Source organism: Heteronotia binoei, chromosome 15 (assembly GCF_032191835.1).
Source record: "Heteronotia binoei isolate CCM8104 ecotype False Entrance Well chromosome 15, APGP_CSIRO_Hbin_v1, whole genome shotgun sequence".
Lineage (NCBI taxonomy): Eukaryota > Metazoa > Chordata > Lepidosauria > Squamata > Gekkonidae > Heteronotia > Heteronotia binoei.
The window spans coordinates 23,981,135-24,051,425 of NC_083237.1; the positions used below are offsets into that span (position 1 = coordinate 23,981,135).

The 70,291-nt window shown below is 45.4% G+C and overlaps 3 protein-coding genes across 15 annotated transcripts in view; all 3 read left to right on the forward strand.

The window, feature by feature from the left end:
* Positions 1-4,617: 4,617 nt before the first annotated feature.
* CCDC106 (coiled-coil domain containing 106) lies at positions 4,618-13,157 on the forward strand. The gene is made up of 6 exons (XM_060256366.1): positions 4,618-4,714; positions 5,679-5,778; positions 6,690-6,812; positions 8,119-8,295; positions 8,917-9,117; positions 10,591-13,157. Exons 2-6 carry the CDS (start codon positions 5,715-5,717, stop codon positions 11,001-11,003), a joined length of 978 nt encoding a protein of 325 aa, XP_060112349.1. The 5' UTR covers positions 4,618-4,714; positions 5,679-5,714; the 3' UTR covers positions 11,004-13,157.
* Positions 13,158-18,390: 5,233 nt separating this feature from the next.
* On the forward strand, positions 18,391-39,798 carry U2AF2 (U2 small nuclear RNA auxiliary factor 2). Of its 2 annotated transcripts, XM_060255322.1 has the most exons (12): positions 18,391-18,703; positions 23,878-24,013; positions 26,222-26,251; positions 26,559-26,662; positions 27,495-27,646; positions 29,086-29,202; positions 30,419-30,557; positions 30,685-30,764; positions 31,219-31,341; positions 36,234-36,320; positions 37,200-37,448; positions 39,265-39,798. In XM_060255322.1, exons 1-12 carry the CDS (start codon positions 18,655-18,657, stop codon positions 39,397-39,399), a joined length of 1,401 nt encoding a protein of 466 aa, XP_060111305.1. In that variant the 5' UTR covers positions 18,391-18,654; the 3' UTR covers positions 39,400-39,798. The 2 variants fall into 2 exon arrangements, with proteins under 2 accessions (XP_060111305.1, XP_060111306.1); XM_060255323.1 differs by lacking the exon at positions 26,222-26,251 and having other exon boundaries at positions 18,420-18,703.
* A 15,185-nt stretch (positions 39,799-54,983) lies between these two features.
* EPN1 (epsin 1) overlaps positions 54,984-70,291 on the forward strand; it is a 23,484-nt gene continuing 8,176 nt past the window's right edge. For 2 of the 12 annotated variants that reach the window (XM_060255608.1, XM_060255614.1), the window contains exons 1-6: positions 54,984-55,252; positions 57,433-57,682; positions 64,334-64,473; positions 65,713-65,778; positions 67,986-68,057; positions 69,088-69,174. In XM_060255608.1, the coding sequence (XP_060111591.1) occupies positions 55,025-55,252; positions 57,433-57,682; positions 64,334-64,473; positions 65,713-65,778; positions 67,986-68,057; positions 69,088-69,174 (843 nt within the window). In that variant the 5' untranslated portion in view covers positions 54,984-55,024. The remainder of the gene's footprint in view (positions 55,253-57,432; positions 57,683-64,333; positions 64,474-65,712; positions 65,779-67,985; positions 68,058-69,087; positions 69,175-70,291) is intronic. The other 10 variants (XM_060255610.1, XM_060255618.1, XM_060255615.1 and 7 more) reach the window with 7 other exon arrangements.

A 70,291-nucleotide genomic window follows, 5' to 3' on the forward strand; every position in this document is an offset into this window, starting at 1 on the left:
TTCAAAGTCCTAAAATAGATGTTTCCCCAGCTTTTAAAGACATGTTCTCTCCTCCCACCCTAAAGGTTGTGACATCTGAGTAAACCAGGCTGTTAGAATCTAAAATGCAAGCATGTGATTTTTTTTTTTTTGCACGGTAAAAGAATTCTCTCAAAAAATATTAGAATGGAAATGGAGTCAGTGACCCTTAGTTAACATTTGTTTAGCCCTTTTTGGCTCCATTCAGTTTTCAGAGGATTTGTAAATTGTGATTTGTTCCCTTGGTGGTTGGAACCTCCCAGGGGTTTGGGTTTGTTTGCCACATACACCCAGACAGCACAGTCACAGGACCTAACAACATCAACTACACTATCTTACACTTATTCACATTCTCATCTTCTAACGTTGTATATGCCATTAAATGCCAACAATGCCCTTTGGTTCTCTGCATAGGGCAAACAAATCAAACACTGTGCCAAAGGATAAATGGACACAAATCTGACATCAGGAATCACAAGCCTGAGAAACGTGTAGGAGAATACTTCAACCTTCCAGGACATTCTGTGGGTGTTCTCAGATGAGCTGTTTAACTGCAAAGGAGCTTCAGGAACAGACTAGAAAGAGAAATTGCTGAGTTGAAGGTTATTACAACACTCAGAACAATGTAATTCCCAGGACTTAATAGGGATATTGGTTTCTTATCTTACTACATAAGCTTAACATCATTCAGCCCTTATGTCTGTATTCTCAACAGAAGAACCATATGTCCTCTTTATTTTATTTCTTATTTACAATCTACTGTTCTAATCTATTCTTCTAATGTGATTAATAGTAAAATATAATGCAATTTGGAATGTATTTCTCTGGTCTGGGGACAGGAGAGATAACTCTACACAGCCATTTGATCCACTCTAAAGAAGAAGGTGCTGAAAAGTCACCTCTGTGCTTGAGAGGAGACGATGGAGCATTATGGCAGGGTCTCAGTTAATTACTCTCAGCATCCCACAATTAAGGATACATCTGCCCATCAATCTCCAGTTTTGATATATTTATCTTCTTCACTATGTTTTCCCCCCTGAACTAAACCCAAACAAATGGTAACCAGTCTTTCCTCTAAGCTGAATTGGCATGAGCTAGCTCACAGATTTTTAGCTTCCAGCTCACACATTTTTGTCTTAACTCAGGAAAAATGGTCCCAGAGCACAATAATTGATTTTATTAGTGACATATGATAATAAATTTCAATTTCATACTTCATTAATAATTACTTTTTAAAAATCTATCCCATATATTACTTTCTACCCACCCCTCCCCCCGTTACTTGACCCCCACCGGTGTTATATACTTAAAATCTTAATATTAAAGGTACCCTTAATTAATAAGAACCACAATTAATATCCTCCTCCCTCTTGTACTTAGTCATTATCAAAAATTGTCCAATGTCCTTTTATTTTCCACTCTTTTTCTATGTATCTTCTGAACTTTTTCCACTCCATCTTAAATACTTCTAAATCATAGTCTCTTAAGGTTCTTGTTAACTTGTCCATTTCACTCCATGTCATAACTTTTACAATCCAATCCCATTTCTCTGGTATTTTTTCTTGCTTCCACAACTGCGCATACAATGTCCTAGCAGCTGAGAGAAAGTACCAAATTAAAGTTCTATCTTCTTTTGGAAATTTTTCCATTTGTAATCTCAACAGAAAAGTCTGTGTTAAATTTGTATCCCAAGATCTTAGAAGTCTCTTGTTGAATCATCTGCCAGTACTTTTTCGCTCTTTCACAAGTCCACCACATATGGTAGGAATAACCTTCATGTTTTTTACATTTCCAACATCTATCTGGCATCTTATTGTTCATCTTTGCCAACTTTTTAGGAGTCATATACCATCTGTACATCATCTTAAAACAGTTTTCTTTAATACTCTGACATGTTGAGAGTTTCATAGAGTTCTTCCACAAATATTCCCATGTGTACATCTGTATTTCTTTATTTACATTAATTGCTCACTTAATCATTTGAGATTTCACTACTTCATCTTCCGTAGACCATTTTAAAAGTAACTTATAGATTTTTGAAATTAATTTTTCATTATCTCCAAGCAGAACTTTTTCCATTTCTGTTTGTTCTCATCTTATTCCTTCAATTTTAACATCGCTTTCCACCAAACTTTTTATTTGTTGCATTTGAAACCAATCATACTTATTATTCAACTCTTCAGCAGTTTTCAATTCTATTTTACTGCTTTGTATTTTTAGTCATTGATTATGTGACATCCCTTTTTCCTCTCCTGTCTCAGCTGTTATTCTTATTACTTCTGCTGGCACTATCCATAGTGGTTTTCTCTCATCGCCATATTTCTTATACTTCATCCAAACATTTAGTAGATTATTTCTTATATAATGGTGAGAAAAAAATAACATCCGACTTTTTCTTTCCATAGTACATATAAGCGTGCCAACCAAATTTATTTCCATGACCTTTCAACGTTAAAAGTTTTTTATTCAACAGCGTCACCCAATCTTTTATCCACACTAGACAAACTGCTTCATGATATAATCTTAAATCTGGTAGTTGAAATCCTCCTCTTTCTTTAGCATCTGTTAAAACTTTCATTTTAATTCTTGGTTTTTTCCCGGCCCATACAAATTCTGAAATCTTTCTTTGCCATTTGCACAATAATTTATCCAGTAGCAACTCACAACTTTAATCCCAGTAGCTCACAAAGCAGAATTTTTGCTCACAAGACTCTGCAGATTAGAGGGAACGTTGATGGTAACCATATAAACTAAGCTTGTTATTCCTGTTTGATCCTTGAATTGGTTAAACATCTTCATTATGCTATATGCTAATTTACTGCTCACCCTCTACCTATATGTATGGACTGGGAATTTCCATTCCATTGTATCTGAAGAAATGTGCATGCCCATGAAAGTGTATACTCAGAATACTACTTTGTTGGGTTTAAAGGACTGGACACATTGTTCAGCTGCTTCAGACCAACAGTTTTAGCACGCAATTTTAGCACATCTTGAAGAAGAAAACTTTGTTGGTCTTAAAGATGCTACTGGACTTCAACTTTGTTCTATTGCTTCAGACCAACACGGCTGCCCTACTGAATCAATTCTAAACAGAGTTATTTTCCTTTAAATTAGAGGTCCCCAACCCCCGGGCCGTGGACCAGTACTGGTCAGTGGCCTGTTAGCAATTGGGCCATGAGTTGTATAGTTATTTCATTATATATTACAATGTAGTAGATAGATAGATAGATAGATAGATAGATAGATAGATAGATAGATAGATAGATAGATAGATAGATAGATAGATAGATAGATAGATGAATTTATTGTCATTGTTCTCAACAAAAAGAGAGCAACGAAATGAGGTGCTCTTCCACAAACATACCAACACATCAAACACACATATTCATAAACCATTTAAATACATCTAAAACCATTAAACCATAGTAGTAATAATAATATGACGACATTGGATTTATATCATACCCTCCACTCCGAATCTCAGAGTGGCTCACAATCTCTTTTATCTTCCTCTCCAACAACAGACACTCTGTGAGGTGGGTGGGGCTGAGAGAGCTCTCCCCAGAAGCTGCCCTTTCAAGGACAACTCTGCGAGAGCCATGGCTGACCCAACGCCATTCCAGCAGCTGCAAGTGGAGGAGAAATAAAACCCAGTTCTCCCAGACACACTTATCCACCACACCAAAATTAAGTGCACTATTGTATCATCCCGAAATCATCCCCCGCCCCCCCCCCCCCCCAGTCCATGGAAAAATTGTCTTCCACGAAACCGATCCCTGGTGCCAAAGTCTGGGGACGGCTGCTTTAAATCATTTAGTCAGTGTGCTATCAACTGTGTTCATGATTATTCTGCTGCTTCCTACTAAGCACAAGTGCCTTCAAAATCTGGCTTTTTAAAAAAAGAGCTGCTGTTACTTTGCTTTACCACTGGTTTAATTTTACTTTAAAAAAAAAAGGAAATGGATGCTTTTGGCTACAAACCAAAGGGAAGTACTGTTTAGTGAATTGTTCACCTTTTGAAGCCTTACCTGAAATAGTTATTCATTTGCTAATTTTTTTTTCATTTTTAAAAAGAACTAAAAGTTAATTTTACTGTGCTACGATAACAAATTTATAAAAATTGTTAGCTTTTTCATATATTGTTAATCCTGGAGTTTTAAAAAATAATTTGGCTAATTGTTATTGTCTTCTTCTTAAAAATTTGTCAAATGGCCAAATCTGGATTCCTCAAATGCTGTGCTTTTCAACAGGATTGATTCATACATTCAACTGCAAATGAGCCGGAATCCCTGATGCTTTCCTGGATTTCCAGGGTACTCTTCAGCGAAGTTCTAAGCCCATTGAAGTCAATGAAGGCTTTAGGATTGTACAATAAGCATTCCTTAAGCAGAGGGTAATTGTTGGGTACCTCTGCAGGACTGCCGTGAGCAGAAGTATCCCACATCTGTATCTAATTTGGAGGATCCTTCTTCACCCTCCCTGCTCTTGGAGGGTATCTAGAAAATACCAAAGAGATTGTCTTGTGCCTGCAATTTCTGATCTGCTTTGGTATCTCTGATTATCTTTTTTTTTAATATGCTCCCCTGAGTGCCCTAACCTACTGATTTTCTACTTCTTACCTTTGCTCAGGTGTCTGGAGTTATTTGCAGGTAGCTGTGTGGAGGCTGCAGTTCTGACAGCCATCCTGGCTCAGGTAAATATCCTCATTAGATCAGAGGTGGTCAAACCGAAGCTCGGGAGCCACATGTGGCTCTTTCACACATATTGTGGGGCTCTTGAAGCCCTCACCACTGTTAGCTGGCTTGGAAGAAGGCATTTTTCTCTTTAAATCACTTTGCCAAGCCAGATAGCAGTTGGAGAATGCATTTAAAATTAAAGTTGCTTTCTTTCCGCATCTCCCTCCTTCCCCCCCTCTATTTGCCTTCCTTCCTCCCTCCCTCCATTCATGTCTTGCGGCTCTCAAACATCTGGTGTTTATTCTGTGGGACTCTTACATTAAGCAAGTTTGGCCACCGCTGAATTAGGAAGAGGAGGAAATAGCAGGATTTTCCAGCTCCCTAAAAACTTGCAGAATTCAGCATAAGTATGCCAGGGCAGAACCCCAGAATCTTTTCTCAGAGCCCAGCCTGAGTACATATAGTAGTAGTAGCAACAGTGCAGCAAAGTACCTCTGAGCATGAGCGGAGTGCCTTTTCCTCCCCACAGTAACTTCATCATGACTCCGTTTCTCTTCATGGTCAAATATGTTGCAGGGTCTGGGAGCCAAGAGACATGACTCCTACTTCTCCATACAGAAGAAACTGTGAAACCTGCATATGCAGTTGTTATGTGGGGTGGAGGAGAGTATTAAAAAAATTGCACTCCCATGGTTCTGTGAAAGACTGTACCATGTGGGTTTTTCCAAATGTGTACTGTTCTTAATAGAAGGGGATCAACAGCCGCAGAAATCACTTGCTTGGTGTTCAGGGAATGGACCACAGAATTTTAAAAAGGCAACTGGGAATTCTTAAGGAAATGCTGGCTGGCTTAGAATTCACCAGCTAGGCAAACCTTGCCAGTGGGTATTGAAGAACAAGTAAGGGAAGCTAGGAGAGGTGGCTGTAAGATCCAACTACCCAGCTGTAAGATCCAGCTGCCCTTTCTCCTCTCCTCTTCAGGCTGGCAGTGTCCGTCCCCCTCGTGGAGGGAGGACAATGAGTGAGACTAACCATCATCACCAGCGGTCAAGCATAGGTAGAGGACGGCGTGGAAAGCAAGGTTGGTAATGTGTTAGTTGACTCACAGGTGGCTTACATGGGGGGGTGATCTGCTATCATCCTAATCAGATGTCTTACCCAGCATTTCAAATGGTATTGTGGAGAATTCCTAGGACTACAAATCCCAGAGGCACTCCTGCAGAATGCCGGCACGTTGTCAATGCAATAGAACATTAAGGTTGTTGTTACTCCTACAGATGCATCCCTACAGATTGTAGATTTGACATTCAGCAAATACAAATGACATAAAGGGGTGGGGGAGTGTGAGTAAGCAAACAGAGAGAATCCCTTCCATATGATCTGGTAATATGATTCTAAGGAAGTCTTGAAATACCAGTTCAAGTGGAATTCCACTTCTGAAATCCCATTTGATGCTGTGTGGTCACACAAACACATACGAAGCTCTGTGTGTATAATACACTAAATCTCACTCCAGACCAGTGATGCCTTGTTTCATTTTTTAAAAAACTGTATGCAGCATGTTTGTTTTTGCACTGTCATAGCTGCAAAATAGAACATTGTGAGGAAAGTGATACATGTGATTTTTCTTTCACAGAATGGCAGATATGTCGTCATTAAGGCATCCTGAAACATTGCTATATGACTGAAAGCTGGGAAAGGGCAGGATTGTTTGTCATTATTTTAACACACCCAGGGCTTTTTTTTTTTGAGCAGGAATGCAGTTCCACCTGGCTTGGTGTCGGGGTGTAGCCTAATATACCAATGAGTTCCTGCTGGCCTTTTTCTACAAAAAAAGCCCTGAACACACCCAATATTATCTTCATCAACACTACAGCTTTAAACCACAGTCTTTTCTGATCAATATTTCTTTGAATCTTAGGACTTTGTGGATTCTGGTTCTGACAAAATAATGTTCTTTCTTTTCCTCCCCCCCTGCTTTGATGTCCCCAGTGAAAGAAGACAGTGAAACCTATGAACTATCCATACCCCTCGATGAACCACAGCAAATGGAGTCACAAACGCAAACTCAGCAGCAGTTATATTATGGTCTGAGCCCTCCACAGAACTTTGATGGTAAGAAACAAACAACATTTTTACTCTCCCTCCTGCTGCTACTCATGCATTTTTGCTGACCCAGTATTAACTCAGTATCTTTTTAATGGCCATCCCTAGAATCAATGCATTCCTGCTGTCATTTCTGTGATCCTGGCAATTCCAGAAAGTGGCGCTTGTGGATTCTGGTGGTTATACAGTGTTGGGCTACAACTAGGGAAGTTTGGCTTCAACTCTCTACTTGAATCTCACTGGATAATCTTAGGTCAGCTGGCCTACTTGATAGGTTTTTTTGTGTGGATTAAAGGGAACTCAATGTGCTGCCCTGAAATCCTTGGAGAGGGGCAGAGTAAAAATAGAATAAATACAATACATTTCTGCATGTCATCAGAAGGGACTGAATAGAGGGCATTTTATCTGTTTGAAGATGCTGTAGCACAGGGGTGGCCAAACTGTGGCTCAGGAGCCACATATGGCTCTTTCACACATATTGTGTGGCTCTTGAAGACTCTCTGCCCTCCTTTCCTCCTTCCCTCCCTCCCTTCCACTCTCAAACACCTGACATTCATGTCTTGTGGCTCTCAAACATCTGACATTTATGCTGTGTGGCTCTTGTATTAAGCAAGTTTGGCCACCCCTGCTGTAGCATTTCTACATAATGTGGCTGGGTGATTTCTTGGGAAGGGGAGTGGAGAAAAAAGGAATCAGAAGATGGAGGCTGGTTATACTGGCTCCCTATTTCCCCCCCTCCCCTATTACAATCTTCAGTGTTGGGGGGTTTCTTTTTTGAGAGGGAGGTCCAGTTAAAAGCTACTGGTATAAATAATGAGAGGAAATCTAAATCTGACCACATGGGAGGTGCCTTAGCTAGAGAATGACCAGGAAAAGCCCCCCCCCCCAGTGATTATCTCCTGTGAAAAGTGCGAAGTTTATTTATAAATCCTCTGCTTTTCTCCCAATGGGGACTTCAAAATGCTTATAACAACATTATCCCCTCTGAATTTTTTCCTCACAATAACAACCTTGTAAGGTAGTTTACACTGAGAGAGTGTCTGGCCCCATCGAGCTTCCATGGCGGACTGGGGATTTGAACTGGCATCACCCAGATCCTATTCTGACACCCTAACCACTACACCAGACCAGCTCTTGCCTTTACAGGAAAAGAAGATGATTTGTGCAGGCAGGAGTCAGACCTCCATGGGCCTCCATGGGGCAGCTTGAGATCGGTTCCTGTGGGTGTTTGAGAAGAAGCGGTGTGTGTGAAAGGAAACAGTTTCTGCTGTTATACAATGGGTGGGGGTTTTTTTACTCTCCTGTTGAATCTCAGAGGCACCTGAGATGCCCCCTCCCTCACTGACTCTGGTGACCAGCATGAGGACACAGCTGCACATGGCCCTGGAGAGGAACTCCTGGTTGCAGAAGCGTATCGAGGACCTGGAGGAAGAACGGGACTTCCTTCGCTGCCAGTTGGACAAGTTCATCTCCTCTGCCCGCCTGGATGCTGGTAATGGGAGGGCTCTGGAAGCTGAGTGGGTTGTACTGATCTGGATTTGAACCAAAAAGCTTTAAGGAAGTGATGGTGAGAGGCAAGGGAACAGGATGCCTTGCTTCTGCAGGGAAGGCAGCAAATTATCATCATCATACAGTATTGTGTGTAGTATAGCCAGGAGATCCTAAGATTGTTTGGCAGCCAGAAATTCTAGCTCTTTCAGCATTATGCACCACTAACTAGCTAGTGGTGAGCTAGACCTGTTTTGAAGGCAAGAGACATTTCAGAGGTGGTTTGCCATTGCCTGACTCTGTGCCATGACCCTGGTATTCCATGGAGGGTGCCCTTCCAAATACTAGCCAAGACGGACTCTGTTTAGCTTCCAACATCTGATGGGATTGGGCTAGCCTGGGCTATCCAGGTCAGGGAGGGCAGCGAAGTTTGAACAGATCGAAGTGGAGGGGGGGACTGGGATGTTGGGATGAGCCTGAACTAGCAGGGCTTTAATATATTAAAGCAAAGGAACGTGTGTCTTGAATTCTCTGATCTTCAGAAAAGGAGCTGGGCAGACTGTGCAGGCAGGGCCTCTCGTCTCTCCAGCCATGTGACATGTCCTGTTCTCTCGCCCACACTTAGATGACCACTTCCGCAACAAACAGCTCCCTCGTCGGTTTGAGGTTTCTGAGAGTCGGAATGGGGATGTGACAGATGATGACAGTGTGGGTTCTTGGCTGAGTGCCAGCCCAGAAGAGGGGGGCTCTTCAGAGCATAAGAAACAGAAAGGAGGGGCAAACCGACGGCGCTTCATCAAGCCCAAAGTCCGCGAGAGGCAAAGGGGTGAGTTAGAAGGGAGAAATAGAGTAGGGAGATGATTTGTGGGCCCTTGCGGTTCAGCCTTCTCAGCAAATGGGGTTATGAGTGATCACCCTCTTAGGTGGAGACTTTTTACTCTGTGTTTATTGACTGAGTTAACGTGAGCTCCAGGTGGCCTACGAGATGCACAAATCATAATGCCTCCTTTTCTCCCCCAAAAGTATCAGCTGGTAACATCCCTTACAAATTGCATGAAGCATTTAATCAAAACAATAAAAATCAGCAAGACAATATAAACCAAAATGACTCCTTGGAATAAAAATTAATAGAAAGCGGTTTGAAATAGAGTTGCCTCTTAAAAATTCTCTCTCTCAAAAAAAAAAAAAGGTAGAGAGAAAAATACCCACTGGTGGCTTCTTGTAGAACATTGGCCAGCCCCAAAGAGGCTCTGGAATGGGCCACCATCTTCTGAACCACCCTAGAGAAGGGCTGGTGTGGGGAGAGGGAGATTATAAATTGTTAATTCAGAATCATAAAGGTTTATGTAGGCAGAAGCTAGAGGTATCAAGTCCCATATCTTTTATTCTACACCCATATAGCTTGTCCTATTAAAGCAGGTTTCCCAATGAGGAGGCAAAGTCTATAACCCCCAATATAATATAAAGCTCGACTCAGTTTGCATGCATGCATTTGATTGGTTTGATTGCAAAGGCACTGGGAGTTCCAAGCAAGACTTCAAACTTTCTGCAGGATCAGTTATAGAGGGGGAGGGCATAGGAATAAATAATGAACTGGGAACCAGAATAATAGAATTGGAAAAGAAAATGTAAGGTTTGTTAACTCATCAGAAAATAAAAGGGAGGTGGGCAGAAGAATGAAGAAAAACAGGAATGCTTATTGCAAATGCAACAAATCTTAGTAAATTGCTACAATAACATGAACTCTTCCCCCCCCCCCCCCTTTCCCTGTACTTGTTCCTGTATTTCTCCCACCATCCCGTTTCCCTGCTCTAAATATTTATCTCCTGTCGCAAACAACCTCACCTTACTCATTATGTGGGATCTCTCATGCTTGGCTTTGCCTTTCTCCATTGGTTCCCTTTGGTGCCTGCCTTCCTGCTTTCTCTCGTTTCTCTCTTCCATGCACTTCCTCTTGTTTTCCTGTTCCACAATTTGTGCCTACTGAGCGTTCTTTTCTTGCTTTATTTGGTTAATATCGCTTTGCTTGGTCTTCCTTTCTCGATCTTTCTCCCCTCCCTCCCTCCCTCCTCCCCCCTGGGCTGCTTTATGTCTTTGATTTACTTCATGTTTCTATCTGCTTTCTAACCTTTGACTTCCTTCTGATCCTGGTTTCCGTGACCCATGGTTGATCATGTGCTACCACCTTCTCTTCTCTTGCCACTCTTCAACCCTTCTCTATTTTGTTCTTTTCTTTCTGCTCTCAAATGGCTTCTTTCCCCTTCACCATTGCCACGTGGATCTGAAACCCACTCTGCAGTCAAAGATGTGGATGGGGTGCTGTGCCGCTACAAGAAGATCCTGTACACCTTTCAGAAGCTGCAAAGCATGAGCCGGGCCTTCGAACACCACCGAGTGGACCGTAACACCGTGGCTCTGACCACACCCATTGCTGAGCTACTCATTGTGGCTCCCGAAAAGCTGGCTGAGGTGGGAGAATTCGACTCCTCCAAGGAGCGCCTGCTTGAGTATTCCCGACGTTGCTTCATGGCCCTGGATGATGAGACACTCAAGAAGGTCCAGGCCCTCAAGAAAAGCAAGCTCCTGCTGCCCATCACTTACCGCTTCAAACGGAAAACAGACTCCCCTGGCCCTGCTGCTGGCAACCTGCTGCCCTCGCCCGCCACGCCTCCCAAGCCACTTTTACCCATTGCTGATTGCTACAAGCGATGATTTTCCCAACTCAGTATCAGGAACCTGCTTTGTCAGCCCCTCAGCCCTGTATCCCTATTTAAGTATTGATGTAGCCACTGCCTTGTTCTCCCCAGGACTGTCATCCATTTCCTACCAGCCATCTCCCCTACTTTTCAAAAGTGTTTAATAAAAATGTCAAATGCTCTTTCATGACAAGGTTGGCCCACCTATAAGGGAAGCAGGATGCTCTCCTCTGAAGTCAAGCACGTTAGGGAGCATCCCCTGGCCACACATTTTGACCTGTTCTTCAGTCAGTAAAGGCTTCTTAACAGCTACTGGATTAATATTGTTCGCCTCACTCCTGTCTGAAAGCTGCCAAAATGGCTAGCCAGAAGGCGGCAATGGTGCAAACCAACATAATAGCATCCTCTACAGAAGGGCAAGGTGAGACAATAAAAGTTCACCCACAAAAGAAGAGATGGTACCTGCAGCCTTGAAGGTCTCTGGAATTACCAGCCCACACATTTTTTTTACTAGATTGTCTTCTCACATCTACCACTGGTGGCACATTAACAGCCTGAAAAGGGTAGACCACACCTAGTGTGCAGTTTTTTAAAAAAAGAAATTCCCTCCACTGCCTGCAGGACATTCTTGTTGGAACTCTGTCTGGGGCAGTGATGCTCTGTATTCTTGGGGAGGCCACAGTGGGAGGGCTTCTAGTGTCCTGGCCACACTGGTGGACCGCCTGATGGCACCTGGTTTTGGGGGTTTTTTTGGCTACTGTGTGATGCAGAGTGTTGGACTGGATGGGCCATTGGCCTGATCCAACATGGCTTCTCTTTTCTTCTTACTTTTCATAGAAGTGGCCTATTCATGAGCCTATTTTAACAGCTCCAGAGCATCATAGTACTTTTTTGGCTGCAGCTTAGGATAGCTAGATGGCTCACCCTGGAGACAGTGCTTGTCTGCTTCTAGTATTCTAGTAGTGGACTGAGAGGATGCAACCACTGCTATCATACCTGACTGCTGTGCCCTCCTCTGCAGCCTGTTGTGGGGGTCGTATTGGATGCTGGAGGCCATGACAGCAGATAGGAGATGTGGAATAAATTTCAGAAGTCCTCATTGCTGAATCTGTCACTCATAGCCAAAACCAACAAAAACAGAGAAAGGGAAAACATATCAATCCAGAACAGACAATTTAGCCAAAAAGGGTGACAAAAAGAAAAAAAGCTGAAATTATAATCCAAAAATTTTAATCAACTAACAAATACTAAAACCCACGCATCACAAAACAGCAATCTTTGGTTACATATATGCATGCCTTCTCGTGGTCCATAAACTTTTTTTTTTTAGTAAGATTACACTTCTATACAGTTTCAGCCAAAACATGTTTGGTTTTGTTTTGTTTACTTGTATTTTATGCAGTCTGTAAAATGTACCTGGTTGTAGCAATGCTTGTAACTGTATAGAAATGTAAAGGTCTTATACACCAGGAGGAAGGTACGTATATATGTAACCCAAAGATTGTTGTTTTATGATGCAGTTTTTACTTTTTGTTATTTGATTAAAGGTTTTGGATTATAATTTCAAGACTTTTTTTAAACTGACAATGTTACTCTATATATAGATTACCACCCCCTTAAAACCTTTTTTGTCACTTTGTCTTATCTATAAGTGGATGTTCCTGGTACCTTCTCAAGCTCTTCCTTAGATTGAGAGGCTTAACTGTAACATTCAGCAGCCTCCAGTTTCCTAATGTCTCCCAAAGATGTTCCCCTGCTCCCAGTGCACTTCTTTATCTCATGGTTGTCCTGAGAAGTGTCCATGGGCATCACTGTCCTTCCCTAGCTGTTATCCCAATACAGACTCCTCCTGGGCTCTTATTTCATTGGCACTTCTGTGCCATTACCACTCATTTTGCCCTCTCTGCTCTCCAAGACAGGGTGTGTGTGTGTTTTCTTATATTTTTGTGGCTTCAAGCTGCTGTTGTGTATGTGTGTGCAAGGATTTTGATAGTACGTTGCCTGTTTCTTGGGGGGAGGCCTCCGTTTTATTCATTGTAATTAATGAACTGTTTCCACTGTGCCTGTACTTTCTTGCCCAGTCTTTTTTCTTCCTGTTTAAAAAAAAAAAAATGTTTAAAAAAACTTTATTAAGAGAATTTAAATTAAAGAATTTTCAATAAAAAACAAATAGTGTTTCAGTTTTTACACAATTGTTATTTCCTAGATATAATTGCAGAAATAGCACTTATTTGTGGCCAGTATTGGTACCTAGGGTTGCCAATCCCCAAACGGGGACAGCGGATCCCCTGGTTTGGAGGCCTTCCCTCTACTTCAGGGTTATTTGAAAGCGGGTGGGGGAGTTGAATGTCTGCTGGGCACTCCATTATACCCTATGGAGACTGGTTCCTATAGGGTATAATGGAGAATTTTTTCAATGGGGATCTGGGGCTTGGGAGCGGTAAAGGCACCAGATTTTCAGCATAACATCTGGTGCCTCTTCTCAACCCCCCCCCCCCAGTTTAAAAAAGATTGGACCAGGGGGTCCAATTCTATGAGCCCCAAAAGAAGGTGCCCCCAGCAAAGGCATTTAAAAGGAGCACAGTTCCTTTATATGTGATGGCCAGAACTCCCTTTGGAGTTCAATTGTGCTTGTCACAACCTCACTCATGGTTCCTACCAATACTCCCTTTGAGCTGTGGAGTCTTGTGAGCAAAAATCCTACTTTGTGAGCTACTACTGGCATTAAAATTGTGAGCTATTGCATACATTGGTTTGCTCTGGGGCTATTTTCCTGAGCTAAAACAAAAATGTGTGAGCTGAAGGCTAAAAAACTGTGTGCTAGCTCTCACTAACTTAGCTTAGAGGGAACACTGGTTCCAACCCCAAAGTCTTCTGGCTCCACCCCCAAAGTTCCCAGATATTGAGTTGGACCTGGCAACCTCTATTCATATGAGAGGCTTACTTCTTCCGGGCTCTCCCGGCCCCAGAGATTAAGGGCATTGAATGTGCCGGTCTGACGTGGGACGTTGGGGAGAGGTTGGCGGTCTGGCTGGTGTACCGACCGCCTAACGCACCAGCTGGCACCTTACCGTCCCTGATGGAGGCCATAGCAGGCTGGGCATTGGAGTACCCAAGGCTTTTGATCCTGGGTGACTTCAATGTCCATGCCGATGACATGACCTCCAGTCAGGCAACAGACCTAGTGTCATCCATGGCGACGCTAGGACTCTCCCAAATTGTTACAACGCCCACTCACCCCGCGGGGCACGTTAGACTTGATCTTCGCGGCGGGAATTTTAGTGGATGATATTACTGCTGAAGCAGTGCCATGGTCGAACCACTACGCCCTCAAGGCTCGTGTGGATGTTCCACCCCAAGCCCGTTTAGGCGGCGAGCGTATTTTAGCTCGCCTGTGGAGCCAGATGGACCCCGAACAGTTCCAGATGGCTCTACGGGATCCCTGGCCCTCTGGTGATTCTCTGGATGACCTGGTGGAGTCTTGGAATGACAGGCTCTTCAGGGCCATCGACGAGATCGCACCTAGACGTCCTCTGCGCCCTCGCTTAAAGCTAACACCTTAGTATAACCAGGAGTTGCGGCAATTAAAGCGAGGACTCAGATTACTAGAGAGGCAATGGCAGTGTACTGGAGACGAAGTGACTAGAACATCTTCTAGAGAATTTATGAAGTCCTATGAGATGGCAGTCAAAGCCGCAAAGAAAACATACTTTGTGGCTAAGATTGCGTCTGCAATTTCACGCCTGGCACAATTGTTCAACACAATTCGGACTTTTATAACGCTGCCACAGGGCAGTCCAAATTCTAATCAATTGGAGATTGGCTGTGAGGCTTTTGCGAATTTTTTTGCAGATAAGGTCGCCCCGCTCTGCCACGACTTCCCCGCCACATTGGAGACAGTATGCGAACCTGAGGCTCTGTGCCTATCTTCGGATTGTGTTCTGGATGGTTTCAATGCTCTCAGTCTGGAGGAAGTTGACAGGATCCTCTTGTCTGCATGCCCTACAACTTGTAATTTGGACCCTTGCCCCCTCTTGAAAAAACCAACGTTAGATCCGGCCGAATTGGCACACTATCGGCAGGTCTCAATTTACCCTTTTTGGTGATGATGATGATGATGATATTGGATTTATATCCCGCCCTCCACTCCGAAGAGTCTCAGAGCGGCTCACAATCTCCTTTACCTTCCTCCCCCACAACAGACACCCTGTGAGGTGGGTGGGGCTGGAGAGGGCTCTCACAGCAGCTGCCCTTTCAAGGACAACCTCTGCCAGAGCTATGGCTGCCCCAAGGCCATTCCAGCAGGTGCAAGTGGAGGAGTGGGGAATCAAACCCGGTTCTCCCAGGTAAGAGTCCATGCACTTAACCACTACACCAAACTGGCTCTCAATGTTTGGGTAAACACTGAGAGGGCAGTGGCGTTGCAACTACAGAGTTTCCTGGAGGATGCTTCCATTCTCGATCCCCATCAATCGGGCTTTCGTCCGGGTCATGGGACGGAGACAGTGCTGGTTGCTCTGGTGGATGATCTTCAGCAGCATCTGCATCGAGGCGGCTTGGCGGTACTGATGTTGTTAGACCTATCGGCAGCGTTCGATACGGTCGACCATCGGTTGCTGACCTGCCGTCTCGCCGACGCAGGGATTCAGGGGTTGGCTCTACAATGGTTTTCCTCTTTCCTTGATGGTCGGGGACTAAGGGTGGCGATTGGGATTGAATTGTCCCAGAGGCGCCCGCTTGATAGCGGGGTGCCTCAGGGGGCAGTACTTTCCCCGATGTTCAACATCTACATGCGCCCCCTTGCCCACATTGCCCGGAGGTATGGGCTGGGCTGCCACCAGTACGCTGACACCCAGCTCTATCTACTTATGGACGGCCAGCCTGCCTGTGTCCCAGAAAATCTGGACCTGGCGTTACAAGCCGTGTCTAGATGGCTCAGGCTGAGCAGATTGAAACTAAATCCAGCGAAGACAGAAGTCCTTTGCTTAGGTTGCCGTGGTCTGGAGGAGGGGTGGGGGGAGATTTCCTTACCAGCCCTTGACAGTGTGCCTTTGACAGCGGCACACAGGGTCAAGAGCTTGGGGGTACTATTGGAGCCTGCCCTAACTATGGAGGCCCAAATAGTAGCCACTGTCAAGTCTGCATTTTTTCACCTTAGGCGGGCAAGGCAATTGGCCCCTTTCCTGGAGAATGACGATCTGGCAACTGATCCATGCAACAGTCACCTCAAGGTTGGATTACTGTAATGCCCTCTACATGGGGCTGCCCCTGTGCCGAACCCAGAAGTTGCAGCTAGTGCAGAACGCTGCCGCCCGGCTGTTATTAGGGCTCCCTAGATGGGAGCACATTCAGCCGGGGCTTCGGGGACTGCACTGGCTGCCGATAATATACCGAGTTCGGTACAAGGTGCTAGTTATTACTTTTAAAGCCCTATATGGCCTAGGACCTGCTTACCTTAGGGACCGTCTCTCCCCATGTTCCCCGGAGAGTGCTGAGATCGGGGTCTCAGAATCTCCTTACAATCCCCAGGCCAAAGGAGGCCCATCTGAAGTCAACTAGGGACAGAGCTTTTTCGATCACAGCCCCTTGCTGGTGGAACCAATTGCCGGAGGAGGTGAGGGCCCTGTGGGACCTTGGGCAGTTCTGCAGGGCCTGTAAGACAGTCCTCTTCCAGTTGGCATACAACTGACAGACATCTGGACATCAGAATACCTGAATAGCTGAATTTTAAGAAGACTGTAGCATAGCACGCTGAGAATTGTGTTTTATTTTACTATGTAAATTATTAATGTATTTTAATTTTTGGTTTATTGTTAGAATTTTATGTTGTGAGCCGCCCTGAGCCTGCTTTGGTGGGGTAGGGCAGGATATAAATCAAAATAAATAACTAAAATAGTTGACAGGTTAAGGGTATGAGTGCTGGGGGAAGGGGGTCTATATATTCTCTGGAATACATAGGATTTGTCCTTCCCTACCTGTTATCCCAATACAGACTCCTCCTGGGCTCTTATTTCACTGGCACTAAAATGGGGCTAGCAACTGCTTTCCTCTTACTTTCATTGGGAAGATAAAGCATTCAGCACTGTGAAAGACAGGTAAAGTTTAGTATTAATAGTGGCAAATGCAGCAGTAGAAAGGCAGTTTGCATCTAAATGGATGATAATCTTGGATTTAAGAAGTTGCTGCTGTGAACAGACACAAGGTTTTCAGTTCAAGAGAGCTCCATAAAGTGCTGTACAAAAGTAACTGATTTACAGCCAGCTTTTATGACTGGAATCTCTACCATACATTGGAAAAAGCACATAGGAGGTAAATTTTTTAGTGCTAGAGGCCTACACTTCAAGATACACAGCTTATCAGCTTTCAATCTAATTATCCAATTCATGGAGCATAACAGAACCACTCTTATTCTTGGACGCTTAGGTGTTCACCACTAATTATGTGGGGTAGTAAGTTTTCCTGCTTTTAAAGGAAAATTAATGGCCAATTACTTAGGCAAACTCCGTTTGTACTAGGTTTCCAATGGGTAGGAAATTTTGGAGTTATGGGGAGCTTGGGGAGGGCTGGGTTTGAGGAGCAGAGAGACTTCAAGCAGGATACAATGACATAGTCCACCTCCCAAAACCAGATAGAGGAACTGATTTCTAGTCTGGAGATTAGTTATTCCAGATTTTCCTGGAGCTTGGCAACTGTAAAACGCCTTTTGTTTTAAGCCATTTCGATAATATTAGTTGTATTCTCTACCTTTAATATAATAATGGTCGAAACAGATCTTCGGAAAACGGAGCATATAAACGAAGAAGACTTAGCACTATCGAAGCTTGTTGATCAAAGGAGAAAAGTAGACAAAAGAACGTGTTTGTTTGGTATTCCTGCCGGTTTTTCACGTATCTTTCACGTGTCAAAAGTTTCCCTCTTGTGTCCGGCTTTTTAAAAAGAACTTTATGTTCACATTTTTAATAAACAATATCCGATATAAAATACCAATTACAACTGAACTATGTAATGTAATAAGGTACAATGTGTAATGTAATAAGGTACAATATACTTAATCATATATATCTATATTCGATAAACTATTTCATATCTAAATTTGATAACATAAATTAGTATAATAAATTACTAATGTCCGGCTTTGAACACATCGATATTTAATTAATTTATAATTCACAAAGCGTCGCCAGGTGGGTGCCTAGGTAGTAAAGAAAGGCTGCTGGATATAGTCGAAGAGACTACACGAGGAATACCCAAGACTTGGGAGGGCGAAGCGAGGGAAGCCAAGATCGTTTGGTTTGTCGGAGCAAAGGAAGTGACGCTAACGGAAAGCCACGATTCCTTCCGTATAGGGGAAAATGGCGTCTTTTCCGGAAAGGCGTAACCTCCTTTCCCGGGCGTTTCTGGGAGGACTTCCCCTTCCCTCCTCCTCAGCATTGTCCTCGTGAGACTCTCGAGCCAGTTCGCAAGCCCCCTTCCGGAGACAGCCGAGCGTCTTCGTGGAGGCTCCGAAGCCGCCTCCGGAAGCTGCCGAACTCTGGGCAAAGCGCCGCTGCGGCCTAGTGTGCGCGAAAGAAGGAACTCGGGGTGAAGCAATAAGCCAGGAGCGACCGTAGCAGCGAGGCCGGGCCTGGGCCGTCCTCCTCCGCCTCCTTCTCCCTGTTCCCGTTACCATGTCCGACTTCGACGAGTTTGAGCGGCAGCTCAACGAAAACAAACAGGGTGAGCCCCATATGGAGGGAGGGGGGGAGGGGAGCCAGGCCTAGCCGCGCGCCGACATGGACCGCGCTGCGCCCGAAACACGCTCTGACGCGGCGGCCGTGTGGGGTGGCCGCGATAACTGACTGGCTCCTCGGCGCCCGCCGCCCCGGCTCTTCCCGTCTTTCTGCTATCCCCCACCCGGGCTGCTTAATTTGGCGGGAGCCTGAGAAGGGGGGGGGGGGGGCTCCCCGTTGGCTCCGTGGCCTGCGCGGCTGCGCTTAATAGGGTGGGGGTCACCGGCGTGGAGGGAGCCTTTCCAACCCCCCTGGAGCAGATTCTTTCCCCTCACGAAAAGGCTGCAAGGCGGCGGTCCCAAACGCCTTTTTGGGGGGAGAAGGGGGGTTTTATATCCCCTCCCCCCCAAAACCCCCTAGTTTTAGAGGCCTTTTTCTTCTCATTGTCTGTTCTTATGTATGTAAAGTGCGGTCACGCCGCGGCCTTATGGCCAGTGTTCTCTCGAAGCTCAGTGAGAGTGAGCTAGCTCACAGATCTTTAGCCTCCAGCTCACACATTTTTGTCTTAGCTCAGGAAGGAGGACCCCAGAGCACAATAATTCATGCAGCAGCTCACAACTTTAATGCCAGGAGCTCAAAAAGTAGAATTTTTGCTCACAAGACTCTGCAGCTTAGAGGGAACATTGCTTATGGTGACTGACCACTCATGGAATCTTCAAAGCAAGAGATCTTCAAAGGTGGTTTGCTATGGGTGGTCTGTGCGTAGCGACCCCCTGGGGTCTCCTGTCCAAGGACTAACTTGGGCGACCTTTCTTAGCTCTCAAGAACTGATGAGATTGGACTGGCCTTAAGCCATCCAGGTCAGGGCTTGCCTATTCAAAATTATATCCCCCCCCCCCCAAGACATCTGATTTCAGGAGAGGGTGCCCTTCGTGGCTAGAAAACGCTGGGTTCAGGCTCGGCTTCAGATGCCTACTGAAGCTTGTGGGTAATCGCTGGCTGATTGGTATTTGAACTTAACTTCCCTCATAGGACTGTTGTGAAAATAATATAGAGATTGAGCTGGCCACAGCTTTTTGCAAGGGAAGGTGATGATTTCAAGTGTTTGTATAGTGCTTTGGGCGTACAGTTGGGTAAACTGTAAAAGGGTCTGTGGGGTATTCCCCATCCTGGGGGGTGGGGTATGAACCTGGTGCTGGAAGAGAGTGGTGTTTTCTAAGGCTACCTAATAAATTTGAATCTAGTTCATCGCAGATCACAACGGACTCTCTTACTCACTGTGCTAGCTTATGATGATGAGCTTTCTTGGCCTCCCTAGCACAAATCTTGAATTTGTTCTCTCCCTACCCTGGCATGTTGCTTTCTAGTAAGTAGACACTTATCTCTAACTTCCCTAGGTCATATGTTATAGAGGGCAGCAACGGCCGCCTCTAGCCAGATCCTGTGTCGGCCGCCTCTAGCCAGATCCTGTGTCTTTTTTCTCGTGCCCTGCAACAGCCCCTCAGTTGATTACTTGGAGGCTGGAGGGGTGTGGCAACCATAACAATGGGCCTCAAGGAATTGCAGTTTGGTGGGTGGGGTGAGACTGCCTTCCACTCCTTAATCAAAGATAAAACTGCTTGGGAGCATTGCAGCAAAGTGGGTCTTCCCTTCAGGCTGTTGGGTTTATCTCGCCTCATTGTCATCATGAGAATCCTCCAAATTGTGTCTTATATGTCTGTCCTCCAGAACAAAATATTAGATTTCTTCTCACAAGTTGTTTTTGCATAAATGTGCGTTCACATTGTATTTCACCCACCTACCTGAGCGCATAATCATCCATGGATATTTAGACATTGGTTTATTTTAAGGGCCCTGAAGCTAATTATTAGTCAAGAAAGATAATATATCTTTCATAGTGGTTTTGATGCACTTCTGAGCACTCTTAGATTTTTCCACACTTTGTTGAGCCATGTGTAATTCATGTGAATATGAGATAGCGAATTCCAATGTTCAGTTTCACGGCTTCCTGCTTCACTATGGCCAAACATTCACATAATCAAATGTAGCTTGTATGTGTACAAAAATTCTCACCTGTTTCACTGCATATACAAATGAGAACCAAAGTGACTTCTGTAAAGCTTCTCTGCCTGAAGGTAATCCTTAATTGTCACAGACATCTGGACAAGTGGTAGCTTAAAAATAGAGTATATAATATGTCTCTGTTAGAGGTGATTTGAGAGAGAGATGATTTACTTCCATCCTGTTCATATGCTCTTCAGCACAGGCGTCCTTTTTTTTTTTTGCTGGCTGCTTTTAGGAAACTGTGTTGTCTAGAGACTTTTTGAAAAGGGCTGCACACGATGCTAGCAGCTTAAATGCATTAGCTCTCCCGTTCAGCACAGTATAAATAGTAGCTGCTTAAAACCAGAGCAGTAGTTCTCAAGCTGTGGAGCACCTGGAAGTGGAGTGAGGCAGGAGCTGTAATTTTTGCATGTATTAAGTTGCCAAGACAGGTAGACCTTCTTTCCCCACCAAGTAGATTGAGTGGCCCCTGATGGTGACCCCTTGTTGATCCACATTCAGCTGTGGGGGGTGAAGGTACTCACTGACCCATCAACAGAGGTGGGGGGTTATCAGGGCTCCTGCTGTCTTCTGAAGGTGCTTTCCTGTGCTAAGAAATCTTATTTTTCTACTAATGCTAGCATGAGATCACTACCCCAGTTCACATATCCCAGTACATATCAGAGACATGTGACAGGATACTGGATTGGGTTCCTCAGAAGGTATCATGAATTCACAGCTTCCCCCCCTCCCCAATTTGAGAAAGTTTGATGGACATAGCAATATAGTGGATGATGATCCGCAGCATTGACAAGTTTCTTATTGTAATGTTTATGTTTTTCCTTGGATTTAGAGTAGTTTTGACAAGTACTAAATGTGATAGAAGAACAAGAAAGCCATAGCTGGAAGATCTGTAATGGGTCATTTTAGCATTCTAGGGTTAGTCATTGCATCCTGATTGCAGAAAACAGTTGATTCCTATCCCATATTACAATTTGAAGAAATAAGTAGCCTGCAGAACTGAGGACAATTGCATTCTCCTTAAAGATATTGATGCCGCATTTTGCTCTCCGATTTGCATTGTTTTTTTTGCACAAAGATCAAACAGAAGTTCTCACAGCTCCCTCCTCCATTATGTATGTTTGTATAAATTTTTACAAACCAGAAACTCGTGCATACCTCCTACCAGATAGTCTTCACACACACATCCCTTCTTTCACAGTATAGCAACAGATGTCAGTACAAATATGGCTTTATGCTAGTCACTCTACAACATTGATGCTTATTGTTCCCTTCTAGCACAGCTGCATGGCTCCTCTCTGGTATTCAAAACAGTTCTTTCTTATGTTGGGAGTCTGGGCCTCTGACTTCTGTTGCTTGACACTGGTGTCTTAACTCTGACCTACTTCTTTCAAAATAGGTAGCCCCACAACAGTTATTATTTCTGGGAGCAGCTATCATCCTTGTATAGAACTGGTTTTTAAGGATCATATTTTCCAATCAAAGATTTTCAGAGCACGTGACTTTTTCCAGCTGAGTCTGCCATGTTTCAGTTGCACTCCACCTAATGCCAAGGAATGATTTTTTTAACCTAAAAAAATAACTCTCCTTTCCTTCTACACGTCCATAGCGCCATAGAGTCTTAGCCTTAAATATTGAATAATCCCTTACCAGCAAACCAAAAGTCTCAGTAGACAACCAAAAGCACTGTGTAATTCTAGACTAGTAATCAGCTATTACCAAGTAAAGAAAGATTTCACTTTCACAGCTCCTTGGAGAAAGAGCAGGATAAAAGGGAATTTTAAAATGTCTGTGTAATTCTTAATTGCTGTTTAAACAGTAGCAAGCGAAGATGTTTGACTTGTGCAGAATTTGAACCCCACAGCCCTTTCCACCAACTGGTATTACAGTCTTATATGCACATAGAGCTGCTAGTTCTTACTTCCCAAGTAGATGCTGAGCCCTGCCAAGCTGGGCAGGAGGTAATCTCATGCGTCTGTCTTTTATTAGGGGATCCAACCATGTGTGTCTCAGTTCTCATAGGTCAGGCCATTTTTAATAGCTTGAGGATGAGGAATATCATTGCCTATTAAAATACTTCATTTTGCTGACTTACGATCTCGAGGTGGCAAATATTGTCTTGCCATATGTTATGAAAAATTCCAATTTCATCTTCCCTTGTACTGTAAGAGCATATTGCTCATTCAGATCTTTCTTCAATGACATCTGGGCTGTTTACATATTACCTTCCATGATGAAGAGTTTATGATACAATGGGTTTTGGAGAACGGGCAAATAGAAAATTGAACTTCCCAGAGCAATTTTATGAATACAGTGTCTGTGTGGCTGTGTGCCAACCATGACCCAACCAGGCTGTCAGGTATCCTCGTGGCGTGTGTGGGCTTTCCTCCACATTCCCTACCTTTGAGAGTTGCCATTTCTATGGTAGATGAAATCCTGCCTACAGCAGGTTAAAGCTTACTGCTTTGTGGTATTAAAGGATGTGATCACAGACATATAGGGCTGGGACTAACCAACAGCAGTGTTTAATGCATTTGCCCCTTAGTTTAGTGTAGTGGTCCCCAACCTTTTTGAGCTTGTGGGTACCTTTGGAATTGTGACACAGGGTGGTGGGAGCAACCACAAAACAGCTGTTGCAAAAAATGACCACACATATACCAAGGAAGTACAAGTGCAGGGAAGAAGAGGAGTCATTTTAAAAATACACTGTGGAAGAGATGTGAAAGAAGAAAGCCAGTACTGGCAACAATTGCTGCCAGATCATCATTATTTCAATCTGCACAGCCAAACAGAACTCCAGTGGCCAATTAGAACTCATGCTATGCAAGAGTCCTATCTGGCCCCACCCACTTTCTGGAAACACTTGGCAAGCACTAGGTAAGGTGTCAATATGCTCCATGGCACCCTTAGTAATCACACTAGGGACCCCTGGTTTTGTGCATACTGGCAGGTGGCCTGGAGAAATCAGGCTGGAGTGAGAACACTTTCCAGTTTTCATCAGGTGGTTCTTTCCATCAGATTTTTTTTTACATTCTTCCAGGGTTTCTGGCATGCAGAAATGTTTGCCGTTTTAGGTTGCAACCAGGAACTCACTATGCTTTCTGCTATCCCCTTCAGAACGCGACAAAGAAAACCGTCACCGGAAACGCAGCCACAGCCGCTCACGGAGTCGCGACAGGAAACGCCGCAGCCGTAGTCGTGATCGGCGCAATAGGGACCAACGCAGTGTCTCAAGGGATCGCAGGAGACGCAGGTAGTGGCTGTGGGATGGGGCAAACAGATTTCTTTGCAGCTTTGGAGGATGGGGGCTCTGTCCTGTTTCCTATACTGAGCAAGATCCTGAACACCTTTAGAGTGTAGGGTTCTCCACTGTTCATTGTGTGGATAGGTGGGAGAATAAGGACTCCTGCTTTAGTTTATTTGGAGCCAGAGTATCTTGGATCTTTGTGAAAATATGACCAGCACAACTGAGACTAGGAAGTAGCAATTCTACAAATTTGAGTTTTTTTGGACCCTAATTGAGCATAATGGGAAGAGTAAAATAGTGGAGTCATATTAGGAGTGCGGGAGTGGCACAAAGTAGTATGTGAGCAAGAACATCTGAGCATATCTCACATAGGAAGGCACAGATCAAGATCTCTTTGTCTGAGTCGTTTTTCCCTTCATAAGACAGCTTAGGGTGAGTGGTTGGAGTATCGAATAGGATCTGAGAGGCCCCAATTGCACACACACAGCTTCCCCTACTTTACAGGATTGTTGTGAAGGTAAAATGGAGAAGAGAGTGATGTAAGCTGCTTTGGGGGTCTCCCTTGGAGAGAAAGGCAGGGTATAAATGAAGTAAATAAAATAACAAAATAAGAGCAGAGGATGTGCACTGATTAATTGCATACTGTGAAGCTGGCATCCTTTTTTCAAAGTTCTGTAAATGGGTACAAGGCATAGGTTTCTCTCTGAGACGTTTTATTGAACAGGTGGTGAAATGTGCACGTTGTTTGATCGCTACCCTTTAAGTAGAAAACTAGTCTAAGACCTGCAGAATCTTCAATTGAATATCAAGCAAGCAGAGGAGGGAAGACTGGAACTAGAATATCCCTAAATGATGGGAACAAAGTCCTTGCTGTTTGTACACCTTTCTAATTAGAGCAGATCTGTTACGGTGAGAGGTAAGAATTTGGGCCTCCCCATGGAAGATATTTTTTGCACACTTAATGAGTTTTCTCATCCTTGGGTCAACAGTTTTCAGGCAGTCTCTTTTCCCCATGTTGCTTATTTACCAAGAGCTGAAGAAAAGCTTAGATTATGCATGTACAAGTAAGACTTCCCCAGCTAGCAGCTTTATAATTGAAAATCCCATATCTGTTGTGGATACTTTAAAACCATGATCTGAAACAGGTTGTTTAAAGAAAAAGAGGTTGGTTGGAGTTTTCTCTCTTGAGAGTCATGTCTCTTCCTGGATATGCATTCTGAAAACTCAGTTCTTCCACATAGTAAAAGGAGGTATAGCTAGAAAGTGGCAAGGATTTAGGAGTGTGTAATGTGCACTAGGGGTCAAACACAGGTTCAGTTCCAAGGCAATCACAAAAAGCAGGGCTGCTGTGGCATGCACTGTTCATTAGCAGACCTCACTGATTAAAGGCAGCTGTGTCAGAGCTGCATTTGTACCTGATTGTGCCAGGCTGCTGCCAACTGTTCCCAGTGAGTTCTGCTTAGTGTGCATTACAATGTCTGTTGAGGTGTGTGTTTGGTAGTGTTTTCATGAACAAGAAAGAGGATGCTGTACACTGGGGGCCATGGAGGGGGGGAGGCAGGTAGGGTTTCCCCCTGGGCATCAGAAGGCCCACTTAAGAGCTTTGGTTCACAAAATGGTCCGCTGCTGCCTGCTTGGTGGCAGAAAGTACACTAAAAATTAAAATGAATAGAATGTCCCCCTCCATCTGTTCTCTTGACTACTTAGTTCCATTTTCCTGGTCAGAATGAGCTTCAGAGCCCTATCCCTGCTCTCTTTCCTTATGTCTAATATATAACAACTTTCCTTTGTTTCCATGAAGATGAGAACTTGCTCAAGTCTTTTTAAAAAGCTAAGAGTTTGTTGCTGATATCTGACTATTGCAAGGGCTCTTGGTCTCCTAGTAGATTGTCTTCTGCTTTGAGCTGCCTTTCTGGACAGACACATCCTCCGTATTTCTTAATATGGAAGATTCGCACGTACGTTGAGAGTAAACTAGTCTTGCATTTGAGTAAATACTATATTTTCTTTCACTTAACATTGACTGTGGCTGCTGTGTAAATGAGTGTTGCTCTACTGTGGAGCTTCTCCACCACCCCAGTCCCTCAGTTGTTTCTCTGCTCTCTTAGGACTGACAAGGCTCTCAGGCCACAATTGGATCTCTCCTTATAGGTTGCCTAGGCCTATTTTGCCCAGGAGGGAAGGATACAGACTCATTTTGTTTTTCCTTTTCAGATCACCTCTAAGCCTCTCGGGACCTTTGAGGTGAGTATTGCAGATTCTTCCTTGTGCTGACCACGAAAATTGGAGGCACTGGGAGGTGGAAGAAAACCCCATGGGGTGGGGAAACCACAATCATATTTGCCTCTGGGCATTTACATCTTGCCACTACGCACATCATGTAGCAGCCACGTATGCCTGTAGATGCCATGCCGGGAATCACTTTTAAGAAGTTATAAATGAACAGGGATCAACTCTTCAGTACCTCGTGATGATGTCTCAAATTGAAACTAATCAGAGAATAGCAGCTTTCATCCCAGTCTTCAAATGGTTATCCTCTTTCCCTCCGCAGCCGTTCTCCGCGACATGAGAAGAAGAAGAAGGTTCGCAAGTACTGGGATGTCCCGCCTCCAGGCTTTGAACACATCACACCCATGCAGTATAAAGCCATGCAAGGTAGAGCTGCAGCTGTTTAAATTACCTTGCCTTCACCTTGCTGTAGTGTAGAGGATGTGTTCAGTATGCTGAAAGCATCCCCCTCTATACTACAGATCTCTGGAAATACAGTTTCACATCAACCCTGGGAGTTCTTTGTGCAGAATTCTCCCTCCATCCATTGTTATGCATAATCTCTTATTAACAGAGAAACTTCCCTTGAACAAGTACAATCTTCCCTGATACTTTGTCCAAACACAAACCAGCCAATAAGAGGTCTGCATCAGACTCTCCTCCTTGTCATGTGATGGCTGTACTCCTGTAGCACATATGCCACTGAATTTAGGGGATCTCCTTTTGAGTGAACTTGGGTAGCTTTGAACTGTAAATGTTTTCACATTCCTTTTACTCCAGCATTGCACGAACGTAAGATAGGCTTGCCAACGCATATTGTAGCTGCATGTGGATGTTTAATTCTTAATTATAGTATTTGAGGTCAGCGTTCTGCCTTCATATTTTAAAATAAATCCTCACTCCAGCCATCATGCATTCTAATAAAGAAAACTGGAATTTTCAGCCTCCAAGATGGGAACTCCTTAGTGCACAGAATCAACCCCCCCCCCCCCATTGCATATAGTCTTTGGATAGGTCATTCTGTTTAGAAATTGAGATACAATTAGTTTACTTTTCCTGTGATGCTTGAAAAATGATTGCATCTTTCCTCTCTTCTTACTTGTCACAGTTTTAATTAAATGCTTTGTATTTTTGGAGTGAAGTTTGCCAGAAGTGCAGTATTTAGCATGATGGATGATCTCAGGATTGTAATTTTTGGCGCTGGTGGTTTCATTCCCAGCTGCGGGGCAGATTCCAGCTACAGCTCTTTTGCCAACCATGACCCCTGATGGGTTGGCAGTGACACCCACTCCTGTGCCTGTGGTGGGCAGCCAGATGACACGGCAAGCCCGGCGTCTCTATGTGGGAAACATCCCCTTTGGAATTACTGAGGTACCAACTTGTTTCCTTATACATGTCCCTGATATTGCTGATACATTAATCCCTTTCTTTTGATGTGGGAGTTTTTGAGCAGAGGATTTATGGGGAAGCTTTGCATAGAGCAGGGGTGGCCAAACATGCTTAATGTAAGAGCCCCAAAGAATAAATGTCAGATGTTTGAGAGCCGCAATACATGAACAAATACTACACACACATTTTTATTTAAGTTCTTAATACTGGAATTGGGGGCACAGCCACCTTATGTGCTCACTTTTCTCCCTTGACTCTTGCACTGTCTTTTCCTGCTCTAGGTGTCTAGGTAGTTAGTCTCTGTGGTGGAGGTGAAGAGCTTGCAAGCCTGCCTATTTCCCCCTTTTCCCACTTTTCCCACTTCACACATGGTGGAAATAGTTGCCTACCTATGGGTCAGCACTCAGAGGCTGATTGAGGTCCCAGTGCTATGCACACTGACTCACTTACTAAGAAGTGTAAACCTCAGCCTCCCAAGAGCTGCACAATGTGTGAAAGCCACATGTGGCCACCCCTGGCATAGAGCTTGTTGATGCAATGAAGGCGATGATATCAGAATGAGGCAGTCCAGCCTTCAGTCATTTCCCTCCCCATCCTGTGCCTCGTTTCCAAACTAGCTTGAACATGAATGGCAGGCAACTGCATTTCAACCCCAGATCTTCCTTTAGAAACTTAGCAGGACTCCATAATACAACGAGGAGGCTGGTGATCTGGTACTAAAGGCCAGTCCTGCTATTTCTCCTTTGCTTGTCCTGATTGTGTACCTGTTGAGGAAGCACAGTTCCAATGCTGGATTATGGATAAGATGTGAAATCTGGTTTTAAGTGAGCAGCTAAGTGAATGTCGTGGGCATATTATCTAGTCCTCCCTTTCTCCTTTTTCTTGCACGGTAACCTATATGTAATATGAATTTGTATAGGAACGTTATTGTGTGTTGCAGATGTGGAGATCGTGCCTTACAAAACAGCTGAACAGTACAATTTGATTTTTTTTCATTTCTTCATTCCATTCTTAAGGCCACTGCATGCCAGATCACCTTGCCTAGAGCTCTTTATTCAGATTGTCCTCTTCTGTGTGTATATTTTGCCTCGGGCGGAAATGACCAAACATGTACCTGAAATACAAGTATGCCTAGGTTTAAAAAAGCCAGGCAGTGGGGAGAAGAAATAACTGCATTTTATAGTCTTAGTAAGCAGAAGGTTCGGTATGGGTGGTCATTACTTAAATCTGTCTATCAAAAACAAAAAAATCCAAATAGTTGTTTCCATTTATCTGTAAAGTGAATAGTGTGGGGGGCTATGAAGGGAATTGCAGTCCCAATTTTTTTTACTGTAACAACAGGCAGTTTTGCTTATAATCTCTGTAGGGTCTTGACAACCTTTTCAGCGGATTTCATCCTTTCATGTCTCCTTTCCAAACAGGAAGCTATGATGGATTTCTTCAATGCTCAGATGCGTCTTGGTGGTCTTACCCAGGCCCCTGGCAATCCAGTCTTGGCGGTGCAGATCAACCAAGACAAGAACTTTGCATTTTTGGAGGTGAGTTGCAGGTCATGGTATGTAGAAGGTCACCTCAAAAAAAGGAGACCAACTTCTACATGTAGAGTAGAGCAACCCAGCAGAAGTGTTTAGTGGCTGCTTCGTAATCCTAATTCTTTAAGAGCAATTTACAGAATTTGCAGGGGGGGGGGAAACTATTGGGTCAAGGGGTGTTTTGTTTTGTTTTTTGTTATGATCTCAAAGACAGGAGTAATGTTCCCAGTGAAGAGAGAAGGTAGGTGTGGTTTAGACAAGTGGTGTTGTTTTCCTGTACTTAAATACCTTTCCCCAAACTCCCAAGCATAGGCTGACCTTTCAGTCCTGTTCTTTGAGCCATCCCACTCAAAAAAAGGTCGTCTCTTACCTGGCCATGCATGAAAGTCAGCTAATAATATGTGGACTATCCAGACTTCCATAAATTTACATGCTAGAGAATAGCTGTACAGTTTCATTGCTTTGGTTCTAAATATTCTTGTAGAGCTTTTAAGAAAGCATCATGTTTTGAGTATAGTTTTACAAAAGGCATCAGTGGAGAAGCAGTACCGCCTGGTGCCTGAAGAAGCTGTGTATTGAAGGGCTTCTGCCTAGCAAATCCCAGCTTTTGTTCAATGTGCTGGGTCAGATCATCTTTAATAGGGAGTTAAGATTAACGCATGGAGGGTTCTAGGATTATGTTGATGGTGTCATAAAGTTCTGAGTCACAGGCAGAGTGCAGATCGGGAGTACATGATTCACAATGTGCAGGAGTTTGGGTTGGTGGAAAGGGAATTTCATAATGGCTGCCTTCATGCAAGTTCTGGGAAGCTGTTTACTAGACAATAGTTCAGTTGTTCTTTACATTGACAAGTGTGAGAAACCAAGAGAGCAGGGTTAGCTTTTTCTTTATGTAAAGAGCTTCCAGCAGCGAGGCACTACTTATTTGGCCAGTTCTCATAATTTCTGTTGTGAAATTCTAGATCAGAAAACTAGATGGCTTTTGGGGGGCCAGTTTCCAGCTGGGGATGGGAAGGGAGAAGGCAAGGCAAGTGAGCTGGCTAATTCATTGTGATTCCTACCATTTCCATCACTTTGTAGTGATGTTTAACTCACAGGCTGAAGCTCTAAAGTTCCTAATTTAGAGGTCTGAGGAAGCCCCCCTTGCTGCTTGGTATCTAACTGCCCTCTTCCCAACACTTTTCACATTTCTATCTCTCTTTTTGTTGTCTTCTTTCTGCAGTTTCGTTCAGTGGATGAAACAACCCAAGCTATGGCCTTTGATGGGATCATTTTTCAGGGACAGTCACTGAAGATCAGACGCCCCCATGATTACCAGCCGCTCCCTGGCATGTCTGAAAATCCTTCTGTCTATGTGCCAGGTGAGTGCATTGGGATCCTGCTAGAAAGGGAAGAGCTGGCTATGTGATACTCAAAAGATGTAGGCAGTTAGATATGGCTGATGCTAAAGACTCTCTCATGCTGAGCCCCCCCCCCCTTCTCTTGCAGGTGTTGTGTCCACAGTGGTTCCAGACTCTGCTCATAAGCTGTTCATTGGGGGTCTGCCAAACTATCTTAATGATGATCAGGTAGGTCTTGGGAGTAGGAGAAACAGTTTAACATCTTCCAGAGTACTTGAAGTACTCCAAAGTATTTCCACCCACAGCCACTTTCTACAGAGGCCAGGAAATGTCAAGCAGATTCTCACTAGTGGAATGTCAGTAGAAGTAACCTTTTTGGTCTGCATTATGTGAGACAGTATTGCTTTCATCCATAACTACCGTACACAGGTCTTAAGCCTTTTCCATACTAAGCTGGGGAAGGAGGTGCACATGATATCTTTGTGGCTGGCCTAGTATTTATTCCTGGGTCTTCAGAGTTTTGTTCTTGCTTCCCTTTCCAGATTTAAGGATGCATTTGGTTTGCTATGCAAATGGAGCAAGCTCTCTCTGTGTCTGTACCTCCTCCACAGATATTTATTTGGTCAGTTGTGGTGGTGTGAAAAATGACTCAATTTTTTTCCCTTTCTTTGCTGGCTGCCAGGTCAAGGAATTGCTCACTTCTTTCGGGCCCCTGAAGGCTTTCAACCTAGTGAAGGACAGTGCCACTGGCCTGTCGAAAGGTTATGCCTTCTGTGAATACGTGGACATCAACGTCACAGACCAGGTAGGGTCAGCCTCCCTCTTTTGTCCTTCTTATCTTTTTGCTCCGCAGTGGCTCGCCGACCTGCCCGTGGGACGAGGGGGGTTCTTTGTCCTTTGAGCAGGTGGGGTGTTTTTTTCTCTCCTCCTCCCCTCTAGGGGGCGCCAGCTTTTCTCTCCTTTACAGCACAGCTGCTGACTTAGCGGCAGACACCATCGAGTTAGTGTTCTGATCACTTCTGCTTTTTGTTCCCCCCAAAAAAACCAACAACTCTCCCCGAATGTTAGTCGGAGAAGGCTTCGGCCTTTTTGCGAAGACCCCGGCCGCCGTGCCCGACCGAGAGCCGGTAAGAAGCCCTCCCCTCACCAGCCAGGGAAGAGCCGGGTCCGTAGCGCATCTTGCCCATTTCCCCCCCCACCCCCCACCCCCAAGTGACTTTTCCATCCCACATGCTTAATGACTGTGTTTCCTTTCTCCCGCTGTGCTTTGTGTTACAGCGGGAGGAGGTGGAACTGGCCCTTAATCTTCAGATGTGCTCTGCTTGCTGACTCCAGTGGGAGTTGTAAAATGCAAGTATTGCCATATATGCTATAATAATAATAGTAATAATTCTTAATAATAAAAAGCCAAAGGAAGAGCACTCATTTCCCTTTGCCCCTGTTGGAGAGGGGGGATCTGTGGTAGAGAGGAAACACCCCACAAAACCCCATAGGGTTCAAAGAGTGTCGGTGGTAACTTTGCATGCTTGAGCGCAACCTCTACTTTCTGGGTTGAGCTGATAAGGGTTACTGCATGGTTTAAAATAATTGCGTGCCTCTGCTGGTGTGTATGGATACGTGTGTCCTTTTTTTATATACCCTCACACACACATCTGCTTCATGTCCTGTGCAATCTTCCCATATGTGCAAAGGCTTCCCAAACACTGCTTGGGAAGTACATTTTTGTTTCTCAACCTTCCCCCTCTCCCTCCTGCTCCACCCTTCCCTGGTCTCTCTGCATTAAGGAGAAAGGTATCTGTTTTAGCCAGAGCTAAAAATCTTGGTTTAGACATCCAGAATCTAACTGGGATTCTCTGAGAGAAAAAGAGAATTAGGGAGTGAGGGGTTGGCTGTTCTCAGATGTTCGAGTGAATGTTGGGAGAGGGGGAAGGACTGCTTGCTCATCTTTGAGGATGCTGCAGAAATCAATTTAGTTTACAGAAAGTAAACTTAGGTGGGACCTCCGGGAACGTTTTTCTGAACTGTAATCATAATTTATAAGAACAAGCTGCCCGGAGGGACAGTGGAACTTCTCTTAGAAGCTTCTAAGAAAAGGTTGACTAAGCGTTCGTGGTGGAGATAGGGCTCTGAGTAGTGGACCTCTGCAAGTATGCTTCTGAGCTTTGGACTTTGTACTCCAGTTCAGTTTGCACACAAAATCCCACATCTTGAAAAAACAAAAGACTGAAAATGAAGTTACTGTGTCTCTGGCTGCGAAGTTGGGGGTGGGGGCGTGGGGAGAGTACAGGGACAACCAAATAGGGCCTGAAGTGGCCAGGATCATGCTATAAGGCAGTGATAATAACTCAAGGGCTTGGGAGCCAGATGTGGTTTTTTGTCATGCCAGATGTAGATATTGAACACCATTCCCCAGTGTGGCACCCACACCATGTTCCAGGAAGTAAGCAAGACCACTTCCTAGTAGGGCTTTTGGTTGACAGGCAATTCTCACCTTGAAACAGCTGCTGCTGCAAGGACTAGAGCAGGGGTGGCCAACGGTAGCTCTACAGATGTTTTTTGCCTACAACTCCCATCAGCCCCAGCCAACATGGCTGGGGGCTGATGGGAGTTGCAGACAAAAAACATCTGGAGATCTACCGTTGGCCACCCCTGGACTAGAGAATGAATAACTTGTAAGCCCCCTGATATGAGAAAGGTATTGGATTTATATCTCGCCCTATATTATGAATCTCAGCATCTCAGAGCAGTCAAAATATCCTTTACCTTCCCCCCCCCTACACACACACACACACACACACACACACACACACACAACAGACACCCTGTGAGATGGGTGGGGCTGAGAGGGCTCTCACAGCAGCTGCTTTTCAAGAACAACTTCTACGAGAGCTATGGCTGACCCAAAGCCATTCCAGCAGCTGCAAGTGGAAGAGTGGGGGGATCAAAACCGGTTCTCCCAGATAAAAGTCTGCACACCTAACCACTAAACCAAACTGGCTCCTTATGCAAAGAATGGAAGTGCCAGTCCTCTGCAGCAACTCCCCCCTGCCCCTAGTCTCTTCTCTGCAGCTTCTGAATTCTCAACCCAGCACCATGGGAGGAGAGCAAGCTGACCACAGAGAAGAGACAGTACAGCGACTGTCGTGCCTACCAAACAAAAACAAGCTGGCCACAGTGAGGGATGGGAGGTGGTTTTACTCCTTTCTCCACAGCCAGGAGGAAGCCGGAAGACAGAGGGGGAAACCTTTCCTCTTGCTGTTGCTACCCAGGAGCTAAGGTTCAGCAGTGGTGGGGAGAGACCACCCTCTATGTTCAGAAGTACTTCAGCAGTTATATATCTCATAGTTTCATATTATCATATATGTATGTTGGTGGCGATGGCCAGGGTATACAGCAGTCACACGGGTCCTTTTGAGTTGATGATGATTGCAAATGTGGCTCCCCATTAGCCAGGGAGTGAGCACTGCTGCTTTAAGAGCTGTCTACAAAAGTCTTCTGTACTCTGCAAATGCCAGTGTTCCTGGCAGCTGTTGAATAGTTGTTATAAAGAGAGAGAGAGCAAGGATGGCAGGCCTAACCTTTTCCACACTGTCTTTCAATCCAGGAAAATCCATTCCCAGTGGCCTCAGGACTGTCTCCTAGGAGCGTGCGCGCACACACACACACACACACACACAGAGGCACAGTAAATACAGCCTTGCTGCACCAGTGATACACTGCCTCACTATTCAGCTATTGAAAATGGGGATGCAGATGGAGGCGCAAAATGGAGGAGCCAGCATGAAGACTGAACCCATTCAAAGATACTTTAGCAGACAAACTTCTTAGGGGTATTAAAAGGCAGCTTAGAACTCTTTCAACCCACAGAATGTGAGGATAAAAATAAGGCTTTAAGACTGCGATCAGATTTTAAAGCCCAGTTCTTCAGCACTGGAGCCCTGGATCCCCTGGGAGAGGTGGAAACTTTGCACTTGGATCCTTTAAGCTCTTAATAATGCAATTTCAAAAGACTTTACAGCGGTATTATTTTAAACACACAACTTTTTGTAACAGGTAGGGATTTACTGAAGGCCAAATGGCTGAGATGGCATTTGAACCCAAATCTTTTGCACGTAGACCTAATATTAATAGCTGCTAGGGTGTGTGTGTATATATGCATGCACAAGTGACTGTGAATACAAGTCACTGGCACCATGCTACATTTCCATAACACTTCTTTATTTTCAGTTGTCTCCAGAAGTGTTCCATAAATGTCTTAAAAAATGTTGTAAATAAAAGCTGTGTGAGCAACCAATTGCAGCAGAAATGCAAACACAAAAGAGTTGATTCTCAAAATGCAGATCAGAGCAAGATGGCCTTTCCCTGCTCCTTGAATGCTGTAAGAGTGGAAGTCAGCAGCCTGCAGAAGCACATTCCAGGACAGCCCCGAGAAGGCCCTCCTGGAGGCCAGTGTGGCTCCCACGGAAGGCAGAATTTAAAGCAGGCCTCCCCTCACTGGCTGATGTCAAATTGAGGGATGGTTCGTATAGGCAAGGATGCTTTCTGAGAAACACAGGTTTAGAGCTGTTAAGAATAAAAGTCAGCACAGGCCAGTAGCCAGTATAGTTTCAAAGCAGATAAAATTTGATTTGAGAAATCACAAGCTGAACAGCAACACTTCAGCACTAGCTGAACTTTTCTGACCTAATGGGTAGCCCCACATTGAGAGTATCACAATGGTGTGATTTCAGCTACCAACAAGGGCAGTTGATTCTGTCTTAGTACTGAAGGCTGTGTCCTCCTAATTGTTGCTAGGCAACTCCTAACATTCTTCTCTGCTAATTCTATTAAAAGTTGTAGCTAGCAGTTTGTACATCCTTAAAACAAGTTTAGATTCTGCAGACCTCTGGCTTCACAGTTGATTTTGAATTCATGCGGCGCTAAGTAATTGTTGATTCAGCCACTGATTCTGAGTTGCTGGTTAAAGTCCTGTCCACCCATCGGCGAAACCTGCTGGATCATTCTCAGACTGGATTGGGAGTCTTGGAAGCTGAACTTCCATGGGATTCACTTTTGCCACATGGCAGAACTACATGCAGCCTACAAGACTAGGGCAGTTCTTGCATTGTGGTGGAAGTTCTTTGGGGTTTGTCCTCCTGCATGGAAGAAAACATTTCTTTGGGATGGGAATCTTGCCTGCCACACAGAAATGTACTAGTAGGTAACCTGTTGCTCAAAAGTAAATCTTGCTCTCGGATACAAGGTAATGATGGTAGCTGAGCTGTGTTGTTAGTGTGGATGTGGGCTCCAGGGCACATTCTTGGAGAACTAAGGTCTCATCTCTCTCCTTTGGACTTCCTGTCTAGGCTAAGGACATTTAGCTGAAGCTGAAACGTCACCTCTGTACTCTTCTCCTTCATGCAGACAGTCCTTGTTGATTCACCTTAATTCCTTCCAATATGGTGTATTTTTTTAAAAAAAGTAATCCTCTCACTACCATGCCCATTTGGGCCCTAGCAGGTAACTAAAGCCAAATACGTTGTTAATTCCATGGCAGTGCGGTTCAGGTAGGAGTTGGGGGGGGGGGCAGGAGAGGAAGTCACCTTTTTGTGTACGAATGTGTGGATGTTTTGGAAGTGAGGGTGGAGGGGTTGTGATTGGCAGTCTTGGAGGCTCAAGTTTTGAAGTGTCTGGATTCACTTTTTTCTGCCCTCGCAGGCCATCGCCGGCTTGAATGGCATGCAGCTGGGTGACAAGAAGCTGCTGGTGCAGAGAGCCAGCGTGGGAGCCAAGAATGCTACTCTGGTGAGCAAGGGAGTTGGCGGGAAACAGGGCCAAAACTTGCATACTCCTGTAAAAATTTGCTCCTTTTTACTGTTGGCTGATTGGGTAGCCACTAGTACAGTGTTGTGGAGACATCCCACACACTTTTAACAATGCTTAGTTGTGGCCTGTTAAAGGAAAAGTGTCCATCTCTTCTTTCTACGCACAGCTCCTAATGCTGTGAACCATTCTAAATCTATTAAAAGTCATTAGGAAGATTTGTGGCAAAACATTTTTGACCTTGCAGTCCCATTTTTATTCCAGTGTCTGGCAGATGTAGACAAACTGCACATGGTCCTGGTGGGGTAAAACAATTTTTTTTGCCAGAAGTAGTGTGGAATACATTCCCTTCAAGTGTTTATAATGAACACACAAGCAGCCTTACTGTTTCAGTCAGGAGAACTGAGCTAAACTAGGCGACATATTGGCAGGGCTGTGCAGTTAATATGTTATCTTGTAACTCTAGAACTGGAGAACTGTAGCTTCCCAAGTACCAGAAGATGCAACTCTTTGTCTTTTCCTCTTCTGCCTGCAGTTAGAAATCTGCAGTAGCACGCTTGCTGTTGACTAGGATACTCTAGGACAACATGGCTGGGGCTGATGGGAGTTGTAGGCAAAAAACATCTGGAGAGTTACTGTTGGCCATCCCTGCTCTAGGAGCTTAATGAAAAACAATTAGGTTGATGCTTCTTGGAATATAGGAGGAGTAACACAAAAAGCTTCCAGAGTGCTCTGGGAAGGGGGAGTTGAGATATTGATGCCCGTGCTCTGAGGGATAGAACTTTGTGGTGATGGTTTTTAAGAAATGGGTATATTTAGCTATCTGTGACTTCCGATTCCTGCCCCATTCTCCACCTCTAGAGCACAATAAACCAGACTCCAGTAACCCTGCAGGTCCCAGGCCTGATGAGCTCTCAGGTTCAGATGGGCGGCCATCCCACCGAGGTCCTGTGCCTCATGAACATGGTGCTGCCCGAAGAGCTGCTTGATGACGAGGAGTACGAGGAAATTGTTGAGGACGTGCGTGACGAATGCAGCAAGTATGGGGTGGTGAAGTCCATCGAGATCCCCCGGCCAGTAGATGGCGTCGAGGTGCCTGGCTGTGGAAAGGTATGTAGGCAGTTGCTTGGAATGGCAGGGAATGGGAGCATGCATAGAGCAGTAAAATCAAAGGTTATGGGACTGCTGAATAAATGCTGCTGCTTCCAAAACATTCATTGGCACCAACAGGATTCATAATGCTGAATGGAGTAAGGATGGGCACAAATCAGGAAAATGGTGATTCATGTTGGTTTGTGGTTCGTTTGATTGCTTGAACCAGTGGTTCATGTTGGTTCATGGTTCATTGGAGTGCCTGAACTGGTTCATGGTTTGTTTGGTTCAGGAGGTGGTGGAACAGTCCCCTTGCGAGTTAGAGACACCAAACTCACAAGAAGACTTCAATAGGCTCTCCTTCACCAGCCCTCCGAGTTTGGCGAAAATTGGATTTAGGATGTGCGATAGCCCCCCGCCCCCAAGCAGGTGCCCCCCGGAAAGCTCAGCTCTAGCTTCAGGTCCAGTCCTTGGAACCACAGCAAGGGACACCTTCCTAGCTGGGAGACATTTTTAAAACATTGTCCCACTGCGTGGGAGGGGAAAGGAGTTCTTCAAAGCCTCCCCTAAATCAGTCACACAGCAAACAACGACTGAAGTAATTCTCTCTTTGTGCTGCAAAGTGAAAGCAGCTGAGTCAGGGTGTGGTATTATACTAGTATATAATCTACTCCAATAGAGCAGAATGGGAGCCCCATGGTTGGCTCCAAGAGCTGCCAGTCAAGTTGCGGACAACTGCTTTGGGTGTTTCTAGGGCTCTCCACATCCACCCCCAGCATTGCCTAGGGATTGATTGAATCTGTGCCAGGCTATCTGGAGAATGAACTGCAAAAAGAAACCACCATGGAAAAAATGCAGTTTGTTTTTTGGTTCAGGAATGATGCGTCAAAATGAACCATGAATTGACCTGGTTCATGCTTGAACTGTGGTTTGTTTCTTGGTTTGAGCCCATCCTTAGAATGAAGCACAAAAGTTATATGGCTGCTGGCTTCTGTAAAAGAGTGACTAAGGTACAGCCTAGGAGCCAGCTGTTCAAAAAGTGCCATGATGTTATGGCAGAGCTGGACTAGGACTAGGATCTGAGAAACCCAGGTTCGAATCCACATACGGAAGCTTGCTGGGTGACCTTGGGCCAGTCATTCACTTCCACCTTAATCTACTTCAGAGTTGTAGGGATAAAATGGAGACGGGAGGGACATTGTAAGCCCCTCTCAATTGGACAGAAAGAAAAGTGGAGTATGCCTGCGGTAAATAATTACGACTGTAGTGATCCAGGAAAATCTTTCTGAGTAGTGGTGAATTAAGTAGTTGCACCTTTTACTACTGAGATTTCTGACATTCCAGCCCTAAATTGGAATTTAAAAATCTGTAGGGATTGCATTTGTGGAATGGACATGGGAGTCAGAACTCTTCTTGGGAATGGACTAGGATTTGATTGATGCCTGAAGTCACACGTTGAGACTGACATTATTAGGTTTATCAGTGTAAAGCTGATAGCTTTAAGAAATGCTAAGCTGCTTGCAAATACTTCCTGTAGTCAAGTTTGTCAGAGCATATTGGGTTGGTGTGTCAACCAGCTGTGCCCAAGAAATACCTCATGAAGGCACAGTGTGGACTGCCCAGCTCCCCTTCCTACGCCACAAGTATATGGCTGGCTGAATATATTGGGCATTGGTACGTACACAAGCATATGGCTGAACATATTTGCCAATGATACTGGGATGAAGGGGTCTTGGCTCTTGCTCCATTTGGGTTTGATGCTTTCAGTATTATAGGGAAACATTTACTATTAATCTTTCTCATTCTCTTCCCCCCTGCCTCAATATCCCTGCAGATCTTTGTGGAATTCACATCCGTCTTCGACTGTCAGAAGGCCATGCAAGGCCTGACGGGCCGCAAGTTTGCAAACCGGGTTGTGGTGACCAAGTACTGCGACCCTGACTCCTACCATCGCCGAGACTTCTGGTAGTTGAGTCCTGAGCCAGTCTGGGGGTGGGGAGGGGGGACATCTGAGGAAGCAGGGGCAGCTTGCTGGCCAGGGGGGGGGGTGCTCCTTTAGCAGCGTAGCCTGTTTTATGGCCAAAACCACCTGTATTTTTTTTCTTCCAATTGTCCTAATCCCTTTTCTATCCCTGCCACCAAATCCCTCTCCCCCACGGTTTCCCAGTGATGGTTACTCTGTAGTAGAAATGTTGTCTTTTCTCCCTATTCCTCCCCTTTCTCCATGATGTTTGATTTTTTTGCTAAGAGGAGTTTTGCGCTCAGAAATATGGGCCTGTTTTGTTGTATTTTCCTTTCCTCTGCGCTGTGTGTACGGACAACTATTTCTCTAGCATTGTCTCTCATAATTAAACATTTTTTCCAATTCCCTGGTGTTGGCTGGGCAGCTTTCTCTTTCAGGTTTTAGTATCTGATTGCAACTTAACGTGGGAATAAAAATACCCCAAACGGGAAGGAAAGCAGTCAAGATAAGCTGTCTGGTTGTACAGATTGATGCTGGGGTTGATCCTAAAGACAAACTACATTGGCGCACAATTAGTGATTCCTTAAAGTCTGGATCATTCTTCTTTAGTTAGCTGGCTGTATGGGTTCAGGAACCAACTTCTGCTTGCAAAAAACCCCTCTTCTGCTTGTACAACATCAAGAGCGAATTTATGTTGCTGTAAGGTACAGGAGATTACCCTTCTGTTGACTGGACTGTCAGGAATGGTACCGCTATGTGTTCTTTGGAGGGGGGGGGGGAAGCCTGAGAATTTAATTTGCTAAGAATCCTTCATTAACAAAACAAAACAAGGGTAGCTAAGTTTCTAGCCCTTAAAAGCTGCAATGATGGGCTTGGGCAATACCTGGAGAGATCTTGCAAACCAGAGAAATTACCTACATCTTCTTGTGTAACAAAATTACATTTCATTTATCAACTGGAGAAGTTATTAACTTTAAACTTATGCTTTGTACAGAATCTAGAAACAGTAGATTGCCTGTCTTGCCCTCACCACCAATGTGTGTATCTCCTTAGGAGACCATTTAAAGTGACTCCCAGCTCTTGAATGGGAAGGGTCTCGTCGTGATTGTTGCACTTACACTGTGGGAACTACTGAGCACCACCAGTAGCCCAGCTGCTGCCTTCAGCTACCTGTGAAACCAGATGTAGAGGCAGAAGGAATTATAAGGGTCTGCAGTGACTTGTGAATGACAGTTTACTGCAGGCAGCCCACACTGTAGGGTTTGTGGCTCATGAACAAAAGGAGGAGGGGAGGATCTGTGGCACAGTTAAGCCAAGCCTGATGCTCATTCATGTTCTGAAACCACATTCAAGGTATGGAGCTGCACAGGAACTGTAGCGCTGACTAGATTTTCTTTAACACTGGTTTTGTCCCAGCTGCAAAAAAAGAAAAGAAAAACCATCTTTTGAAAAATAAAAACATTTGTGGCTAGTGCTGGAGCCAGCAGTCAAGCACACACTTCTTGACTTATCCATGTGAAAAGTCCTGTGTGTTCAGTGGGCTTCCATAATGAACTAACAACCTCCAAAATGTTCTGTCTTGCGCAGGTCTTATAAACTGAGGGCCATAGCTTCCTTGATTAAGTCCATCCATCTCATGTTGGGTCTTCTTTTCCTGATGCCTTCAACCTTTTCTAGCATCATCATTTTTTCCTGTGACTTGTCTTCTCGTGATGTGACCAAAGTACAATAGCCTTAGTTTAGTCATTTTAGCTTCTAGGGAGCATTTAGGCTTGATTTGATCAGGAACCCACTAGTCTTTTTGGCAGTCTACAGTATGCATAGAACTCTCCTCCAACACCACTTTTCAAACAAATAAACTTTCTTCCTGCCAGTTTTCATTGGTCAACTTTCACACCCATAAGTTAGATTCAGGTGGGTAGCCATGTTGGTCTGAAGCAACAGAACAAAGTCTGAGTCCAGTGGCATCTTTAAGACATCAGAAGTGTGCGCACACAAAAGCTTATATCCAGAATTAAGCTTTGTTAGTCTTAATTGTTCCCCTGGACTCAAACTTTGTTCCACACCCATACATAGTAATTGGGAATACTAAACTATAGTTACTATTCTTTGCGGTAGGGAAAGCTTGATAGTTAAAACCTTTGCATGTCAAGAGAGGAGCTGTTTCTCTAGTATATTTTTATCCTGCCTGTAATTCTCTTAGGAACTCAGGACAGCATGCATAAAAAAAGGTAAAGGTAGTATAATGTTAATCTTAATCTTAAATGTTCATGATACCAAAGTTAATGTATTTATTCCAAACGTTACCCTTAGGTTTGAGGAAAAATCAAATTGAACAATGGAATAAAGCAATCAAAGTGTGGATTTTTAATAATAAAAACAGTAGGTTTCATAAGAGAATTCTATACAACCTTAAATCAGAATTAGGTTGGGGAATCCCAAATTTAAGTAAATATTATGAGGCCTTCCAACTAAGAGCGTTACTTGATTTGAGTGAGGATAAGGTACAGAAGTGGATTAATTTCGAGAATGCGGTCAACAGTGGCATTGGAAGATTTCGATTTTTTTCCACAGTGTGGACAAAAGATCTAAAATTAGCTATAGGGCCCAGAAGAGCAGCATTAGAAACCTGGATGAAATGGTACCCACAGTGGCTAGGGAAGGTTTCAAGGTGGAGCCCCCTAGAAGCTATTGTTAAGGAGGTGCATGCTATAAAATGGTGGGAAAGGCTTAAAAACAAAGGCTATTTTAGAGTGGACGATATGTTTAGGGGTGGTAAGCTAAAACCCTTACAGGAAATTATAGAAGATTTAGGTAATCAATACTGGTTAAACATAGCAGGCTTGCATAAGAGAGTTAAGATGATCAGTGAAAAGGGAGAGCTTTGGTTAGACACTCCAATGGAAGAGATATATAAGGTAATGGCCAAACAAAGGAAGGGTCTAGTGGGGTTATTATACAGAAAAATGATTTCAAATAAAGATAAAATAATAGTACATTTACAAAAGATTTGGAGTCATGAAGGTCAGTTAACAGAGGGGTTGGCTGGGAAAATCTTGGATGGTCTAGAAAGGATTAAAGTAACCAAATTTAAAGAACTGGAATATAAATTTTTCACAAAATGGTACAAAACTCCCGCACATATAGCCAATATATTCCCAGGAGTGAGCTCCAAGTGCTGGCATTGCAAACAATTTAAGGGTTGGTTTGCACATATGTGGTGGGAGTGTGAAGAGGTAAAACCCTTTTGGGTGGAAATTATTCAATTTATTAGAAAAGTCTGCAATGTACCATTAACCATTGGCTTTAATATGATGTTGTTAAGCATAATAGGAAGTCCGGCACTAAGTAGACCCATGCAAAACCTTGTCAAGGCAATGATACTAGCGGGGAAGGCGGTCATCGCCTTGGGGTGGAAAGATAAAAGTAAATGGTCAATAGAAAGCTGGCACAGCTATTTGTTTGATTACATACAGTCTGACATCGTGGCAACAATCAATAAGGATTCCACCTGGGAAGATAAAGTCAAGGAAATCGAGACCAGATGGAACCCTTATTTAGAGTGGATCTCAGGAGAAGCAAGGAAGGACATTCAGTGGAAGATCAGGACTCTGTGCCCTTGGCTGAGGGGAAAAGACTAAAAGAAGATGGGGAGGGTTGGGGGGGGGCGAGGGTTATTTGTAATTTCAACATCCATATGCTGTAATGGCCAATTGTACTAAACTCAATAAAACATAAAAATATTTATTAAAAAAATTAAAAAAGTAGTATAATTTTTCCCTTATTACAAGGTTGTGGAATAGGCTGGCTGAGTCCAAGAAATAGTCCAAGTAACACTGGAGGAACCAAGGAGGAAATGGGCTTTATTTTAACTTGGCCCACTCATGTTGCCACTGTGAAAACATGGTGGTAGATATTCCTTTAAATTACATTGCTTTTCATTGCCACGATTTGAAATAGTCATGGTTGAGTAGTTAAGGCAATGGACTAGAAATCCATTGGGGTCTCCCTGCACAGGTTTGAATCCTGCTGACTACAATGCAAACTTCAAAATCTGCTGAATCTGAGTTTTTCCCATTTTGGGCAGGGACTGTGGCGCAGGGGAAGAGGCTGTGCTTTGCATTAAGATCAACATTAAAGAGCATGGAGGCCTACACATCTTGTAGCATTATGCTTGTAGATGATAAACCCATCCTGCAACGTTAGGATTTTTTAAATACAGATTTTTAAAAAATCTTCAATAACATCCCAATTTTAATGGTTTATCTACAGTCACCAGTATCTCATGGCAGTATAGGATATACATTAAAATTGAAGGGGGATGGGATGTTGGCTTTGTTTCCTTTTAGTTGTCGTCTGATTTTTCTTCCTGGTGCATGGAAAGCAAAACTTGGTGGCTTTGTTGCCTGTTAGTATCGCCAGCCTCCAGGTAGCCCCAAAAGATCTCCCACTATTGCAGTTGATCTCCAGACTACCAAAATCAGTTCCGCTGGAGAAAATGGCTGCCTTGGAGGGCAGATTCTGAAGTCCTTACACCCCCAAAATCTCCAGGTATTGCCCTAACCAAAGCTGGCAACTCGACTTGCCTTTTACATAATACTTGGTAGCTTGAAGAACGGAAACATTCAAAAAATTTGTACACTTCGTAAAAAGCACCTTCAAGACCAACGAAGTTTTATTCAGAATGGAAGCTTTCGTGTGCGTGCAAACTTCATCAGACGATGAAACGGTATAGTGAGCACTCCCGCATATAGCTGGTGGGCAGAGATTAAGCACTGACTAGGGCCGCGGCCGCCGCCTTCCGCCATATAAATCCCTTCGCAGATAAAATTGGACGGCCACCCCTTTAACGTTCAGGCGGCTGCACACAGAAGACTAGAGCTGCACACCACTGCGAACTTCCGGGACAGTGGAAAGCCGCCCCTGGCTACCTTTTCTATGGGGACAGAGTGTTGTCCCTCTGGGCCTTCTGTTCTTTGCATTGCGATTTACGATGGGCAAACCACTCGATTTTATACCCGGAAGAGTTGTTAATGCTTGTGCTCTGTGTAGTCTTTATATCTCTAAGGTGTGGTGGCTCTCTATTGGTGCTTTGAGGCTAGAGGGCCAATAAAAAGAGACGTCAGCCTCATAGAGGTAGGGGGTAAGTCAAAAATCGTATTCCGATCAAAATCGATCTGGTTTTCCACTCCATGAGAGGCAAAGGAGCAGCGGCGTTATAGTGACAGAATGACGGAACTGGTTATAACGGCTTTCAATTTCTTCCCAGAAATCAAAGGTACTGCGTCATTCTGAGGCTTCTGTATCTGTACGGAAGCTCTCCGATAACAGTTTCACAGACCGAAACTTCCACTTCTCAATTAGCCATACTGTGTTACCAGCGTAAAAAAAAATGAAACGATGGTGTGGAATATACCTGGGACTCGCCTGGCGCCCCGCATATGGCGCCGGCTATCTAAAAGGCGGAAGCCGAGACAACGTATGTCCATAAGCAGCTTCCTGGGTGGTTTCCTTTTCCTTTATTTCTTTGCTCTCACGTCCGTTTTTTCTAGCCCTCCTCCCCTCTATGGTCTCGGAAACAGCGGTCATAGATGCGGTGCGGGCGGAAGTCGGTAAACCGCGGAGGAGGGGGGACGGAAATTGCGGGATCTCGGCTTCCGCTTCCGTCTTGCGGAGGGACCGCCCGGCGCCGCTGTTGCTGCCGCTTCTGCCCCGAGGGCCGAGGGGGGCCCGGAGCCTCCTGGGGAGCCATAGAGACGCCGTGGGTAGAGTGGCTCTCCGTGGGCCCAAGTTTCGCGGTCTCGTCAGGGAGGCCGGCAGCCGCGGGCGGGGTCTCCTGGAGGACCGGCTTAGGCCGAGATTCTCCAAGGGGGCCAAACCTAAAAAGGGGGGTGGGAAACCCGCTTCCATCGCCTTGGGCCGGACGTTTCGCGACCCCTCTTGGCAGCCTTTCCTCCCTGAAGTGGGTTGACACCTGGAGTGACCTTTGACCCTCCGCCTCGCCCATGCGATGACTCCTGACCTGCCTGCCTGCGTGACCTTTGGATCCAGCCCCGACTTGCTCAGCTGCAGCCCATAGAGGATCTCAGCCCCTCTCGCCGCCCTGCTCCCTGACAGCGGCTCTCTCTCTGCCGCTCTCTGGCTGCTCCCCTCCTTCAGAAAGCATTTGGAAAGCCGGGCTTCCGTTCCGAAACTGTCACGATTCCCCCCCACCTTTTTGGAAAGAAGATCTCTGGCTATGCCCCCTGGCTGGGGGAAGTTGCGAAACCCGACTGTGGACCCAGGGGCCTTCGGCGGTGCTGTTGCAACTGCCTGCCTGAAGCCTTAACCCTAACAGGGCCCACAAGAGAGCCAGCAAGGGGGAATCTGCGGAAGGTGCAACGACAAGGATCCTTCTAGGTGAGTTGTTGTGGTGTCAGCTAATATGGGTGGGAAAAGGTGTTGGTGGGGGCCTCAGTCAAGCCGGGTAGACTGTGTTTCAAAGAGTGAGCAGAGAGACTAATTTGGGGTTTCTCTTTGCTGCTTGTTAGACTTTGCAATTTACCCTTCTGGGCCAGGTTCTGAAATATCAGATAAGGGAGCAGGTGTATCCTGTAGGTGAGGGAGGGACTCTGTGACTTCCATGGAGCAAGGCTGACACTGGGCACGCCAGGCAAGTTATATTGGTGCCAGCTGAAGGGGGCGGGGGGTGGAGAAAGGACTTCAGTGGCTCCAGATTAAAATAGAAGTCTTAACAGCTGTGGATTTACTGCATCCTCCAAGTCGATAGTTGGGGCTTGGTTTTGGGTGGGGTTGAGAGAGATTATTAAAGTGTATAAGAGAGTAGTTTGATCATTCAGTGAGGTAGTTTGGCAGGAGGCTGGGAGGGAATAAAAGGAACTGATTTTTTTGTGGTATAAGTTGGCTGCCACTTGATGTGGCAACAGCATCTACATTACAGATTTGAGGAGGAAGTCTATCAGGCTATTAGCCAAGAGATCTGTTAGCAAAGGACCCCCTGATTTGAGAGGTAGTTATACTATCTCTGATTAAATAAGTGTGGTTGATAATAAAGGGAAGGGAAGGTTATCTTCATGACGGTTTCCATGGTTGTTCTCTCTTGGAGATGGTGTGCTAGGCCAGATGGGTTTTTCTTTATCTGATCCAGTAAGGCAGTTTAACTATTTCAGTGATGTCGTGGAATGTGCTTCTTTTATATTGTTGCTATTCTTTTTAGATCTTTGCTACAGAATCCCTCTGTTCTTCAATTACTTAGTCCTAGTCCAGATAAATTTATGCCTCTTTGACCCACTTTCTTTCCACATCCTGAAAAGGGGAGAAAAAGATTGCTGTTTGACATCGGGCTTTGGGTTTTCAAAATGTAGAGAATGGGGAGAAGTCAAGCATTTTTACTATTTTAATTCTGAAATGCAGAGCCAGGGTATCTGCCTGACTGGGAAATCCACCTGTATGCCTTCCATACATAATATTGTATATAGAATCTTGGCGCTACTGTGGTTGATTTTCTGAGGGAGAAAGACTGTGTAATCAAGAAGGAGATCTCTGGAATTTGGCTAGTGAAGTAGAATGGAAGCAAGCAGGTTTTGGGTGGAAATATTTTTACATACTAGTGGTAGCTAAACATGATTTGAGAAGCCACATACATGGACTGAATGCAGAAATTATTATTGGAGGCACTCTGTTCTAATCTCTGCCTTTGAGTGAAGATAACAGCTCATGTCTCTTCTAGTAGTTCTTCCAAAAGTTAAGGCATTGAAAAATCTTCCTTGCCTCTAGGAGCCAGACTAATTTTTCAATCTTCAGAGTTTTGTGTTTTTATGACCATGTTTTCTAATACAAGATGTCGCAAAGATATTTCTAGGTGCCGTGGCAAGCTGGTGCCTGGGATATGTCAAGCCTCTAAGAGTTAGGAACTTCTGCTGCTTTTTAAGGGGAATTCTTGGAAACCTGGATGTACTTCCAGATTTTGTGTTGTGCTGTCTGCTTGAGGGATTTGGTTTTGTGAGCCCCCAACACCCTATGCTGTTGCCTAACCTTCCTTGGTTTTGGTGTGGCTTGTATGTGATCTTCATAGCTGTTTGCATACAAGATAGGAAAGCAACTTGGCTATGTATATCTTAACCATCTCCTATGGGAAGAATAAGCCACAGCTTAAACCCCTCTTCGACATTAAGTGTCTTGACTGTGAACGAAATAGCAGGGCTACTTGTCGTCGTGTAGCAGGAAGAGCCCGCTCTATCTATCAAGGCAGGTGTCCGTAACAAAGGAGGCTTGAGGCAGGATCAGGAAAAACAGCTAGGATTTATTTGATACACACGTGCGGTCTCAGACCAAAGATGGGCATCTGAGCAAAGAACATATGCCCAAGCTGCCCCTATATAGCAATACACATTTGCATTAAAAGCAGCTTACAACAGAACTATGCTGATATACAAAATTACCACATCTCACACCAAGAGGTTCTGATTCTGCTTGCCGTCCTTTAGCTCCTCTTGGTGTGTAGCCCTAACCACAATCCATCTTTTGCCTAACAAAAGTCATTTACATCAACACAAGTCATTTACATCAACATTGTTTTTGCACATTCAGGACTATTCTGCATTTAGCCTCTTCCAACTCAACCTGACCCCCCAAGCCGCAGCGTTTTTAGCATAACATTTCATGGTAAGGTCACATGAGAGGCCTGCAATGCCCTCCATCAGCTAAGCAAGTCTAGGCATGTCTTATTAGGCTCAGTTCTATTGATTCTTATATCCTAATACATTCTTTTCCCATAAAATCTATATTCTTTCTACCTATGCCTTCTTCAGTCGCAGAAAATAACACCTTGGGTGGTAATACTCTTCTTGCGTTATTGTTGCAGGAAAACTCACAAATCACTCCTCTGATATGCGCATTCTCCTTTTCACAAGAATGAAGTCTGTGATTCTCTTTGCTCCTCTTCTGCAGTCAAAGATCCCCCACGGCTTCCTGGGATGCGCTCCCATCCTGCTGTGCAGATTGGATGTCCCGTGCTAAAGAGGAGGGACAGCAGTCCACAGAACTAAACAGAGGGTAGTGGTGGAGCAACTTTTGGTTGGCCCTGGGAGACTGTTTTTCTCATGCTTATTTGTGATAATATAATCCCAGCCTGACTTCCTTTAAGGAATACCCGGCAGCGGTTCAACCACGTGGGGAGAGTGCCAGCTTGCTTAAGGCTTCCCAGTGAGTTCTATAGCTGAGTTAGGATTTAATTTGGGGTTCTTGCATGCAAACCCAGCAGTCTGGCTGTTGCCTTAGCACAGATTTTGCTGCCGCAATTGATAAGGAGGATTGACAGCATGGCTCAGCGCTAGGAAAGTACACGTGTCGCTTCTGAGACTCAGCCTGCAGATTCTTCCTGTTTATTCCCAGCTCCCTTTGTTTCGGGATCTAGACTGCATACTTCTCTGGCAGGGATTTGTCGTCTTCTCTGTAAAGCATTGTGCACATTGAGGGTACTGTATGTTTTTTAAAAACCAACTAATTCCTGAGTGATCACCCATGTACTTTCACCTCTCCCTTTTCAGGTTTGAGGTCTCGAAGCTTTAAAATGGAAGGCTGAGGTCACATAATGTGGCAAAATACATAACATTGTAACCACAGTCAGCACAGTTCAGTTCTGCCACAAGGAGAATCAGACTCTGTCCTTCATAAGTGATGTGGCACTAGAGGAGGGCAAGCAATTTGAGTCAGTGGTGGGCAGTGATGCCAAGGGGCAAGAGGGTGGCAAGGTGCATCAAAGCTGCTGAGCCTTTTGCAAGTGCTCTGCCTGCTCTCCTATGTGAGGCGACATTCATGAATCCTAGGAACTTGCTGTTTCATATGAACGAATTGATAGTTACAGGAACAGTCCAGTGCATTTAAAAATGCTGAGTTTGTGAGTCCTCAGTGGGACTGTGTCTGCATTAGGTGCCAGACTCTGCACACGCTTCTACAAAAATCAGAAGATGGGTGCTCTGGCTCAGTAGGGACTACTGTGGAAGTACCTTTCCAAAGGCCTTTTTCTAGAACCTGCTACCACTAGTGCAGATGCTTGAACCCTGGACCTTTTGCATGCAAAGTATGTCCTCAACTGCAGAGAGGTGTGTCTCTTAGCTTGTGTGTGAGCAAATTCAAGGAGCATGACTCTTGACTCTAGGTGGTGGGTGGATAGGAGTGGAAACAACAAAAGTCTCTACCAAAGCAAGGAGCGCAGTTGCAGCTGCTTGGCTTGCTAATTTACAAGTGCGGAGCCTAATTGGATTGGAATCCCCCCCTGTCTGCTGCAAAGGGGGTGTTTAGTGAGCCTGGCATCGTTCCATCTCTCTCAACTGAGCAATGGATTTATTCTTCCCTCAAATCCAGACAGTTTAAAAAAAAGCCTGGAACATTTAATCAAGAGAACTCGTTTGCTGTCATTCACTGTCCTTAAACATTTGCTTAAGACTCTGTTAATCGTCCGTTCAGATATTAAGACTTTGTGCATGTGCGAGGTGGGGGACGTCTGTTTCAAAGGCTTTGCTTGTTTTTGTTTTTCTAGCTAATCATTTTTGCCCTCTTTCCAGCTCCCTGCTTTAGGCCGTGGGACGTGCAAGAGCAGGGAAGGGCAGGGAGAAGATTAGATAAAAGCAGACCAGGGTGAAAGAATGTCCTGGCACTGGGGGCTTTTTTGATTGCTTTCTCCTTTGGGGCATAGCTGGCACTGTCCTTGAAAGCCAGTTGGTGGGAATGGCAAAGGAAGGAGAGCTGGGAACTCTTGGAAGAACCAGTTCCGCTGTTTTAGACAGAGATGGTTCTGCGGTGTAGCAACAAGGAGAACAAGCTGCCATCCCAGAGATTCTTTGAGACTTTGCCACAAACCCGCTTTGTAACTGCAGGCAGGCTGTTCTCGGTTCAGCCTCCCCACCCTGCTGTTTCCATTTTGCTTTTGAAAGGGAATTAGATATACTCATGGTGGATAGGCCCACCACAGGCTATCTGTTATGATGGCTAAGCAGAACTTCCATGTTTGGAAGCCCAATTGCAGGGGAGAAGCATCAATACAGGAAGCTTTGGGACACCGCCCCGTCCCATACCCCATACTTTGCTTATAGGCTTTCTGCAGGGTGTGAAGGGTGGTCTGTGGATGGCCAGCTTGGGAAGTAGGATGTTGGGCTAGATCAGGGGTGGCCAAACTGTGGGTCAGGAGCTACATATAGCTCTTTCACACATATTGTGTGACTCTAGAAGCCTCCCCTCCCCTCCCTTCTCAAACATCTGTGGGGCTCTTACATTAAGCAGGTTTGGCCACCTTTGGGTTAGATGGACCTTGGTCTGATCCAACAGGGCTTTCCTTGTGTTACAATAACAGGTGACCGCAGTAGTCAGATTCCATCTGAAGTTAATGTTGGGTAACTCACTCTTCTCTCAATCTGTCACAGTACTGATGGGCACTGAGGTTAAAAAAATGATAAAAGCTGGTTTTGGTGAATTGTTATAACTGCATTTTCTAGCTTCTCTACTCATTCTGGATAAATTATTTCATACTCGAGGCGAAATTTTCCTTTCCAGACCCCCTTTCTTTTTCTTTTAAAAGATGCTGTCTTATGCAAGTTTTATGAAACCAGTTAAAACGAAACTTGTGATTCAGCAGCACAGGGAGTTACCTTTGCTGCATTGACTTCTACCATCTTGATCATAAGGGTGCGTACCAGGAAATAAGTTCCGTTTAAATCACGGATGCTTACTTTGCTGTTAGTCCTTTTAGGGGAAAAGTGCACAGTAGCTCCCTCTGCACTGCTTCATCTTCTTCAGCAATTTCTAGGGTCTTTCACTGGAAATTGTAGCATCAGAAGCAGTCTTGAGAAATCTAGAAAGGGGTGGAAGGAGGAAGGTTTCCCACATCTGACTGCTGTGACTCATTCCTTAGAAATGTCAACTTCCTTCCTGTTTCGCACTTAAGGATGTCAAGGGGTCAGGCAGGGCCCAGAGTTCCAGGAAGCAGAGGGTGGGTTTGAGACAGACGCTATGACTACACGCCGTCTAATCTCCCAGACGCTTCTTCCATGCTTGAAAATTGGCTTGTGTGGGTGTGTGTGTGTGTGTTTGACTCCCATCCTTCCCTGCTCTGATCTAGGCCCTGAAGTCTTCTTGAGTGCTCTCTCCAGGTCCCAAGCTTTCAGTTGGTCATGGGTTATGTGATGAAAGGGGTCCTGTGTTCTCAGAGGTGCTCTGCTCTCCATGTTGTGTGCTGGCATCAAGAGATGGTACACTCTGTGCCTGAAGTAGGCAAGCTAGATTGGAGACCACCAGCATCTTAGAGACCAACAAGGTTCCTGGGGTATTAGCTTTTGAGAGTCAAAACTCTCTTCATTAGAGATCTGTCAAAGGGAGCGTTGAGTCTCAAAAGCTTATACCCAAAAGTCTTGCTGGTCTCTAAGGCTGTTTATCTTTGTGTTTATTTCTGGGGTGTCAAACATGCAGTTTGGGGGCCGAATCAGGCCCCCAGAGGGCTCCTATCAGGCCCCTGAGTAACTGACTGTCATCTGCTTCTTTCTCCCTCTCTCTTGCTTCCTTCTGCATCACAGTTTGCTTTGCAAGGCTTGCTCAACTGCATAGGAGCTACAGAAAAAAACCTCTGTTTTCTCCATTGGCTGAGGCTTCTCCCTTGGGGAAAGAAGGAAAGAGCCATAGCTTCCTTTGCCTAGTTCCCTGGATCCCATGGGAGAAATACAAAGAAAGCACCTTTAAGACCAATGAGTGCTAACGTTTTAAGCATGTTTAAAGTTTAAAAATATATATACTGGTGTTTGTCTGTGTCCTTTATAAAATTTATATCTCTTCTACCTAATTTTAATTAGGTACACACATGTCCTGGCCCGACATGACTCGGCCCAACCAGACATAGCCCAGCCCTACAAGGTCTCTTTTATGTCAGATCCGGTCCTCATAACAAATGAGTTCGACACAACTGGTTTATTTGATTCCTATCCAGCTTCATTTCCTGGAAGCAGGAATCTGGGTGGCATATAACATATGTATAAAATAATAACAGCCACATGACAATAAAATACCTATAAAAGTTAAATTAGACGGCAGCATATCTTTGTCCCACAAGGCGGTTGGAGGTGGTTGGGATACAATTCATGTTCCCCTCACATGAGATCTTAACATTAGGGAGCGGGGAAGAATATAAAGCGTGGAGAAGAAGAGATTGGATTTATACCCATCCTTCACTCGGAGTCTCAGAGCAGCTTACAATCTCTTTACCTTCCACTCCCCACAACAGACTCCTTGTGAGGTAGGTGGGGCTGAGAGAGCTCTTGAGAAAGCCGTGGCTGATGCAAGATCACCCAACAGCTGCATGTGGAGGAGTGGGAAATCAAACCCAGTTCTCCCAGATTAGAGTCAGCACTCCTAACCACTACATCAAACTGGAAGGGGGGAAGAATCTGAGAGGTTGCTGATTTTTCTAGCTGTCGCTGTCTTCCGCCTTAAGGTGCTACTGGACTGGAATTTAGCTGTCCTACTGTAGACCAACACAGCTACCTTCTGATATAGACAAGCAGGTATAGTCCAGAGTCTCAGTGTCAGTGCTAGTCTGTGCTGCCAGAGTTAAGAACAAAAGCCAGATCTAATGGTATAACCGTGATCCATGAAGGTGGCCAGCCTGCTCACACCAAGCTGGAGTCATGCTGCGTTCCACTTGGTGGAGACTGAACAGAACCAGATCTACATCTCCTCTAATCTACCTAGAAAGTACTAGTGGCTGCAGCTGGAGATGGAGGTAACAAAGGTTGCATGGAATTTCTTGGGGTTCTGAACTAGAGATGGTCATTTGTTTGAGCAGAGACCATTCTTAATTAGCTGCTGCATCTTAGAGGTACAGAATTCAGGATCTGAAGGGTCTTGGCAGGGTCCCTAGCTCAACGTGCCAAACATGCAGCCCAGGGGCCAAATTGTATCCCCAGAGGGCTCCTCTCAGGCCCCAGAGCAACTGGCTGTCATCTGCTTCCTTCTCTCTAACTCTTGCTTCTGTATAACAGCTTGCTTTGCAAGGCTTGATCAATCACACAGGAGCTACAGAGCAAAACCTCTGTTTTCTCCATTGACTGAGGCTCCTCACTTCAGGAGGAAGGGAAGGGAGACAGAGCTTGCTTTGCTAGGCTGTCTGGATCACATAGCAGAGATACTGAGCCAAGTCTCTCTTTCTTCTGTTGGTTGAGGATCCGCTCCCTCCTGGTCCCCTGAGGAAGGAAGGAAAGCGCCACAGCTTCCTGGATCCCATGGGAGCAATGCAAAGAAAGCACCTTTAAGACCGAGTGCTAATGTTTAAGCATGTTTTTTTTTAAAAAAATAATTGTGTTTGTCTGTGTCCTTTATAAAGTTTATATCTCTGCTCCCTGATCTTAAATAAGTATACACATGGCCTGGCCCGGCCCAGCCCAGCCCAACATGACAGCCGAGCCCAGCCCAACAAGGTCTCATTTATGTCAGATCCAGTCCCCATAACAAATGAGTTCGACACCTCTGCCCTAGCTCAATGGCAAAGCACGTGCTCCACACAAATACCTCAGGTAACCAGCCTCATCTGTTAAAAGGATTTCTGGAGAAGAACATGGCCCAAGAACTTGGAGCATGGCAGACCATTGGAGCAGGCCTAGGCCAGCTGCCTGTTTCAGCATGAGGCATCTTTATGCACTCAGCTTCTGTTTAGTTGCTTTTAAAGTTTCATAGTCCTTGAGGCTACGCAGTTGTTACTAGTACGTGAATTACTTTTGGTGATTTGTCAATAAAAGGAGGGTGGGATATCCAGTGGTCTTAGGAACATATGGCTAAGCTGCCCTGGAAAATACTTCCCTCTTCCTGAATGAGTGATGGAAAATAACCATGCAACAAGCAAGCTTGGTTGGCACATTCACACAGTGGTTAGCACACTCACAGTGGCAGTAGAATCCCACATGATTTTCTTTTTTGGTAGTTTTGGCACAAATTTAAGATTAGCCCAGTGAAGAAACTGGATTTCAGGTGACTTACATAAGAGCATAAGAATATAAGAGAAGCCATAGTGGATCAGGCCAGTGGCCCATCCAGTCCAGCACTCTGTCACACTGTGGCAAAAAAAAAAAAGAAGTGCTTAGTCTTGGTCAGTGCTCCTCTTTATGAGGTGCTGCTGATGCAAATATTTTAATGTTCCCCTCCATATATTCTGGATGGCAGCTCATTGGAAACAAGTGGGGTTTTTTTGGGGGGGGGGAATGGGTTCCCAGAATAATAAAAAAGAAGCATTTGAACCCATCTTAAATAAGAATTAGACAGGGGTGTGGGAAAGGGATGATATCTTCAACCGCTGGTTAAGATTTTCCTCCTCCTTGTCTTCCAGGTGCATTTCGGAATGCCTTCCATGCCCAGGTTGCCCCCGGGGGAGAGTACAGCACACTAGAGTGGCACGTGAACAATTGTCGTGGCCTCTCCCCTCCAGGAACATTGGGATCACATCTGGATACAGGGGACGCTTCCGTCTCAAGGGATTCTTGATTTCTGCCCAAGGGCAAGCCCCCCTTGCCCAGTTAGGCCGACCCCGTCTCGGAGCCATCATCGACAGTGGAGTGGGGGGCTGTGCTCCCCTCCCTCTGCACAAGTGGCTGCCACCATGTCGACTTCGTCTCTGCGCCGCCAGATGAAGAACATTGTGCATAACTATTCGGAGGCTGAAATCAAGGTGCGAGAGGCCACCTCAAATGACCCATGGGGCCCATCCAGCTCCCTCATGTCCGAAATTGCTGATCTCACCTACAACGTGGTGGCCTTCTCTGAAATCATGAGCATGATCTGGAAGCGTCTCAACGACCATGGGAAGAACTGGCGCCACGTCTACAAGGTAACGCACCTGGTCACAACCATTACCACCACCTCTGAACTTGCTAGATCAAGGGTTGGCAACGTCTCATTAAAAGAACCAAGCTGTGTCTAAATTCAGAGCATGAGGTCAATAAATAGCCATTGTAAGAGAACCCAATGACTGAAAATACTGAATTTAACATTTGTAAAGGTAGTTCCCTGTGCAAGCACCAGTCGTTTCCGACTCTGGGATAACATTGCATCATGACGTTTTCACAGCAAACTTTTTACCGGGTGGTTTGCCATTGCCTTCCCCAGTCATCTACACTTTCCTCCCAGCAAGTTGGGTTCTCATTTTACCAACCTCAGAAGGATGGAAGGCTGAGTCAACCTTGAGCCAACTACCTGAACCCAGCTTCTGCTGGGATCGAACTCAGGTTGTGAGCAGAGAGCTCGGACTGCAGTACTGCAGCTTTATCACTCTGTGCCACAGGGCTCCTACTGAATTTAACATTACTGATAAATTAATTGACATGCTGAATAATAACCTGTAAAGTTTCTGCAGCCCGAACACTGACTGTCATGAGTCCTTTTTTTAGGAAGCACCACACGTGAGGTCTCACAGTCAATATATGCAGGAGCATCCTGCATGGTTGTTCTAGTGTGCTGGCATAAATATGCTCATGGTTCACACTTGGAGTTGCACTTGGATTACTGACATCTCCTCGCCTCTCTCGTTCCCATCTTGGTAAAGCATCTCTAAGAAGCCCTTTATCCTGGCCTGCCCTTTGTTTTGAAAACTGATCATCCTAGCATCCCACCAAACCCTTCCTTTGCTTAAAGATTTCCACATTCCTTTTGAAAGAGTCCTATTAGAGTCTGAACAGAGCCACATGGGGATTTACAGCCTTAAGCAGGGGTGTTCAAATTTATTTAATGTAAGAGCTGCATAGAATAGATGTCAGATGTTTGAGAGCTGCAAGACAGGAAGGAAGGGTGAGTGGGTGGATAGAGAGGTAACATTTCTGGACATTTTTAGGCCATAAAAAAGAACTGTCCTCCACAGTGTTTGGGGGAAGGAACAGTCATGTTGGAAGAAGTTAAACGATATGCAATACTTACTTTCTTTTTAAACCTAAACTTCTTTTACTGATCAAACAACATCAAGTGCATCATTTAGACTGCATAAAAAATTGTACTATTGGTATCGTTATTGAATCTGAGAGCGCAGAAATCTTTCTTTTTTTAAAGTAAGAAAAGCTGCAAGTATACCCGGTACTTGAGAAAGAGCTATAAAACGCTGCATGCTATTCTGCCACCTTACTCGTATCTTTAGTTTTTGCCATCTGACAGGTAGGGAAAAATAAAATTTGAAGGTGGAAGCAGAGCAAAGTATTATTTGGACAGAAGTTTTCAGGGTTGGAATACGTTGAGCTGCTGGGCTGTTTGGATGTCAAGCTAAACTTGAAGCACTGAACTCTTGAACTTTAAAGCGTGTTCACTGTTGCTAACATTATTTGCAATTAAAATAAATCTTTGAAGTATTATATATGTCTATAGTATGGGAGGCGAGTTTTGGTGCTTTCACAAATTTCCCTGTTCACTGGGAAAATTGAGAAAGTCCTCAGAGTTTTTCATGCTGTACATTTTGAGTGTGAAAAACCTTGTCTTAAGAAGCATTTCACTCAGTCTAAAAGAGAGAATATTTTATAGGAGTTCCTTTTCAGCTCCCCCAAGTTTTCTGCCAGAAAATTTGGGGAAAGAGCCCTTGTGGGGGGGAGAGAATTGGGTCTTTTTATGGGCCTTCACATCTCTAGTTAAAAGGCTGGGTGTCTTGTTAGATCCAGTTCTTTGTTCTGAAAAACAGGTGGGAATGGTGGCAAAGAATGCTTCATCTAGCCTCTGATCTAGACTGGGCTGGCCTGGCCATGCTGAACTGTGATGTGGTAATTTTTCCTGGATCGCTGTAACACTCCGTACAGGGGCCTGCTCTTCAAGACAGACTGGAAACTATTGAGGCACTGTTTGATTGCTGTCCTACCCCCACATCCTGAAGTCTGCATCCTGCTCCACCTGCCTTCATGTAGTAGGCCCCCACTCAAAGCACTTGTGGATTTCTGTAATACACTTGGGTCTTTCTCCCCATGTACGCCTGTGAAGTCTTGACCCCTCCGTTCTGGATGGGAGACAGTCTCATTTTTTCCTGTCTGTCTCCTCCAGGCTATGACTCTGATGGAGTACCTGATCAAGACTGGCTCAGAGCGGGTGGCACAGCAGTGCAAAGAGAACATCTACGCCATCCAGACACTCAAAGATTTCCAGTACGTCGACCGTGACGGCAAGGACCAGGGAGTCAACGTGCGGGAGAAGGCCAAGCAGCTGGTGGCCCTCCTGAAAGATGATGAGCGCCTCAAAGAGGAGCGGGCCCACGCTCTCAAGACCAAGGAGAAGCTGGCTCAGACTGCCACTGGTGAGTGCCCCCTTCCAGGCTGGCTCACAACATCTGGATCTGTTCTCCATCTGTACAATGCAGGCATCCGTAGGCAGTCACTTGGGGAGATGCAAATGTTCCCCGGCCCCTTCACTTCCAGCCTCAGTGTCCTGTTTGGGCTTCAGGGCACCATTCTTGTTTGGTAACTGGCAGCCTGTGAGCCAAGTGTTACCTGCTTGAAGCACTTTGAAATTAAGGTGTACTGTTTCTTTGTAGTATCCCTTTCTCGTGGGACTGAAGGTGAGTTTCAGAATTAGAAAGCAGTGTGTAAAAATAGCATATAACTAGGTTGCAATAATTAAAACAATGCAATTACAAAGTGATACATAAACAGTGTGCAGAATCACAAACCTGCCCTCTTTATAAGAATGCCGTCCTGAACAGTTCTGTTTTGCACATTTGGGGAGATGGCTGGAGTGTGGGACCTGCAACAGAGGGCAGTCCAGTGCAGGCAGCCATTGATCTCACTGACCTGCTGAGCGGCACATGCAGAAGGTCCCTTGAGACCTGCTGGTCACTATTTTGTTTGTTAGAGCAACCCTTGGCTAAGGCACATGCAGGCAGAAGGTCCCAGGTCCTGTCCCTGGTATCTTTATTTAAAAAACAAACAAACAAACTTGATAACGATGCTAAAGACCTTTCTCTGCCCATTATTTTGGAGAGCTTCTGCCAATCAGAGAAGACAGTACTGAGCTCGGTGGACCAGTTACTCCCTGTTAAAGAAACACCAAAGAACTTCCATGATTGTGTCTTACAAACAGCCTCTGCGGAGCAAAATTTCTGTCTTGAGGAGGTCCTTGAAGAAGCACGGTCATTCCTCCTGCACTCTGGTTGCCCCAAAGGAAAGACCTAGCAGCCTTTGAACACTTTTGCGCTGTATTTGCCAAACTGTTGCTGTTTATTAAGTTTGACTGTTTATATGCCGCTGTTCTTCCAGGGCGGGGAGACCCTAAGCTACCTGCAATACAAAAATGGAATATATGCAAACAGGAGAAATAGGGAAGGGTTTTGAATCTCTCTCCCTCTCCTTGCCAGTTCTGGGCTGTGGCCCTCCAGCTAAGATTCTGAGCAGGGTGTGAGAATGCTTGAAAAATCGAGATCCATTCCTTTTGGCCTACGGGGGAGACCCTCCCTCCCATGGAAGCTGCTTTCCTGCCCGGGATTTGCGGTATGGAGGAATTTGCTGCCTGGGCCCATTTCCTTTCCCCTGAAATCCAGCTTGCTCAAACTCTGGGCCCAGGTGCTGCTCTGTGATTCAACTGCAACTGCCCTGAGGAGATGCCTCCCCTCCCCTCCTGCTAGCGCTTGGCAGGTTGCCCTGCTGGGAGGCCTAGTTCCAGGCCTCCTCGATCTACCAGGGCCCTTCACTAGGCTGATAACCCCGAGATCAAATTCCACCCTCCGCTGTTTGCAGAGCCCCAGGTGAGACAAGCGGATGGGAGTGCACTTTCGCTTTCTTTCAAAGTTGCTTTACAAAAAAAAATTACAAGGAACTTGTCAAACATTAGAGAGAAGCAGTAAAAAAAAAAGGCAGGAAGGGAATTTGCAAACTTCCCCACCCCCCACCCCCCCTAACTGCTGGATTATCCCTTCTGTATTACTTTAGAGTTCATAGGCCTTTTGAGAAGGTTTTTAAGAATCCATTTTAAGCTTTCCCGGCCCCTCCCAAGTCACCCATCTTTCAGTGGGCCTTCCCAAATCAGCTGCTCGATGCATATACTGTTCTCGAGCCTCTATCCAAATGGTTCCTTAAAAATTCATGATGGTGTCATAGATGGCTCCAGGACTGGCAAGGAAGACCCGGTCTCAGATCCCAGCTGTGCCTTGTAGCTTACCAGGTGAACGTGGTCTAGTTGGACTCTCAGTCTAACCTACCTTGCAGGGCTGCTTAAAGCTGCAGTTGAGGAAGGAAAATCATGTCTACCATCCTGAGCTCCTTGCAGAAATAGAAAACCACAAAAACGTATCACAGCCAATTGCAAAAGCAAAACTAGTAGGCTGTGCCATAATCCTAATACAGTAGGAAGCCACAAAAAGCCAGTTGCAACATTGATTTTGCTAACATTGTGCCATTTATTGTGCCATTATCACAATTTCTATCCCAGCTGGCACACCAAGTAGAGTTGGTGAAAGGTGCTGTAGGTCATGGATACCACCTGATACTTCCTGAACTTTGTGGTCTGGTGTAGCCATATTCAAATAGGGTTGCCAGGTAGGGCCTGGAGATCTCCTGGAATAACAACTGATCTCCAGAGCACAGAAATCAGTTCCCCTGGAGAAAATGGCTGCTTTGGAAGGTAGACTCCATGGCATTATATCTCACTCAGGCAACTCTACCCTTTGGACCATGATTCCCCCGCCTCCCATCAGCTGGCTTCTCCTCCAATGACAAACTGCAAGGAAAGAGGCTTCGAAGGGGCCATAAAACCCTTTTGCCTCTTAGAAAGGCCCATCATAGGAGCCAGTTCTGTGGCTTAGAAGCTCTTTGCCATTGGCTCTTGCAGGTCTGAGGTGAAAGGCAGTAGTGGGTAAGAGAGAGAGAGAGCTGAAGGGGTTTTGCTTCTTGAATGTGGCATGGAATCAGTGCTACAGCCAGTGCAAGGTGCACTCAGAGACAACCACACTTAAATTGGTCAAGAATAGTCTCTTAATCAAATTTTGGGTCCAGTGGCAGCTTCAAGACAAAGTTTTATTCAAGGAGTGCGCTTTTCCTCAGACACTCAGGAAGTACATGTGCACATGAAAGCTTACACTTTGAGCAAAACTTTGTTGGTCTTAAAGGTGTCACTGGTGTCAAAATTTGTTCTACTACTGCCCACCTGAGTCTCTTAATCTTCCTTTTTTGAGCTCTTTGCTTTCCTATGGGCTTTGTAGGCTTGGCCAGTACTGCACAAGAAGTATGCCTCTCTGGTCTTGTGGAGGACCCAGCTCTATAGTGTGCCTTTCTGTTCTTTGTACTTCATTAACAACTGCCACGTCCTGGGCTGTGAGCTGGAATAGCCATGTGGGTTCCCAAAAGGGTCTTATTGTGGCAGGTATATGTTGGGTAAGTACCCAGTGGAGGAGCCCTTAACAAAGTCTTAACAAACCCTTCTCCTGAGCCATCACATTCCCTCTCCAGTCTCCTTCCCCCACACAGAAAAAAGAGAAAAATAAATACATGGCATTGCTGTTTCTCCATCTTCTGCTAGTTCCAATCACTGTGTCATTTCCAGCCAGCCATTTTGATGGGCCCTAAGCACTCTGTGGTTGCTAGGCAGTTGCCAGGCAACTTGAAGATCTTCTGGCTTTCAGGTTTGCTTGGAGATAGCCGAGGAGCATTTCCTTACTGTGATCTTGGGCCTGTTAATTCTGTCCCTTTCTTGCCCAGGCTCTTCTAATTGTTCCACATAGTTATGTGGAAGCTTCTGGAAAAACAAGACCCCAGAAACTGTTTAGAAGGCATCTAAGAGGTGTTTCAAGCAAACGTCTGATTTGTATACAAACTGGACTTCAGTGTTTAACACAAAAAACACACACACCAAGAGCAATTTGATTCTTGTTCCATTATAATCCTAGGTAAATGTGTGTGTGGCAGGGGTGGGGGTAGATTCAAGGTACACTGTGGTGGAGATCCCAGCACTGTTCTGGAATGTTCTCTTGTGTGTTTTCTTGGATCAATGTAATTTGCCAAAGAAGAGCACAAATGTTTGAGTTGTGCAAAAACGCTTCCTTTCAGTCCAAATAACTGTTAATTCTATCAACATTTAACCCTAAAGACTTCAGATTCTGTCGTTCAGTTGCAAAATCTGGTACAAATAAATACTGGCTTGTGTTGGGCCAGGCGTGAGTGTTGTGAAGTTGGGGTTCCCTGTAAGAATCCCCCCTGAGATGGAGGAACTATTAGAGAATCACAATCTCTGTGTGTGTGTGTGTTGGTTTACCCTCTGGATAAAACATCTCTTTTAGGGTTTAGATCACCATGCCCTTTTCCACCCTTCTGGGCTTTTTCTCTTGGTGGAAGAAGGAAAAATTCTGAGGGGACCCTGAAAATGGCAGGAAAAAGCATTCCTCAGATTCCTCCCCCTCCCATCTCTTCAATGGCTGGCTTACCACCACCACCACCCCATAACGCTGTTTGTGCTGCTACAGGCCTCCCTGCGCTAATGAGGGGTGACAGTTGGTGCCAGGCTGTCTAGAGTGGGGGCAGGGGGAGAAGGCTGTTATTCAGGTCATGGCACTGGTGGCCGCACTGTCCTCTTTCCCTTTGTTCGCTCTCTGTCTCTGCCAGGGTTTGGAGAACTGTGTGCCAGATCCCCTGCTGTGAGGGCTCTTCCTTTCCAGGCGCACCAAAAGAGGGGCACTCTCGTTTTCCTTTGTGGGGTGTACTGATAGCCAGTGCCTACCAAATCTTATGTAGGGCACTTCAAATGCTGCCTCTCAACCAATAGCCGATGCCTACCGAATTTTATTTTATGTAGGGCACTTCAGATGCCACCTCTCAACTACACAATTATCCGAGATGGAGAATATTCCATAAAGCCAGCATCCTATTCCTGCTGCCAAATCACTTGAGCCACAACTGTGGTGCCAACACTTTCTCTGACAACCTTCTTTATAGACAAAAGGAAATACTTCTTTACAGGCCTCTGATTCAGTAGGAGCTCACAGGAGCGCAGCTCCTGAACCTTTATGAGAGTTCCGCCTCCTCCTTCTGAGAGTTCCACCTCCTTGTCCACTGAATAGTAGGTGCACCTGCATAACAATCCCTGGATGAGCTCCACCACCTATTTTTCAACAAAATGACCTCTGCTTCTTTACATAGAAATGTGAAATTCTCAGGCAGAGGAGGTAGTGATAGCCACAGGCATAATATTGCTTTAAAGGTGTATTAGACAGATTCATGGAGACCAAATCTATCGGTGACTGCTAGCTGTAGTGACTAAAGGGAAACCTCTATTTTCAGAGGCAGTAAAACTGTGAATAACAGTGCTAGGAAGCAACAGCAGGGGAAAGCCTTGGTCTCTATGCCCTGTTGTTGGACGTCCAGAGGAACTGGTTGACCACTGGATGTTGGACTTGATGGGCTACTGGTCTGATCCAGCAGGGCTCTTTTCATGTTCTGTTGGGGCAAAGTCTGAGGCCTTCTATGGGAAAGCAGCAGGTTCTGGCATTTTCAGCCAGGGGTGGCCAGATTTGTTTAATTTAAGAGCCACACAGAATAAACATCAGGTGAGATCCACAAGACATGAACATCAGATGTTTGAGGGCTGCAATACAGAAGGAAGGAAGGCAAATAGATGGGAGGAGGGAGGGAGAGGTGGAAAGAATTAACTTTAACTTTGAATGCACTCTCCAAGCCAGCTGATGGCAGTGGGGGCTTTGAAAGCCACACAATATGTGCGAAAGAATCACTCGTGGCTCCCAAGCTGCAGTTTGGCCATTCCATTCCAAGCCTTATTGGCATGTGGTGCTTGCTCATTCTGGAAAAGTGTGCACATTATGGGATGTCTAAAAACTGGGTGCATTTTTTTACTATAAGCTTTTTCTTTTAATACGGCAGAAAAACAGTATATTGTGCATTGGAAAATTCTCTACAATTCTTTAAGCATCTGTCCTGCTCTGGGCTAGTGAGTCTTGGGGTGGGTGATAAGGTTAAAAACAGATGGCAGGCTTAAGCCCTTCTAGGTGGAGCTGCTGGGGGTGGACTGGGGGGTGGGGATGAAGCTGCAGAGCAAAGGCTGCGTTTCATTAACACTGTCCTATCCCACCCCAGTCTGAAGTATTACCCGACTCTGCCTGCCTAGTTTCTCCTCTGACCATAAGGACCAGGAGCGTGGAAAAAGAGAAGCACTTTGCATTCTCAGGCTGCTGAGTTCAGGGCTGCTTGCATGGCAGTTTGCTCAGGTCCTGTGATATGTATTGCATTGTACAAAGTGGGCCACTAAGAGGCCCTGGTACAAAGCAGGAGAGATCTGCGGGTGGGTTGGCTGAGCAGTGCAATGGCCTCGTCTCACCCTCTTCTGCCACCCCCATTTCCTCCTTCATATAGTCCTTTGTATGTAAAGCAGCAGGTGAAGGATGTGCGAGCTCTTCTATCACATCTCCAGGGGCACACGACCCTCTTCCAAAACTGATATTACTCAGGGCTTTTTTTGTAGCAGGAATTCCTTTACATATCAGGCCACACACCCCTGGTGTAGCCAGTCCTCCAAGAGCTTACATTAGGCCCTGGAATAAGAGCCCTGCAAGCTCTTGGAGGATTGGCTACATCAGGGGGTATGGCCTAATATGCAAAGGAGTTTCTGCTACAAAAAAAAAAAAGCCCTGATATTACTACTATTTATCTTGCTGTTCCTGTAAGGAGCTCAGGATGCACATGCAGTTGCTTTACCCTGGCAAGCACTCTGTGAAATGGGCTAGACTGAAAAGCGGCAACTGGCCCAAAGTCACTCAGTAAGCTGAATAGGGGCTCAAACCCAGCGTTCCCAGGTCCTTGTTTCGTGCTCTAACCACTGTGCAGTGCTTAGCATGCCCTCATATGTTATGGAGAGGTGCGGTTTTTCGCATACCCTACCCTGCGCCCTTCTGGAGACAATGCTTCTTGACAGCACTGACCCTTTCCCTCTCCCCTCCCCCTTTGTTCTTCAGCTTCTTCGGCTTCCTCATCCTTGGCGAATGCCCCGGTGGAAGCCGAGCAGGCCTGGCCCCAGAGCAGCGGGGAGGAGGAGCTGCAGCTACAGCTGGCGCTGGCCATGAGCAAGGAGGAAGCGGAGCAGGTAAGCGCCAAGGTAAATCTGTCGCTGGAGGCTCCTTGGGTGGGCAGGAAGGCAAAGGGGGATTGCGGCGAGTCATGAAAAGGGATGCAGAGACCAACAGGCAACACACACCTGGGCTCTGTTGATGAGCGGGAATTTCTCCTGCAGGCAAATAAAAGCTGGCTGACTTGAACCAGCGGGGCCGCACCTTTCTCTGTATGTTGGCTTGTGCAGGAGCAAACATTGCCCCAAAGGTGAATATTATGAGCCTGGAAAACCACACACAGACCTAAAGGAAGTTCACTGACAAACTGGAAAGAACATCAATATGACAGCGTTACACTAAAAATTAATTCCAGGAACCAATAAATGTATAATTCCATTAGTTACCTTGGGTTTCCAGCAAAGGTAACTGCATATTGCCAGTCCAGTTAACACCATCAATATTCCAAAATTCTTATGCCTAATTATTGGTACAGTTTGTTTTGTGAATATCGTGCTCTTCCTCACAGAACGTGCTTCCTCTTCTCCCCACGGTAGGATGGTCCATTTACCCGTTTTGGAATCAGACCTCAGTCGTGAGTCTGTAGATGCGTCCACTCCTCTGGCAGTGACAGAAGAAAGAAGCAGGCCTGATCTGTAATAAGTAGCGGTCACTTTCCCAGGCGCAGACATTTCCTCCCAGGATTCAAAGGGCGCCCTGATTTTGTTCATCTTCCTATTCTAGAAATAGTTGGCATGGACCCCCCCTCAGAATTTTCCCGCAAGACTTCCCCAGGATTGTTAGTGCAATGCAATACATATCACACGTTATCTTTTTTGATTCTACAATAACAATGCATGAATTTTTGGATATTGACAGTGTTGAAGTTTTATACATGGTTCCTATTCAGTATGGCTTTCGGCTGTATATTTTCGCCTTAATAGAATACAAGTCATTTTCACCTGATCAGCTTTCTGAAGTTGTTTCCTGTTTGTTAGTGAATCAGGGGGTGAAGCAGAGATTGCTGGCCTTTCAACCCTTGCTCAAATAAGAAAAAAATGAAACAAAAATGTTTAAGTGTTAGTTGGTGACCGAGGAGGTAATTTCTACATATGCTAGATGAAAAGCTTTGTTTCTGTTGTTTGCACTCACACATCACCTGAGAATATCGGTCTGTGGGTACTGAGCTTTAATGTAAACGTCTGGCAGTTCCGTCGCACCCAGTTGAAGGAGAGACTGGGTTGGATCCCCCAGATCCAACCCCCTAATAGCAGCTCTTTCCCCCCCAGCACAAGGAGCCTTCGCCTGACGCAAGAGGCTCTGAGAGAACGGATCTGCAGGGTCCAACCCGTTGTGTGAGTTGCTGGCCGCTAGCCCCTCGTGGCCCTCTGGGGAAGACTAAGAGACTGGTGGGCAGCAGGCCATTCTCTTGAGTTGCCACCATGCCCTGCAATGCATTCTGGGATTTATTTTTTTTAAGAGTTAAGGCTTTTTTCCTCCCTCACAGAACTTGGGATAATTGGGAAAGTGGGATGAAAGCAGTATTTGAGCTGACAGTTCCTGATAGGAAATGGCCCTTTGATTTATATTTTTCATTCAGATTTTCATGCCAGAGCCCCATGCGATGACAACACCACCACCACCACCACCACCCCGGCTGATGGGGGGTTCATTAATGTTTCCATTGCCTGTTGCAGGGCCCTGTCCCCTCCAAGATTCAGGTTTTACCTAGCCTTCTCTGCTATATATTGTGCCTTCCTTGGTATCCGGCACCCCCAGAAGCACTTTCATTAAATCAGGGATTGTGGGGTTGACGTTTTCTTTGGATTTGCCTGCCTGCCTTTCTTGTTGGAAGGAGGCAGACCGGGATCTGGTTGCCCTTGGTCATGTTGGGCCCTCTGCCCTGGCCCGTGGGTTTGGGGGTCAGCCCCTCGCTCCATTTATTAATTATACTCCTCCCTGTTCCTTCGTAAAGGGGAGGAAAATAACAATCTCCACCTCAGGCACGAATCAGGGCCACATCCGCTTACCAGCAAGTGAGGCCACAGCACTGGTTGCCCCCAGACCTTTTGCTTGGCGCCTTTCACAGCCCACAAGACCCATAAGGCCTGCTTTGCGACGCTGACTGCTACACTGCCTCCTCCTCACCTTTCCTGTTGCTCCTCTGATTTGGGGCCATTGTGTTTGCTTACTCTGCCACCTTTCCCCCTCCCCCATTTGATTTTGGCTTCATATTTCCTTCCCCTTTTCCTCCTCCATGTCCTACTCCCTGTCATCCCAACCTGCATGTTAATTGTGGAATGGGGGGAGGGTTGACCAATCAAAGACTTAACTGAGATCAGGGGGCGGGCTGAGCAGTTATCGGAAGAGGTCTAGATTTCTTGGTACCAAAATTGTCCTAATTTGGGGGCAGTTATCCCTCTCCCTTTAAGTCAAAGAGCGAAATTTTGTATCCTTTCTCCTGAATTGGTTTTGTGAGGTTGGACCTTGATGGGCGGGGGGGGGGGGGGGAGGGAAGCTTCTTCTACCACAGATGGAGTCTTATCTGGGAGGGTGAGTTTCCATTTGTATCATGTACTTCGTCCCCAGAGCTCAGGATGTCCTCACAAAGATCCCGTAAGGTGGGTTAGGCATATCCACAGCCTGCCAAGGAACTTAGAATCATAGAGCTGGAAGGGACCCCCAGGGTCATCTAATCCAATCCCCTGCACAATGCAGGAAATTCACAAATACCTCCCCACACATGCCCCCAGTGACCCCTGCCCCATGCCCAGAAGATGGGAGAAAAAACCCTCCAGGATCCCTGGGAAAACTGGCCTGGAGAAAAATTGCTGCCTGACTTAACAGTACAGGAGGGATTAGATCTAGGGTTTAGCATTCGTGGGCTCTAGCCCACAGAAGCTTATGCTGCCATGTGGGGGGAGAAGGGTGGCATATGAATCTACAGTCTTCTTCATAAATTGACTAGCCTTCAAGGTGCCTCATGGCTCTTGTTCTTGCTGTCGTAGGTGAACCTGGCTGCCCCACAGGAACTACAGAGTATGTCAAAGCTCTTTCTCCTAAAAAAAACCAAACCCATACTTAAAAGGGTTGTTTTCTGTTCCGGTTAGAACGCTCTGTTGAAACATAAGAGAAGCCATGTTGGATAGGCCAACAGCCCATCCAGTCCAACACTCTGTGTCACACAGTGGCCAGAAAACCCAGGTGCCATCAGGAGGTCCATCATTAGGTCAGGACCCAAGAGGGGTTCAAGTGTGTGTGTGGGGGGGAGTCCATGGGAGCCACCCCCTCATTAGGACAGCACCCAGGACAGGAGAGAGAGAGAAGGGTGTTCCATCAAGGACAGAAACTTTAGCTAAGAATGAGGAAAACGAAGTGGTTGGAGCGGGGCGGGGGAGGGGGGTAGCTAACCAAAATGACATCTTCAAAAGCAAGCAACTGGAGGTGCCTATGGGTTGTCCATTGTCTCCTTCCCTCCTTCCCACCCTCCCTCCTTCCTTCTCTCCCTCCGCCATGTGGAACCCCATTCCATGCCTCTTATTTTGTGTTTCTTCCCCCCTAGCCCCCTGCAGTGGCCGACGAAGACCTACAGCTCCAGCTAGCCCTTAGCTTGAGCAAAGAGGAGCATGACAAGGTTAGACTCGTACCACACACACGCCCCCCCCTTTCTCCGACAATTGTGCCTCAGAAATAATCAACTAAACCACTATTCCCATCTCCCCACCCCTCCGAACAGGCCCCCTCCCCCAACTCACACTTTCCACTAACTCGGTGTTTTCTGTCTCTCCACACCCTCTCCTAAGTGGACCAACGCAATGTTGCTGTTGTCTCCATTTCACTTTAGACCTCTTTAATTGCCCACTGCTGTAGACTCGAGATTTCCCACAATGCCTTCCCTTGAGGAAGGCCCTGGAGGTAGGGCAACTTGAGTCTCGACATGTCCTCCTAAGCCCACTCTGAACTGTGGGGTTTCTGTTGTCGCTGGTGCCCGTCCGAGGTGTTTCTCAGGTGTCTTCTGAAAAACAGACAATGAGCCGGAGGAGGAACCTGGTGGTAGGAGGTGGAGGAGGGATGGGAAAGGGGGGCGGCAGAAGCCTGGAGCACAGATTGTGGGGGTAGTGGTTCTGGTTTGGGTCTGAGGGGCAGTAGGAGTTAGCTGAAGGAAAAGAAAGTGAGCATACTCCATGGGCTGATTGGGGAGAGGGAAAGGAAGCATATTTTATTGGCCTTAGTTGATATTGGGGAGGGGGGGGACTAAAATGGGAAGATCTAAATGAAACCATTGAACCATGTGGGGACTCTAGATGTCCACCGTTAGGGGCAGGAGAATACTTTCCCCTTGAGCTCCTCCAATATTCTCAGGGTATTGCAGATTTGGGACTCCAGGCTTCTCCCAATTTGGGGGCACAACACTCAGTTCCTCCTGCATTCTTGGCTCTTTGAGGTGTCCTCCTGAAGGTAAAAGGGCTTTTAACTATGCATGAGCTAAATGGGAACCTAGAGGGTCGCTTAGATGAGAAAACATCATCTAGAATTGCTGCCTTAGTGCCTGAAAATCTCCTCTCTTCTCTGCCTGCCCACCACCCTTCTGAAGGTGAGTAACCACCAGCGGTCACCTTGCTGTCTTGGGTTGACACCTCTGTCCTTCCCACAACCCTTTGCAGGAAGAGCGGATCCGACGTGGGGATGACCTGCGACTCCAGATGGCCATTGAGGAGAGTAAAAAGGAGTCAGTGCCTGCAAAGGAGGAGGTGAGGCAGGGCTAGCAAACAGTGGACCGGTGGGTCCTAATGGAGGGGGAGAGAGCAATCAAAGGCAATTGAGTGGCCCTGATATGCAGAGTGTGGAGGGTGGCCCATGTGTCAAAAATACAAAATCCATGTGATGCCTTCATTAGGATCAACCATGTGACACATAACAGCACACAAGCTTTTGAGTTCCCTGGAACTCTGCATCAGGTCAGGTGTTGCAAACTGAAAAAGAGGGGGAAAGGAGATTTTAAGCAGCCTTTTCAAACCGTGGCATTAAGAAGACTGCTTTATACCAGGGAATGGTGGACTTCTATCTGGCCTGATGAATGAAGTTCTGGGGAAACGCAGAAGCTGGCACCCTTTTACATGCCACTGTTAGTTCTGATAAATGGAGAAAATTCAAGAGCACCAGTGGTCCCAGATGAAAAATAAGGCCGATGGTTCAAGTAAAGCAAAAATGTATTTTTCTACTCAGTTGAAATTTCTTATGCCTTTCACCAGCAGGTTTGTTCAGGGTATATATAATATGCAAATCATGACTTGAGTTGAAGAAACAACCCGAGGCTAACAGGCTTGTCACGTTCATCTAGGCAGAAGATGGGTTCTTTCAAAACTGAGCCAAAACACATCAGGTGCTGGACAGGCTATCTTCTCTCTCTCACATGTGGAGAGTTTTTCTCTCACCTTCATTTTTCCTTCATCTAATCACAAGGACAGCATAAGCTCTAGCAGTTGTACTTCATGATTTTGTATGTGGTTGGTACTTCATGAATTGTGACTTGATTTAAACACAATGCTTTATTTACACAATTTTAGCTAAATAACCATTGCTGTTTATGATAACTCAGCAATGTATTTGCATGTTATATATTACAGATTTCTCTCTCACACACAGACACAGACATACACACACTCTGCAAGAAGCCTGTTGGTGAAACATGTAGAGGGATTTTAATTGAGTAATAAAATATATTCCTGCTTTGCTTGCAACCAGTTAGCCTTGACCTTATTTTTTATCTCTTCCAATAAAGTATGGCATGGATTTTGGGTAGATGGCATGTCTAGTAAAGGTAGCTGGCTGCTCTGTCAGCCTCCAAAGCAGCAGTTCAGGCCAGGC

Excerpts from the sequence above, each read along its gene's own strand:
- CCDC106 (XM_060256366.1), top strand. The coding sequence starts at position 5,715 with ATGAGTGAGACTAACCATCATCACCAGCGGTCAAGCATAGGTAGAGGA. Across the intron at positions 5,779-6,689 it reads AGGACGGCGTGGAAAGCAAG|TGAAAGAAGACAGTGAAACC; the intron begins GTTGGTAATGTG and ends TGATGTCCCCAG. Across the intron at positions 9,118-10,590 it reads AGTCCGCGAGAGGCAAAGGG|TCAAAGATGTGGATGGGGTG; the intron begins GTGAGTTAGAAG and ends CCCACTCTGCAG.
- U2AF2 (XM_060255322.1), top strand. The coding sequence starts at position 18,655 with ATGTCCGACTTCGACGAGTTTGAGCGGCAGCTCAACGAAAACAAACAG. Across the intron at positions 30,558-30,684 it reads TCCTTCTGTCTATGTGCCAG|GTGTTGTGTCCACAGTGGTT; the intron begins GTGAGTGCATTG and ends CTTCTCTTGCAG. Across the intron at positions 36,321-37,199 it reads GAGCCAAGAATGCTACTCTG|AGCACAATAAACCAGACTCC; the intron begins GTGAGCAAGGGA and ends CTCCACCTCTAG.